Source organism: Vitis riparia, chromosome 7 (genome assembly GCF_004353265.1).
Source record: "Vitis riparia cultivar Riparia Gloire de Montpellier isolate 1030 chromosome 7, EGFV_Vit.rip_1.0, whole genome shotgun sequence".
Taxonomy (NCBI): Eukaryota; Viridiplantae; Streptophyta; class Magnoliopsida; order Vitales; family Vitaceae; genus Vitis; species Vitis riparia.
This window is the reverse complement of record NC_048437.1, coordinates 5,689,202-5,758,608: the sequence shown is the minus strand read 5'-3', so window position 1 is coordinate 5,758,608 and position 69,407 is coordinate 5,689,202. Positions and strand designations below refer to the sequence as shown.

Below are 69,407 nucleotides of genomic sequence, written 5' to 3'. Positions count from 1 at the left end.
TTAGAACTTTTAGTCTACAGAAGATTTCTAACTGCTAGACTAAACCACAGCCTGAATGGCCTTTTGGTTGAAGTTGAGAATTAAGAAAATCAATGAAATCTCCAAAGAATTACAGCAACCAAAAAATTGACGCAATGGAACTTAAAAATAAGATGATGATGATGATCATCATCATCATCATCATCATCATCTTATGTTTAGATGGTGATCTAATAATAATAATAATAATAATAATCCCAAATTATTTTACCGTATGCACATTTTTGAAGTCGATTCCCCGCACCACTCCAAATTCAGAATCCAATTTTTGCTTGGAGTGCTTTCTGGACTTCCTTGGCTCAATTTGACTGCCCTCGTCAGCTTGCTCCTTCTCTTTTGGTTGGCTGCCATCAGTTGCAATTAGATAATCAAAAAGTCCAGCATTGAATTCCTGATAAAAAACAGTAACCACATAAAAAATAAGGAACTTCCCGAATTTGTTTAGTGATTAGGTAATTATTAACCCATTACTACAATTAACATACTCTATTAATTAAACTGGCGGCCAAGAAAAAGCAAGCATGACATTAAAATTATTCTTTGCTAGTATCTTAAATAATTGGACTAGTTGGATGGCATACCTCAAGGATATGCAGACGGGAATTTTGTGGCAACTCAGCATTTAAAACAGCAGACTTGATTCCAAACTGCCACAGATAACATGGAAAAATCAACAATAGAAATAAAGAGGTGAAGAATCAAAGCAAAAGAGTGTGGCATGCAAACAGATAACTCAGAGACATGCATCAAATCTCCCTCTCCTCTCTCCCTTCCTCTATGTTTTTCTTTGAGAAAAGGAAGTTACAAAACAAATCAAATGTATCAATTATAAATCTAGAGCATGTCCCAGAGTTTAGGAGAGACCCCCTATGTGCAAGAAATACTTTGAAGACTAACAAATAACCAAAAGAAAAACACATGTGTTCAAGTACAACAATCCCACTCTTACGCCTAGAGACGGGTCACCCAAATGATGCTAGTTGACAAACATAAAAGGCTTAGCCTATCCTCTCTCAACACCAATTGATTTTCAGATGAGATGGTCAAAATTCAATCCAAGAATTGGTATCAAAGCCAGAGTCATAGGTTTGAGCCAAATGAGCGCCATTTTGGGGGAGGGATTGTTAGGGTACAACAATGTCGCTCTTAAGCTCGAGGATGGGTCATCCAAATGATGGTGGTCAATTATCATAAAAGGTTTAGCTTAACCTTACTAGACACCAATTGGTTTGGAGACAAGATAGTCAAGACTCAAAACCCAATTCAAGAATATGATCCTGAGGATGCATGAGTCACATGTATCAATTCTTTGAGAAAAGGTGTATGAAATAAATTACTTGCATCAATTCTTCATCTAGAGCATGTCCCACACCCATGGGGAGACAACTCCCTATGTGTTAGAAGTATTTTGAAGACTGAAAAACAGTGAAAAAATAGAATATAGAATCCAGAGGATGCAGTAAAAAGAAGTCACCATACCTTTTCTAGGAATAGTTTCAATCTAAACGCCATGTCAATACTATTAGTAAATATCAGTATTTTTTTCTGAACCAACTCTAGCTTCAAGAGAGCAAGGATGTAAAGCAACTTATCGCGAGCACTGCATGAAATCTAAACAGATAACAAAATTCATGTTACATATAAGAACTTCACTTATACTGGGAAGCAATGAGCAAAAACACATTTGAACATAAAACAGATCCAAGTACGACAATGATGTAAAAAATTGACTTATATGAAATTCAAGTGTCCTTATAAACAAGCAAGACCTCAAAAAGAAGAACAAACCATAGTTCAGTATGAGAAAATACAATAGAAAGTTTACCTTGACAATGACATCACTGATATCATTTTAAAATTTTCCAGGAATAAATCGAGAGGAAAAACAATTAGAAAATGATGGAAAGAAACAACATGTAATTAATATGACCATGAAAAACTGTTTCGGTTGTAAGAAGGTGTTTCATTCTTTATGGTAGCAATAAAGCCTGTGTTTTAATTTTAAAAAGATGGTCAGCCGGTACTATGGTTTCCTTTTGTCTTCCAATCATGTTTTCATCCCCTCCAAACAGCTGGCTATGGTTGAATACGAGGTTCTTCTTATGATGATATTACCATGTACTGAACATGGCAAATCACTTATGCCAGAAGTTTGTGATAAGGATGATGGCTACTCCACCCACAAAAAGGACATTTAGTGAAAAAAAATCCATCAAAAACAGGTTATGGGGCAAAAAAAAAAAAAAAAAAACAAAAGAAATTTGGGCATTCAATGGACCACTACTTAAAACGGACCAGCTAGCACAAAAAACCTTTAAAGCTTAAAGAAATAGATTAGCTATCACAAAAATCTTTAAAAGGTTAAAGAACTAAAATTTATTCATTGTAATTTGACAGGGAAAGACTGAAATGGGCACATCTATACATGAAAATCTTGTGATGACAATCTGAGGAATCCAGCAAGTCAGCTTTAGTTTATAAAAGAATCCAGAAATATTTCAACTACAGAGTATAGTTGGCAGAAGCATGCCAACAGGAACAAAAATGCAAGATTAGGCAGCTTTTCATCACATAATAATCGGACAATTCTTTTGAAAATAGAATACTTTGAGTAGAAACAGATCCAAATAAGGGAAAATACTTTGGAAAAAAGCAAAATCTTTATAATTTCTCAACGGCATGATGGTTCTTACCCAAAACTGCTGCACGTTTTTGGGGATAATCTCATCCTTGCCATCTCCCACTTCTGGCAAGGTCAAAATGAAGGGATTGTGCAGAATGAGCTTCTTCAGCTTCTCAACATCAGCACTGCAAAATATCACAAGACGTACCATCCTAAGTTAAGTCAACCCATCCTAAATTTTAAGAGAAGGAAACAATGAAATGCACCTTTAACTTTGAAAGGTAATCAATAAATGAACATCAAATGAGGATTATTTCATTACAAAGTGGCTTAAATTTCAAGATGGTAAGAAAGTTAAGTGGTGTGGAATCAGGGAGTAAAGGTTCTCATATAAAATTGACAGCCTTCAGGCCTACAAAATAAAGCTGACAACCTTGAGACCAACTTCACATCGCATCTGCTTCAGTTAGAAGGAACATTAAAGACAAGACGTCAAATAAGCTCAGGGGAATGACAGACATTATTTGAAGCAACAGATTCTATGATGACCCACAATGAATGGAGAAAAACTTGTATGCGCTGATAAAATGATATACATGATACACATAACATACCTTGAAGTAGCAGACATAAGCAGGCATTGACAGCGTCTAGGAACATGAGCTGTGAGTGCTTTTAGATCATCTTCATAGCCATATGACAAAAGAAGATCCGCCTGAAGACATAAATCATCAATATCTCAACAAACGAATTACTAAACTTAGCAACAGTATTTCGGAGGGAAAAAGAAAGATGGTACAAAGTTAATCCACAAGATAATAGAAGGTTTCCAAACTCCTGTTATTTGAGTTGATATATAGAAATCAACAAACTACGATGGCTTAGCAATTAGATCATCTAAAATCATTTCAAATATTAGTATGTTAGATGTTTCTGAGTTGCTGCCCTACATCAATAGAATATACTGAATTTGTTTTCCATATTGTAATTATAATAAAGAATTAACAAACTTAAAGGCAGTGAAATTCGCAAAATTGTTCCAGGTGCTCAGCCTAAGCAGCCATTCAAACTCACATCATAAATGAAACAACAAGTAAAGAGACCAATCAAGATCTAAGAAGTGGAATTCATAATAAATTTGTCACCAACTCTGCACCTCATCAAGAACAAGGATCTCAAGTGATTCGTTGATGGATGCTGCTTGCAGGACACCTGCAGACAAGCATTTTGGTATGCAACCTGGTGTAGATACCAGAATATCAGGCAGTCCAGCCAATGCAACTCGCTACAAGCAAATTTCAGAATTAGACAGGAGTTAGCAATGGATTTCAACATTTACTACCTCCAATAATTCAATAACTATTATATCCATATAAAGAGGAAACGAACCAACCAAATCGGAGGGAGACATGCTGCTAGTTAATTGTACAACTTTCAGTTGACCTCTACATAGCTCAATGAGTGATAAAACCTCGGAATAAACCTGGAACACACAATAAACGCATTTTTATATATCGAACTACAGCAAAAACACTATAAATCAAGCTGGGTGCAAATAATACACCTGCTGGCAGAGTTCTCGTGTTGGCACAAGAACGAAGGCACTTGGAGCAAGCTTGTTCCTTGACTCGGATTCAGAGAACAACTTCTGAAGCAACGGAAGAAGGTACGCAAACGTCTTCCCGGAACCAGTCTTTGCTCTAGCAACCACATCCTTACCTTCCTGTAACAGTGGAAAATTCAACAAGAAAAAACGCAGATAACTAATTAATTAACTCTGATCCTAAAAAAAAAAAAAGAGAGGGAAAGAGAGAGGAGTCTAATGTTATTTTCTTTTCCTAAATTTTCCAGCCAGACAAACAGAGCATCATGAATGGAAAATCGAAATGGGAGAAGTAAGGAATCAAACTGACAAGTATGAGTGGAATGGCAACTTCCTGAATTGGAGTCGGCTTCTCGATACCCTTCTTGATTAGGGCTCGAATAAGGCTAGGTTCCAACCCGAGTTCTTCGAAGGTCTTGCTTTCTTCATCTTCTTCTTGTTCTCTGCGTTCGGCATTACCCTGTTGTCTCTCCAAAGCATCAGCCATTGAATTCAAAGAGTAGAAAGAGGTGACCTAATGGACAAGACGCTAGGGTTTATGGCGATAGAGAGGACATACGACTTCCTTAGGGCTTTTCTCAACCGTTAGTGCTGGAGAAGTAGGCGGGGTTGGCTTGGGTTCGATTGGGCCGCAATCGATTAAACACCGTTGGGTAAGGAGCCTAAGGGCCACCGCTACAATAGTTGCCACCAGAAGCCCAACCCATATGCTAAACTGTGATCTGTAAAAAAGAATGGCCCATACCCAAACTGGACCCAATTTTTGACGAACTTAAGGCCCATGGTCCAAGCTCAGTTTTGAATTCTGCTATACTAAGTGCGCCCAATTTTGGTTTCTTTGTCTACTCATTATTAGGATTGAACTGAATTGATACTTGACATATTTTCAGTTTATGATTTATACTTTCTAACCATTTAAGCTTTTATTTTCCTTTTTTTGTATTTGAAGTGATTGCCTTAAGCGAAATAAGCTGCATTTCTCATACATGTAAGTTATGTTTGGTTTTCTAAAAAAATTTAGGGGAGAATACTAGGAAAAAATAAATTAAATTAATAAATTATTTTTATATACTACCTTAAACTCATAGAACTTATTTTCACTATTTAATATAAATATTAAATAATTTTAAAATATATAAATTTTCATCTCATTTTTAACAATATTTCATTTTATTTAATATTTTTCATAGTAAAAAATGATAAAAATATTTTTTTTTACTTTTTTTTTTCTTATTTTCAAAAATCAAACATAATTGTTTAAAGTTCTGTTTGGAAAATGTTTTTAAAGATAATTCAAAAATAGTGGTTTTCTATGTTTTAATTTTTTTTATGTATTTTTAAATATGTTTTAAAACAATTATTAGAAAACAAATAAAAATAATTAAATTTTTTAAGAATAATTTTTTTTTTTTTCTGAAAAAATAGAATACTATTTAAAAAAAAAAAATAGTTGTGAATCATGCCTAAGCCTCACGTCAAAATCATTTTAAAAGGTCCAAGCACGTTACTGTCCCCTTCAAATCCACAAAAAGTCAAAGCCCATTGAGCGTTTACCTAGGAATGATCCATGAAGTAGTCTTTGTTCTCCCATTATTTCTACTAGAAGTTTCCAAAAAGGTGTGTTGCACCACATGCCGCTGGCTGACTGGGTTAGGCCCTTGGACAAAAAAAAATTCAAAATTTATTTGATAGCACCAAGAATAAGTAGACACACCGACAAAGTTAAAGGACCAGTAAGTCGTAAACCTTTAAGTGGAGTGGACTTAGTAGAGGAAGGGTCAATTTCTTGTTAAGCAAGCTTCACAACCACTTATTCGTCCCAACCAAATAGTAGAATTTATTTCTGAGTGCTTCCAATAGAAGCTTTAGTACCATCCTTTCTCGTCCCACTAGATGAGGAAACCGAAACCTCGTATTGTACCAACTTGTTTTGATTCGTCGATTATCCAAAGCTTATGTTCTTATTCTGCTTCATTTCGATTGGCCGCCTTAACAATGATGGTGTGCAATCCAGTGTGCTATTTGTTTAGAATGACCACAAGCAGTATCTTATTGTTGGAAGCCCAATTCACAATTGAATAGGTATGGTGCGCCTCACACTTAATCTATGACCATCTTATACTTGTGTTCTTTTTCCTATATGACAAGTCATAACGCATAAAAACGTATGAGATTGATTGAAGAAGCCTTAAAAACGACCAAGAATCATTCGACTAATAGGCTGACTAGAACTCATGAAACAAAGGAAAGAATTATCGATCCTTTAAAATTCAAATGGGCTTTAAAAACTAATTAGGCTTAAGGCCCTAATTTGTTTGGTTTAATTCAATTCTTCCATTATTAGAAGTTGGATTCGATTATGGGTTGATTACAGTATAAGTGGACCATATATTCTTCCATCATCAGAAGTTGGTTTCGGGTCGGGTTTGATTGCAAATATAAGAGTCGACCATGTACCAATTTTTACCCTGGGAGCATATTGAATCAAAATTTAAAATCATATTTAAATAATAAGAGGTTCTTTATTTTTTGGAAATGAAAATAATGGCAAAATGCACATTTTAGAATCGGAAAGATGTGGTCATTTTTTGCGGGTCAGGTCCAGTTGGATAAGCTTCAGCCCATTTGGAGGGACGTGGCCCATTACATTCAGAAAAAGACGAACCGTGTCAGCGAGAAGAAACATGCGCAGAACTCATTATTCGAAGGGCCCATCGTTTGGATGCTCAAACCCATTATGGGCCACGCCATTCGAGGTTGCTGGGAGCCATGTGGATCCAGTCATTAGCTACATCCATGGACCGACCTCTACCCTATCACAGAAACCATGAAAAACAGCACATTTCTAGTGACAATAGCAATTTAAAGGAAAAAAAATTTTAAAAACCAAAACAAAAACAGAACTGCCATGAAACCCGTTTGAAATAATTTGAATGTAATATTACAAGAACGATGGGTCCATCTCCATTATGACATACATGCTATTCTCGGAGAATCCATTAGTAAGAGTAATTAAAGCACGTTTGACTGCGTTTGCTTTCGGTGTGCGTGGGTGTGTCTGTTGTGCATCATTTGCAATCACAGCCGTCCAATCCGGTTGTTTTGATTAGACAGATGGCAATCGTGGGCCCATTTTGAAAAAATAATTGGATACTTGCTGCCTCAAATTTTTGCAGCAATGGGTGACTCCCGAATCTTTTCAAATTTTTTCCCCTCCCTTTTAACCCATATACCCATATAATTGGAGTAAGGTATCCACTCTTTTTTCTACCTCTAGTGTGCCTCACTGTGTCTGTTGGATATTGAATTGAGTTTGATCAATGCAATGCTATACATACAAGAGATTGGGAATGAAAAATATCTATGCAAGTGCGTTACTTTTCATTTTCATCTTTTTAAGATGGAATTTGAGACAAATGATTTGTATTTATACTCGGCCCTCAAAGTTGAAGATGCAAAGATAGATCTTGTGTTGTAGGCAGCAAAACAAAGTTGGAGAATCCGAATGAAGTTGCCTCCTTGCCGGTAATCAATGTCGGAATACTTTCCCACTTTGAACATTGGTGTAGAGAAATGTCAGCATCTCTCTACTCCACCCCCTCTGAAAGAAAAATAAGACAACTCTGGTCATTTTCCTTTCTGTTTAGTCAGACCCATTAAAGAATAGAGGCCTTTTTTTGTTCTCTACCATAACAAACCATATTACTAAACGTTTACCTAGAATGGGTTCTATTCAGTTGAGATGTTATGACTTATGAGTAAGCAAATGTGTTTAAGAGTAGAAATGGACCACTAATTCAAGTCAAACTATAAGAGGCTAGAGGGCCTAGAGTCATAGACCGTTTACCTAAAGGCATCACATTTTTATTTAGGAAAAAAAGAGAGGGGAAGTAAACGATGAGCATAGAGCATGTAACCCACATAAAACAATAATGGAAAGCACTACAAGCATGTTCACTAATGATGAAGGTAAGGTGGGTGAAATATCAAAAGTCTGAGATTTGCATTACATCATTAGTGTAGGGAAGCACTGTTGTAAAGCGTCAAAACTTGGTTTGAAAATTAGGGATGCTTTGCTTAACCGGAAGAGCAAACCCCACGAGGACAGGGACAAAGACAAATTCATCGAACTTGTGAACTGGACTCAATCTGATCCACGTGCTGGTGCAGCTGCCCTCCCACCAGCTCACACTAGCAAACCTCCAATTAATATGGCAATTTTTTGGGATAAATTAGTTGCCATAACCCGTTTTGTATATATTTTAGCGTGTTGGGCACACAGAATTCCAGAGTCAAGTGCTTTACCCAACACTCTCTCCCACCTCAGACCTCAGCCTACCGGAGATTCAACAGTAAAGAAAAAAGGGGGAAGAAATTGCAGTACAGCATTGAGAATGGGAGGGTCAAAGAGCTGCAGTATTTCACTGGAAACTCATATTTGAATTTGTTTGTACATTGTTGATTGTGGGCATAAGAAAAATGATGAAGAAACACAAACCCAGAAAAATAATAATTAAAGAGCTAAACCTCGGGGTTTTTTTTTTCAATGAAGGGGGGAAAGGGGAAGAAACCTCAAAAGATGAGTGAAGAAAAAAACAGAGAGCTGAAAAGAAAAAAAAAAAAACCACAAAAATACTCTCATATATTCAAAATCATACCTGAAATTTGAAGCATTTTGAGCTCAATAATCAGGCATGAGTTGACTAATCTTCCCTTCTTCAGAAGCCATCTTCTCTTCTGTAACTCTCAACCATATACACACAGCGGTGAAACTAAGCACCAAACTCACAAACCCACTTCCGAGTCCGATCCCAACGATGGCCAAAATCGATAACCCTCTGCTTTTCAAAGGAGCCAAAGGGTAGCCATAGAGATCCTTATTCCCTTCAAAGGAACTTGCATTGAATCTCGGAAAATTACCACTTCGGTTGCCCAGATTGGGCGGTATCGGACCGGAAAGCCGATTATTGGAAACGTCGAAAGCAGAGAGGCGCACGAGAAGCCCAAATTGCTGGGGAATGGGGCCAGAGAGGGAATTATCGTGGAGATCGATGACGTTGAGGTAGGCGCAAAAGGCGAGCTGAGGAGGGATCTCTCCATCGAGGTGGTTGGATGAGAGGTTGAGGACAGCGAGGTTGACCAGGGATTGGAGGTCGGAGGGGATGGGTCCGGTGAGAGAGTTGGAGGAGAGGTCTAAGGATTGGAGATTGGTGCAGTTGGAAAGGTAGGGAGAGATGGAGCCTCTGAGAGAGAGGTTGGTGAGCGAGAGCTTATAGATTCGCCCATTGTTGCAGGTGGCACCCTGTAGGTATGAGGTGAAGCCACTGCAGGCGTTGGCGAAGGTCGATTTGGTCCAGTTTTGGAGCGACTTGGTCGGGTCTTCGAGGGATTCACTGAGGTGCGTCAGGCACGCTTCGTCGTCCGGATCTGACCACAACGACGGCACTCTGGCGCATATTAGCAAGCACACTAGCACCACACCCCAAACACCCATTTTTCACCTCCAGCCCTAACACAGTGAACGATAGCTAAGCAGAAACACACAGATGACGAAATAAAAGAGTCTCAGGCCTCTGTTCTCTCTTTCCCCACCCACCACTGTGGGGTTACAGCGCACGTTAGCAGGACACCCAGAGCGACAGGAGTGATAAGGCGTGTCTGAAAATTTCTCTATATTCTTCCCCTTTTTTTCACTTATTTTAAGTTAAGCTGGCTTTGAGCCTTTGATACTTTAGGGAGAGGAGGAGGGGTGGTCCGGTCCTCTTTAGACCGTGCCTCCCCCCTTTTTATTCTGCTAAAATTGGCGCACGTTAGCAAAATGTAGGAGGAGGAGGAAATGGTGGTGGGGAGAGAGAGAGAAGAGGATGCACTAAGTTGAGGGGCGAGAGGGGGTTCGGTGAAAACGAAAGCATAGACACGGGTGGGGGTGGGGCATGGAAGAGGGGTGTGGGGGAGGTGACCTGCACGAATAAGGCGTAAGATAGTGACAATACGGAGGAGCTCACAGGGGCAGTTTGGTCACTTTGTAAATCTAGGGAAGCAGCGAGCAAATTTGTCCGCATGGGATTGATCGTTCACCTCCGGATGGCCCAACCCCACCCACATTTTTAAGATTTACTGGACTCTCTCCGTGACCAGGAAGAATGCCTTCTTCTCCATTATTAGTTTATATCTCATTTACTCGCCACTCTCCACCCTTATCCTTCCCCATAACTTCAGCCCTCTCATCTGCATTCCATTTCCCCCTTTTTCTTACACCTGTCCATCACTAATTCAATCTCATTTCTCCCCGTGATTTGATCAAATTCTTCCCTTCCATATATTTTTTTGTTCTTGTACATAAACGTGATATTGAATGAACCGTATTTCAAAATTCAATATCAAATGAGAGATTTTTTATTTTTTATTTTTAATATTTTCTTTTAAATATAATTTATAAGTGTTAATTTTTTTTATTAATTTTTTCTCAAGTCCCATCACCTCTGAGATGTGTTCACTCTTCACTGTAATTGTATTAGCGGTCCAAGCCCATGTTAGAAAAAGTCCTAAAAATAAAAGATAAAACATCAAGCCATCAAGTAACCAAATTTTCAAAGATGCAAAACATATAGGCATAATGCATGTACAGAGGATGAAAGCCCATTTACCTAACACCCAAGACTTTTCCAAATAGGTGATCAACTAAGTTGACTTATTTTGTGCAAACATTGACTCAACCATTATGTGTTACGTGACATCGTGAAATCTTGGGTGTGAGGTCCATATACTTTTCCACAAGCAAAACCTTCCTTTAACCGCTTGTCTTCAAATCCATATTCATCTAAAAATACTAGCCTTGGTACTTGGTAATTGAAGCACGACACTTCTTCTTTTTTTATATTTTATTTTATTTTATCCCAAAACATTATTATATGGCTAGGCATGCGCAGTTGAGAACACATGGCGTGGGAAAAGTTATTAGAGCTGTTGTCCTGATATGGGAGTTGGGGTTACTTAAGAGTATTAGTAACTTTAGAAAAAAACAAAGGAGTGTTGGTGGGGCTTGTCCTCATTATATTCATTCATATTTCAATTCTTTTAAGCCATGGTCAAACATAGGGACACATTCGTTGACAATAACACTCATTCCATGATAAAAGGGATTCTAAATTTATCTAAGCTTGAGGGGGACATTTGAGGATGTCTCACACGAATTTTCCAAGCTTAGGCTTGCTCAACTACTATGAATGAAATTGTCTTTTACCGCAAGTCCTTTTCTTCACTCAGTTGTAACGTATTTCAGCGAATATCGTTCTACAGATTGTGCCCCCCACTTCCACCGAATAATGAGGATTGAGGATTGAGGATCACGGAACAAAGCTATAAGCCATGACCCATCAATAATTTATATTAAATTGACTAATGATTTATTAAACATACCCACACCGGTTTTCCTTTTCGGGTTAAATTCTCTTGGTTTAACTTTTGCCCAGGAAATGGTGCACCAACCAAAAATTCATGAATCACAGCAGATGCGTCAAGGAATGGTGGTCACAGGTCTCTCACAATGGGCTAGGCCGCGTCTAGGGACAAAAACGATGGTCCCATGTCCTAGGTCCAAACACCGGGTTCCTTAGCTTGCCTTCACTGGAGCAAAAGGGGCCCAACATGAATGCCTGCCTACAAACCAACATACTGTTGGGAGGTGACTCGATCTCTAGAAGGACTCACGGGTGGGGTGACCCAGACCAAGCGAGAGAGACAAGCACCCCCACTATGGACTCAGGGCCCCATCAACTATATGTGGATGTGATGCAAATAATGGGCCTTTAAACCCCTCAATCCTGAGGCCCTCTTCCTTTCTGCTTTTCCCACCTCTCACTCGGTCACTCCCCAACCCACCCCACTCTGCCCCTCTCCCACACCATAATATCTCTCCCCTCCTAGATGGCATCTTGGTCCTCTAACTGTCACTTCAATTCAAGCTTTTTGTGGGTATATACTGGACAAGTATATATATATTATTATTAGCGTATGTGAGATGGAAGGCGAATGAGATGGAGAGAGTCACACCTGGATGTGACCTTTGTCCATTGACCTACACCAATTGGGAACAGGGCCTGTCTCGAGTTGAGTACGACCTTACATTTTCTCTCGTACTTATTTGGTAGGTAAACCTACAGTTTTAATACAAAAAAAACTTAAAACAGTGTTCGCCTCCAACTTGCCTTGCTCCTCCACTTCATTTGCATCTCCTTTACTCGTATTAAAATAAATCTTCATCAACTTAAAATAATTGTGGTGCAGATCTGTAACAAATGTTCCAGCCGAAGGCTGCCGCACGGTGCTTTGCGTCCTAACCTTGCCTTTAAATAAAAAATATAGTACAAATGTTGACATCAATCCCTCGTGTTAAATCATTAATTAATAAAACCTAACCTTACAACTAGCGAACCATAATTTGAAAAAAGAAAATGAATACAATTTATTAGAATAACAAAAAAAATGTAAATATTAATGATAATTGGCTGGTAATTAGAGTTTTTAATGACGTTTGTTTGTTAAGAAAATGTTAGAGATTTTTTTAGCTTGAATTTTATTAATTATTCACTATTGTGTTAAAAAAAAGTGGCTTTTTTTTTTTTGTCTTTCTTTGGACTACAAAATTTATAAAAAAAATTAATCTATATTATATTTTAAAATAATTTTAGTATTTAATTTAAGATTTGAAATTTTTTATGTTTCTAGAATGTAGTTGTCTGATTTAGGAAGTGTAGTGGCAATTAAATGTTAATTGCTTCACTTTATGTAAGGTACACTTTTTGTTTGTATGGCTTTGTTAAATCTAGAAGGACTTTATCATCATTCAACATTTGCGCAAATGGGTGGCACCTTGACAGCTACCTTTTCCATTTTTAATTGCACGGAATCTTTTAACATCCAAGAAATATATCAAGGCTTTGATTTTTCTTTTCCTTTTCCTGTACCTTCTTGGGTAGGCGATATCCTATTTTTACCATGAGCACCAAGATCAAACCCATTATGAAAACATTTGAGTTGATTTTTTTTTTTAACACAATTAGAGCGTCATTTAATTAAGTTGATAATTTTATTTGAAAACCCTTGTTTCGGCCTTGAAACAAGGAGTCCAATCTCAACGGAATGGGCCCTGAAGACAAGAAGATCATCCTTTTTGATAGATGGTGTGTGGGGTGGGGACAAGCCTCACATTCAGCTTGCGCAAGCCTTCAATGTCAATGATGGGTTTGAGTTGGACTTTGGTGGGATTATCCTCGACAAACGCCTTTCTTTAGGGTTTGTTCCGATGGCGATTCGCAAATCGAACGCAGACACACATAACAACTTTCTCAATAAAAGCATGCAGGAATGTCCAAAAAGCCTAAGATATCAAAAACCTTTCATTTGTGGTAGTTCTCACCCCCAGACATTCAAAACCTCAAGTACCAAACCTTTTGGCCTTGCTTCTGTTTTTTTTTTTTTTTTTTTTTGGGGTTTTACCGTTATTTATTTGGTGGGTAAGCAGCAAAGTTCTTGGATTTATCTCTACATACCAACAACAAACAGGCGTATCATTTTCATTAACGGTGAGCAGCTACTTACCCATCAAATAATTGGGTTTATCAGACTATAGCTCAACCACATGATTTTGTAAAGAACACAATGATGATCTAGTCCAAAGGGGCCCTGGGTCTCGGTCTGACAGCCATAGTGCTGTTGCATCGACTAGATCCGTGTCCCAAGTCGATCTCCTCTGATCTCACTTGGATGGTTGGTTTCAGACCTGACCCACTTCCATCGTTTTATATCCAACACCCAGCCAGTAAGACCTGAACATACAGTGGCAGACATTCTTATACCAATTGAAAAGGGCATATACAAGTCGAATTATTGATTAGGATTAGGGCAAAAGCTTTGATATCTACTGAAGTGTGCTCTTCTACGCTGGGTAGGCCAGTGGCCTAGTCCATTCACTATCCTAACAGCTGGATGTCTTCAATCAACTTCATTCCAATCAACAATCCTTTATTCTTAAGCTGTAGGGGTTGGTTAAACAAATCTTCTGATTGGATGTATTCAAAGTAACACATCATTTGGGCGGGTTTGTAACTAATCAAGACATTGTGCGAGGGCTCAGTAACATTTAAAATTTAACTTAATCCCAAGCCCACATCCGGGCCATCTGCAATTCTACCCCTTGTGCTTTGAGGATTTATCCGGTTCTAACCCAAGATGAACAAAGGTTGAATAAGGTTAGCATTTTTCCAATGTCACCAACCCTTCCAGCACACTAGCTGGCAAAATCTAAGGTTTAATTCTTTCACAGCCTAAAGTTAAGGGACATCTTCAGATTTCAACTGCACCTAACTTAAAATATGTTGCATCAAAGCAAGACAAACCCTGGCCATGCGAAAACGATCTGATTATACCTGCCAATCAAAAGGATAACGCAAGAATACTTGAGAATCTGGGGGTAAATCAGAGGTCTCCACAGCAAAAATGAAGAGTCATTCTCAAGACAGACAACAATAACAACAGATGCACAACAACAACAATAATAACAATAGTGAGGATAAAAACAATCAAATTGTAATATAGATAATATGGGAATCTTCATCTAAAAAGGCATGCTGTGTGCATGTCCAAGCTATGACAATGCTCTGTGGTCATGCTCAATATGAAGAGTGAAATAAGCCCCACAGAAAAAAAATAAAAAAAAAAAAAAAATTCAAATAAAATAATATTGTAACGAGTTTGCTAGGTCAAAGGGAATTCCGGTGTCCTCTTCCTTTGGCCTGCTTTAGAACCAGTCCTAACTAACCAAGTGACCTTATCTTTGATGGCTTATGGCTTAGAAAGAGCACACCTTCATGAATGGTCTGAAAATGTTGCTTATGCTATTCATGCATACACAACTGTGAGTCTGTGACACATTTCTATTTAATGAACAAGGCCATGAGAAACTTTTCCTTGAATCTAAAATTTCATTCAATCATCATGAATCATGTGTATTTATATATATATAACAAATATAACCAAAACCTTCCCTTGTCAGATTCCTCAACCCACACCCAAAAGCAGTGAAATTGCGAATGGTAGATTGATAGTACAGATGAAGAATGAAATTCAAACCATCTATCATCCCGACCATTTCTAGACTTCTCTCAAGCTTCAAAAGAAACCTCATAGGATAAAAATCTTCATGGAAACAATCATCCTTTCAAATCAGGTCTCACCATGCTAGCATGCTTTGACTTTACATATCTGCATTCTACAAGTCACCTTCTTCTGCTAAAATCCGAAGAACTAGGGTTAGGAGCTACATACCTATACAATTATGTAGTGCCATTATCCTTCAATCTTTCTATTTTCTTAAAATCATTGATATACATAATTTTTTTTTTGGTTAGGAAGTTCAATCTTAGCTATTGATAACTGAAGGATCATAGAGAACTTCCTTTGTTAGAAGGGCTAAGCCCTAGGGCATCAGGAAATCTATAGCTGTACTTTCGTGCAACCTGTAAAATTTAACAAATTTCATGATTAATAACAGAAATAGCTTAGCTATTATCACAATTCAACTAATGCTCTGGAACATGCACTCTTGTGCAAACACAAAAAAAGTCCCAACTCAAATTATAAAATTTACCACTTGTTTCCAAATTCTCTAGGTCTGCAGTTGAAGTAAAGCCCATCTGTTTAATACCTTGGAGCTCATTATCCCATACATTTGGCATCTGTAAGTAGATTTTTCTGATTAAAGCTCTGATAAAGGGCATGAGAAGGATGTTAAGGAGGTATTTAGCTTACTGGAGACATGGGAGATGATTGAAGGGTTGAGCTCTCAATGGTTGGTGAGATTGCTTGCAAAGTTACTTGTGGGATTGGATAAGCAGAGTTCATTCCAGGACCAAACCCTAGAATAGGGGCAGTCCCACCTTTTGAATGATGAATCTACACATGAATGAATAGAGATTAAAATGCACTCAAGTTTGCTTGGATTTTAATTTTTTATCTGATTCTGTTGTCTGAACTTACATCACTTGATAGAATCCTTTCTATCTGAACATTCATTTCAGGGTAGACAGTAGCAAGTTTCATAGACAAAAACTGCAAGAAAAAAGCAAAGTAGATCTTTCACTTCTAAATCATAGGTGGGTGGGAGAGGCATATTGCCATAATTTGATTACAGAATCATCTTCTACCAATACTATATCAATGAGAGAAGATTTAGCCGCATATTAAGAGAAACTATCTGCCCTTGATGCCAAACATTGCCTTGTATCAAAATGAATCAACTTCTAAGTCCGAGTCTAATCAATACAAGATTAGGAGAAACCATAATTATAAATGGCTGGAAATTGGATGGGGCCCTAATGCTTAATTTGCATCAGAATTGCTCGGCAAATTTTTTTTTGAGGCCTGGAAAGTAGTAGCCTTTCCTTATTACTTGTTTTTTCTGTCTTTTCTTTTCAATTGTCTCTTCAACAGGGTTCCCTGGAGTTAATAATTCTATTTTCAACAGGGTTCCCTGAAGTTAATAATTCTATTTTCAACTGAGCCCCAGCTAATAGATGTCTTGCCCAATTAATAGTTTCAGATCTTTAAAAGTCAGCAGAGGAATTCTTCATGTGATTTTATATTCATAATAAAGAGATGAAACTTATTCTTCAGATATCAGAAGTGCATACCTCAACCTGTCGTTGCAGTGATTGCACATAGTTGATAATCTCATCAAGCATTACCGCTTTTCCAGTAATCTTCAAAGGTAAAAACACATCATGTCAATTACAATTTAGAAGCAACATTAAAAGCTCTTTAAGAGTGACAAATCATTCGTTAATTCACCTTATTGCATCCCGGAACAAGATCTTGAAGAAATTTCATCCTCTCGCTAATCCTTTCTCTTCTCACCTATGAGTCAATAAAAGTTTTAACATTCAATATATATGTAAAAAATGTTATAAAAGAAAAAAGAAATCTTGTTTAAAACATACTCTTTCTGCAAGGCTATGACTATTGGTCGCCTGGCCACGCTTTGCTCTCACATGAATGTAATCTTCTTTTGGAGCTTCCCCTGTCTGGGAACTCATTTTAACTTCTTCACCTATAAGTTCACCAAAATTATTTGCAACTATTTTTTGTTCAGCTTTCTGTTTCCTCTCATCTTGCCTTCCTAGGCATTCATCCTTCGGTTGTGCTGCTTCCATATTCTATCATGCATGGTAGAACAATATTAGAGTATAGCCATGAGCAGATTATCTAGGATCATCAAAAATACCTTTAAATGCGCAAATTGAGACCGATCATCGGCCAATCTTTTCCTTTTCTTTTCAATAGGTGACAGTTTCATGGTTCCATCATCTGCTATCTGGCACCCCTCCATCTGGGCACAATTATTAGTTTTGTTTCGTAAATTTGAAGTTTTTCTGGTGCCATTCTTCTCTAGAGGATGATCGGGAGGACAACCAATGTTGTGGCACTTAGGCAGGCAACGGGGAGTAACCATCTCTGAGAAGCCCGCAGTGCTAAAGTGGGGAAAGTTAGGCACTAGCTCAACAAATCTGGGATCTGAGGAATACTGAGTGAGGTGGATAGTGCTACTCATTCCTTGATTTTCTAGTGCATTACCAGCATATAAATCATCAATCTGATCGTGAGTTTTCAAGGGAGGAAGACCTATAATGTCTGCATTGTGTGCTAGTGGAACAGGTGGGTCGTAATCACCAGTGAAGATTGAAGTTACTCCATTTAAAGATGACAGAGATGTGAAAATCCCCAACGATGGGCAATCCAGAAGGCTCCCATCTTTATGTTCAAAACCAGAATCACCACTACCATCAGTATCCATTTTCCACCTTAGAAAATGGAACCCCACAGACCAATAGAGCCTGACCTATTTGACAAAACAGAATCCCCAATTCAAAAAACCAGCAAATCTGGACAATCCCAGTGAAACTGATACTATGACTTTCTGATAGAAAACAAATTCAATAAAACCAAAGTAGAGGATTTGACTGAGTTACCTGGTAAAGAATTTCTTGCGGGACTCAACAAGGAACAAGAAACTTTGGCAGCTTTATAGAGCCAAGAGAAGCTTAAAGTAAAAGAAATTACCAGTTGCAGCACTTCCTTAGGCAAGGTGGAATCCAATGTGCCAAGGCATATTACCTAATCTACATCTATAACACCTCCAGCTAGTGAACTCCCACTTTCTGAAGACCTAACCTAAGATCAATTTAAGACAACACTAGAGTGATTGATTTAATATAAAGAATAAAGCCCATTAAAGAAGAAAAGTGAACCTTTCAGAGCATAAAGAAGATAGAGAAGAATACAATGGCACCAGTTTAACACCCAAAACAAAGAAGTGGATTCAGTTTTGTTTCTTCAAGAAACAAAAATAATACTCAAGGCATGGTTGGATTTCTTAGATATGAAGCTAATATGGAGGTTGAAGCAATTATAAGACTGAAATCCTTGGTACCCACAAAACCTCTTTTAAAAGCTAAAGAGAGAGTTGTTAGAGCTTCAAATTCAATACTCAAATAGCTTCCTAAAGACAGAAAAAGGGCAGTTGCAGAGACCCAATTGTGATGTTTCTTCCATAAATGGGTGTGTCATCAAAGCACCACCATAATATGCCTTTTGAGTTACACAGTAAGAGAAACCCTTAACGCATACAATGTGAAAAAGAAACCAGATTCCAACAAACACAACTTCTACAGATCAAAGCAAATTTGTGAATTGGAGGGTGGCTAACACACAAAGAGAACTTCTTTACCTGGCCAAAGCAAACAGGTGAAATGTGTGACCCCTCACCTAGTCGCCTTGCCACTGCAAGTGCCAACTGCTTCTGTGATGGTATTATTATTATCATTATTGTTATTATTATTTCACAACCTTGTGGTCACTTTTCTACTCAAATAAAAACTCCATGCTTGACCTTATTTTGTTTTTGATTTTTCATCATTTTTATCACAACAATCATGAAATCATAAGATAGTGCAAGAGTTATTTGTTGGCAGATTTTAAAATTGATTTTTTTTAATTACTTAAAAAAAATAAATATACTACTTTAGATTGTTAAATATTTCTATTTTTAAAATCGAAAATTAATTTTTCAAGTATTTTTTAAAATGGGTTTTTGAAAATATGTTTAATTTTCTTTTTCTTGTAAAAATTATTTTGTCAATCAATTTGAAGCACAAATTAATTTATTTCAGAAAGTCATCTAATGTCATCATTTGCCATGAATAGTATTTTTTTTTTCTTATATGATATGTCACAAGGAGTTTAAAAAAATATTAAAAACAAACAATAAAATTAAAAGAATATAGTTTGGAAAAGAAGAAAATGAATTAGAACTACTCGAGAGCTTAAGACTGTAGTTCATATGTTTTAATCATTTTACCTCTTTACTTGGATAATAACTTGATTTGCACATTAAATTGTTAAGATTAGAGCATCATTTGTTTCTTATAATAACATATATAATTAATTAATTATGATCTTAACTAACCCAATAACATCTTCTTTGAAATTGTATAAAAGATGCTTGGGTAATGTTCACTTGATGAAGAAATTTGGAAATAATTGAATCACTCGATTAGATTGCCATTGGCCCCAGACCCTTGCATGGAAAATGGAGACTGGGTTTTCTATGGGCTGAGGAAAAAAGTCACAAGTCTACAAAGGCTTGGGTCATGATTCAACCCATTGGGTTAAACAGATTGGATTTGGATTTGTATCATGATCCAACCCATTGACAGCCTATCACCTGCTACTTTTAGTTGTTTGCCTTTGCTTTACTCCTTTTATTTTTGGCTCAAGTCAATGACAGAGGGAATCTTTACAGTTTCCAGCTGGGCTGATTGGGTTGGTGCTCAAAGCTTTAGTGCCCAACTCAACATGGTCAAAGTCGAAAGCTTTTTCCTTTTCCATTCTCAAGCATCCATGGCAGGTCATATAATACCTTTGTGAAATCAGAAGAATTTAAGTATGGTTTGTTAGGAGAACACAATTTTGCTCTTAATTCTATAATTTTTTTGGATTGTGATATTCTAACTGAAAAATGAGTGCAAAGAAATATTGATTTCTTAAGCTGATCTCAATCGTCTGGTGGGACAGTGATTGTCAATCATGTTTATATATATCATGAAGCATACCAATCAAAGTGACTAAAGCAGTTGAAAAGGTGATAGTATATATTAATTATTAAGACTCTCATGTCAATTGAGGGGGAAATATTTCAGATGCATGTAATATCATCATTACGATATGGGATTATAATGCTCATTGGTTGTTAATATGCTGTCATGAAGATCCCTAAACAGGATTGGTTTTTAACTTTAGTCGCTGGGACTGTTGATCCAGTCCATTAGTCATGATTCTATCGTACTAAAGCAGCATCATTTACATAGATTTAGTACTTCATATTCACTGTTAAAGGGTCTCAAGCGTAATTGGAATGTGACAATGAACTCACGACTTTTATTCTTCCTTGAACATATTTCTAAATGCTATATACCATGTAGCCTTCCCATCATCCAAGAAAAGTTGCACCGACGTTTCCATGATTAATTTCTTCAATTCGTGACAAACCGTCTTTGAAAGTCTTTACAGCTTGAGTACAATGGTTATGAATGGCCTTGTTTTCCTGAAGAGGCGTTACACGAACTAGCACATTCGGTGATGTAACCCATTGCAGACAATTTTCATTCGGTAGACGTGAGCAAGACACTATAATTGCGTATTTTGTTGAAGTGACACCCAAATATTTGAAGAAACTTTATTCAACCTCCTCAAACTTTCTGTAATAAGTGACAAACATCTCTTACAACTTTGCATTTTTTCAACAAGAAGTCGCTATCCCTTTTGACCTTTCTAACATATTTTTGTTCTTTTTTGTAGTAGTATGCTCTATGCGCGCATTTTTTCTCCCATGCATGTCTCCTTGTTTCTTTTTCTAGATAGAATTTGCTAAAGCTTTCTTTCAAAGATTTTTCACTTGATCAAAGGTATATCTTAGTTGTCGGGTAATACTCATTGGTGTTTTGTATTGATTGATAAGATGGGTGTTATGAAAATATTCTTAATATTATGTATGTATATATATAAAAGTTTTTCTTAATTTCATAGATATATTCTGAAGTTACAAATCGGTATCTACATCTACATGATTGTAAATAAAGCAAATTAATATGAACCAAAAAAGTTGACATATACAAGACAAATCATCACAAGTGCTTTAGTTTTATACTGATAAATTGATGATCTTGTGGACTCAAAAACATTTCCCCAAGTTAACTTTACCCGTCAAAGGCCATTCATCTCTTGTAAATAGTGTGCCACCACCAACCATCACTGATAATGTATCATGTGACTAAGATGATAAAAACGAACTCATTTTACTTTCACAAATGCATCATTCATAGGTGGGTTGTCTGGTATTATGATATTCATCATGGACCACTTGTCTCGACCAAAATTTTAAAGCAATTGACATGGCGGAAAGCTCTTCCTTAGTTCCCGCCATGGAGTTTTGCTCTCTAAACAACAAAATCAATCAAGTGATGTACCATGCCAGCCAGCAACCAAAAAAATTAGTGAAATGCCAGCTTGGTGGGTGCCATATTGGCTAGATATGCAACTACCTATTGGCAGGCAAAACTTGCAGATGACCTTTTTCTCCAGCATTTCTTTTCTTGATTTTAATATTGGAACTGATGATGATATATATACGTAAGTCCTGACATGTAAAGTATTTGCTTGGGGTATGGCCAAACTTCGAATAGCTTTAGCCAAATTTCCAAGGCTACCAGTGTTCGACTTGTACCAAAAACCCAATACCACTGGACCCACAAGTGAGTTTACCCAGGGTCACAATGGGATTCATAGAGCCCTGACCTCCTGCTTATTTCCAGTAATATTTGGATTTTTTTCATCATTTCCTGTGAAACAGTGACAAGGAGTTAGTCTGAGCTCTCTGTGTAGGGCAGAGTGTCAAACCAAGCTAGTTTTACTCATGCATGTTTGTACTGAGCCGTCAAGACTTTCTACTGTCATTCTGATCTGGATTGCAGAATTGCACAACAGGTCTAGCATCAAGGGGATTACTAACTAGCTCATGATGACTTGTTTTAATCTAGATCACCTAATAGAAAAAATGGAAAGGAAAAGCTAAAAATCAAATTGCTTCAAAACATTCTCCTAGCTTTTCCTCTTTTGCGTTGAGAGAACATAGTTCAAATCACACGAGGTTAGAAAATGATTTTGAGACCCTGCACGTGTGACACATGGTTTGTTTGATTGGTAAATAGGACACCCCACATTAGGACATGGCATTGCTTTTATGCTCAGCCATCATTGATTTGGTGTGAGTGGGATTAGAAAGAAAGATCTGAAAGGTTTTCAGCAGAAAAGCTTTGGGCAATATAACAGGAAAAAATCCAAGTAATTATGGGTCACTAAGTAATAAATTAAACCACAAAGTTTTCATATGGGAATCCATCTACAGCCCCACAATTCCCTTCCCACCCTTTTTTGAATAATGGGGATGGGATGTCTTTTGCCTTTGGAGAAAGCTAAGATAATAAAGGAAAATTGCAATGATGGTGTTGTGGAGATGGAGAACTAAGTGCTGGTGATGCCAGAGAAATTGTGGTCAAAGTCTCAGAGCAGAGACTATCTTTGCATTATTGGGGGAACACTGAGCTGGTTCTGTACTTAATAGGACCAGTAAAGCTGAATCTAATTATGAATTGGGGCTTTCCCATATTGCCGAAATCATTTCATAAGAGTTCAATCAACATCCCCTCTAAAGTTTCCACCACCATTTCTTTCAAGATCTTCATAAGATCGGCTAAAAAGGATGGATTGGAAAATTTTGAACCATGTTCACAATAGGTCCCACCCTTGACCCCCATTAACCCCCCAATTTCCACCAGTAATTCAGAAAAAACCAACATGAAACCATTCTCTTTCCCTTTCCCTTTCCACCCATGTTTTGTAAATGCAAAAACTTTTACCAGTTTTGCCAAAACACAAGTTTCTTAGCCATCAGTCCAAGCCGCAAAGACAGGCATGTGAGGCATGGGGATTGCAGGCCTCAGCTGGGCTGATGGGATCCAGGAATTCACAGTATTTGCTGGAGTGGCGAAGAACTTGGGTGCTGACGGGGGAATTGCAAAGAGCATAGGAAGGCTGGTTTTATCAGGGCTACCTTCTCTTGAGCTGCTCAAGCTAGTCACCAATGAGGAAGCATTTGACAAGTGGGTCCCCATCTTGGCCGAGTCTTCAGCCTCTTGCTGAGCTGGACCCATAGCGTCCATCCCCATCAGATTGTGTGGGGCCACCGGGAAAGATGGGGCTCTGTAATGATCAAAACTCAGTGGCTTCTGATCAAGCTGTTTCAAACAGGAGTTCGATTGTTGAGAAGACTGATAGAGCACCATTTTCCATCCTGATTCACTTTGATTGTTATCCTGGGAGAGAATGGCTTCCCCACTGCTGGTATGAACAGAAGGGTTGAGATTCTTAGCCTCACTGGTGGATTCCATGTCCTTGTTTCGCTTAGCAAGTTCTCCAGCAAGAAGGTTACTGCTCGCCATGATCCGCTCCACATCGTACCTTGTTATATCAAAGTTGGTTACGGCATTTACCCCACGGAATTTTATTGCAGCAATGTCATAGGCTTCAGCTGCTTCCTCTTGGGTGCCTGAAATACCAGTAGTATGAGAACCAGAAGTAGCTTTTTGGATATGTAAGTTTACCGAGAACGGAAATAGCTCCACTTCCATAAGATCTAAATATGAATATAAGGGCAACAAGAAGTCCTCAATTGGAGATTAAAGTATGAACACTCTCTCTGAAAAGATCAGCCTTATAAAAGCTTGGTCTCACTAAATTCCAACCCCGTACGACATCAAAGTGGCTCATGATCAGCCTTATGGAGTGTATCATCAGTGACTGAAAAGACACGAGTTCAAGGAGACGAGATAAAGACTAGCCTTTTGTGGATCATAAAGCACATTCTTTATTCTCTTGGTTAAAATTTAGATTTAAGAATATGAGTGAAGAACACAACCACAATATGTAATAATGGCATGAAAGGTTCTTGCCCAGGAAACTAAAGATTGAGAAAAAAAAAAACTCACTGAATGTCCCAAGATAAAGGTCCTTGTTCCCTGCAACTCTGCCAATTCGAGCTTGCCACCGTCCATGTTGGTGATGTCTGCTAAGAATCGAAGCAGGAAAGAGATTTCAGGGGATTTTTTCTCGCCTTTTCTCTCAGAGAACATGACAATACAATTACAAGATGAGACATAAGCAGAAAATAATAGTAAGACCTTGTCACTCCTCTATACATGGAAGCCCCCCTAGAAAAGCCACTGCTTTTCCTGCAAAGAAGATAGATTAAGAAAAGAAATGAAATGGAGTGTACAAATCAAGACACCATACTACAATGAACAGAGCGAAGCATTTACCTTCTCAAGTGGGCAACATACTCCTGTCTGGTCATGTTCTTCATATCTTCAAGTTCTTGTTGATAATTTTCCAACTGCCAAAAAACAAACGACTGCATTTCAATTGCAAAGAACCAACAGATCACTGCACTCCAATGGGGTTCAAATTATTACCGGGAAATTGATATGGGTAGAAGGTCCCCAATACTTAAGTGCTGCCAGATCATAAGCTCTTGCAGCTTTTTCTTCCATGTCATAACCCCCTAAAATCAGTTTCAGGACATGAGATGATGAAAAATTGAATGGGGTGTATGATTAAATGTTGAACCTCTCTACAAGAAGGCTTACCAAGATAAACTGAAAATTAAAAAATCAACGTTGATTTGAATGACATCCCCAGAAAGCAAGAACATAGAAATCAGAAACAAGCGCCAGTCGTTAGGGCAAGAACAAAATATGACAAAAAATTGCAGAGACAGAAGAACTTCCTAGGGCATGACACTAACCTTGCCTTCCTTTCCTGCTTTGCCCTTCTTTCTTGCAACTGTTGTCCCATAGATGAGCTTCATATCTACCTGTCCATCTATGCCTGATAGACATAAAACAGGAAAAAGAAAAAAAAAAGGTAAAGATGTGATAGGAAAACAAGGAAGGCAAAAGGGGGAAACATGAGGGAAAAAACACAAGCGTAGGAAATCTGAAACGGTGATGCAAGAAAGAGGATAAATTAATAAGGTGCAAAGAAAGAGATGTTTTTTAATACCAAATAAATAAATAAACCCAGTTTAAGAAATAACGCCTAGATGAAACAAAAAGAAGATAAAAGGGATTAAAGAAACAGGCAAGAACAAACCTTGTGACACCTCTATACTGTGAGGTTCTCTGCCCAAACGTATCTAAGGATTTCCTATGAACAATTTGCTTCTGATCCACTTTGTCAGGACCTCTTTTCTTTGTATCCATAGCCACACACTCGGTCACAGTCGGTGAGATTTGTTGTGAACCTGTAACACAGCTTGATTGGGAGCCAGGGCTCATGGACAAGCTCAGAGACTGTAAATCCCCATACCCCATTGTACTCATAGACCCAGATTCTCCTCCATTGTCACTCATGCAACCAATCATCTTGTGCCCCAGTGATTCATTTGTTGGATAGTTCCTGGAAACCCAGTTCTTCATGCCAGGCAGCCCAGTGTCTGCCATATTTGGGAGCTGGAGATTGCCATCTGCTGCAAGCTGGGTTTCCTTGGTCTCTTCCACCAGTGGTGTATGGAACATCTCATGGCTTCTAAATCCAGAGACGTATGGGTATTGTTGAAGTTGAATTAGCTGCTGCTGCTGCTGCCGGGAGTTGGATTGAAGTTGATTCAGGCAATTTTGACTGTTGGGCTCATTCTCAGGGTTCTGATGGTAATACATGCTATCTAAGCTAAGAGCCATTGCTTCTCTGTCATTGCTTTCATAGTGATGGGTCCCCATGGTTGCACCACCAAAGAAGTCCTCCAGCTTCGGAGTTGAAGTTGGCACCATCCCTTCGTATAAAAAGTCAAAGACAGAAGCGTCCAGAGAAGAGTAAGAAAGTAGTGTTCCACAGTACTAAGGAAAACCCAAAAGAGTTGAACCCAAAAAAAAAAAGAAAAGAAAAATTAGCAGAATGCAATAGAAGTTTAAGCTAACCTTGCGGTTGTGACCTGCTGAGAGCTTCCATTATGCAAAGAGACCCATCGGACTTGAGTGGCATCACAGACAAGGGTGAATAGAAGCCACTATTTTCTCCTTCAACCCCATAGTAAATGCCTGAGTAGTTAAGGTGAGAAGGAGAAGGAAAAAAGCCAGTTGAGACTGGAGTAGAAACAGCTGTAAGAGTAGGAGGAGGCTGTGTTTGATGATGGTGATGAGGGTCTGAAGGAACATCCATGTTCATATGAGGAGAGAGAGAAAAGCCCAACCAGCTATTGTTGTGGTTGTTGTTGCTATCATTACTCAAGGACTTCATCTTCTTTCCACCTACCAGGGGAGATTCTTGGCAAGTTTCTCTTGATGCAAGGCAACAGCTCAATCATTGGGAAACAAATAATCTAATCATTCCAACATCTCTTTGCTTCCCTCCATTTTGAAACTGGGTTTTTTGTTTTCTAGCTGCAGAACTCATTGGAACACATCTAACCTTCCATCTAAGCGAAACCCAACTCCTGAGCCTATTCACCCGCCCTCTCTCTCTCTCTATCTCTCTCTGAAAAGATTTCTAAAGAGAACAAAGCAAGTTCCTTTAAACTAAACAAAAAGAATGAGTTCCAGCAAGCAATGCTGGGCATCCTTCCTGCATTCCATAGGGATCTGTGTATGAGAAAGACCTCTTCTTTTGCTTTTCCTCCGCTCCTTCTCCTTACCTTTTCTTTTCTTTTCTTAATAAACACATTTCCAAATATCAAACATGCAGTAAAAAGATTAGCAAGAGTAACCCCTTCTCCTTCACACCATAGAATCCAAGAAATCTCATATTTTTATTTTTTTCTCAAATGGACTCACCCTTTCACTCTTCAATACTCACAAGCACCTCCTACAAAATCCTTAAACTATAGCCAAACTCTCTCCAGTCTCTCCCCCATCCTCCAAATTTAATGCCCAATAACATATATGAGCTGGTGAATAAGGTATGGCCCCATGGGGAGGGTGAGACCATATTAACATGATACGAGTTACAACTTACAACATAGAACTGGTTTTGCTTTTTATTTTTTATTTTTTTTACAGCCTCACCCTCTCTCAGGAGCCAGGACCCCCTCTATAGATTTCACGGGGGGGCAGAAGACAAACTGTCCATGCAGTCACTTCACCACAGTACACACCCTGCTCCTGTACTGGACCTATTACTTTGCATTTGCGACTCCACCCAGGATAAGTATCTGCATCTGTGGTATTATCAGCACTCTCTCCATACCGCTAGATGACGCCGTTTCAAATTTGCCGACATGGACTTAGTTCCCCACTTCACCCTGCTCAAGATATTGCTGTGATTTCCCAATAAGCACCTAAATTTATTATTTATTTCTTCTATGTAAGTAGAAAATGATTTCATTTGTGATAAACATCTAATAGTAATAGTAGGCATGGAAAAATAAACTTGGAATATATGAGCATGCAAATTTACTTTAACAAAAGACCATTTACAATTCAATGCAAGTACCCATGCGTATTGTCTTTTGAGCAGAAAAGTTAAAAAGAGAAGACTAGCAAAACAAAAATCATAAAGAAAATTAAAAATATAAAAAAAAAAAAGAAAAAAGAAAAAGGAAAAAGTTCAATGGACGAGATTACCATATCACCCTCTGCCTTTTCTGCAAAATGACCACAGCAACCCCAATACAGTGGTGTGTACAGACTACAGATGTGGCCCAACGTGATTCTCCTTTTTTTGTGTTTTTGAAAGTAAACCCAACCACGTTTCCCATCAAATTTAAAACCCATTGGAATAATCTATCCATATGTCGAAAAAGAGAAAAAAAAAAAAAGGAATTATTAATGTGGAAGATACAGAGTATATCTTTTAAATTTGCTTTTATCAGCCATGGATGAGGATGTAGTCAACAAACCTTGTTGTAGACAAAAAGGGAGACGTGGGTCATTGTGATAAACTTCAACAATAGAGAAAGATAAAGAAGAGGGCCGCCTCATGCGAGGTCTGCCGCAGGATTTGATATTCTCTGGTCCATATTTTAAGGGCAAGAATAATTGGGATAAAGATTGCTGGGTTAATTTATCCAGATGGATGACGGATGATGATAAGTGAGAGTTCACATGAGGCACAAGATTTTCAAACTTGCAATGTTCCAAAAAATGATGAGTCAAAGCCTCGAGGGCCCTTGAAAAACTTGCTTTCTATGGGATGTGCATTTTGTGATCTACCATATAATCAAAGCTCCAAATAGAGTAAATTGCCTGGCTCTCTCTTTTTGGAATATTTTAAAAGAATGACCAAGGCGCACTTGAATTTCTCTTTTTTGTACTTTTGTTTTGGTCGAGTTTGAAGATGTTTCCAGTGGTAAAAGGCATCCTTCCCTCTTTGAGAGGCAAGGTCTGAACAGCGAGTTCTATATTTTTCTGGAAAATTTTATTTTTTTGGAGATTTGGCATGTATATTGGTTTCTTTAAAGTAGGCGATTTAGAAACATTTTACATGGGATTTCTGTGAAGGTGGTTGCAGAAATGAGTTTCCCAAGAACTTGGTGAATTGAACATTCCCACTTTATGAAATTAAGAGGGTGGTGCCTTTTGTTATACATGGAATCCAAAATGATCTGAAAATGTTGCATGTAATTTTGCATGAGGAAGTTGGTGGAGACAGATTTTCTAGTGGGAATGATTTGGTTTGAAAAGAGAGTGGGGAGTTTGGGAGGGAAAGACGTACCAAGTGGAGGGGAGAGAATGTGGAGGAGACCCTCTTTTGATTGAAGTAATGATGAGTAAATCCACTGAGCGCTAGAGGCCAATTTAATTTTGCCTGAAATAGTGCATGGCCTAGCAAAAGGGCTTTGTGCTGCCTTAGCACATACGCTTTTTTTCATTTTCACCATCCTTTTGATGGGAAGCAGATGAGGGAGGGTTTGGTGGTGCCTCTTTTCTCCATTCTTCTGCTTTTAATAGGCCTGCAGGCACTAACCCCCTTTACTACCAATATGCTTCCCTCAAACCTCTTTACCATTCAAGGACCATTATGCCTTCTGGTACTGGGGCACCAATACCTTCATCACCCATCACTTGCCTTGCCCTCTGTGTATGTTCGTTTCTTTGTAACTTGAAAGAACTTTGCCCATGCCAAAGCAGGCTGAAGTTGGTTCAATCCCTCTGACCCAAAACTTTCAATTTTCCCTAAGAGTTGGTCTTGCTGTGATACAGGGACTCAGCACTACTTGGATACGTACCAAGAAAAGGGCTTCACAATTGTCTCATGGAATAATGCATAATCTTCATGAATGGGCTTATGGAGATCACTCCCACAGGGATATGCAATCTCATCTTTTCTTGTTTTGGCTTTTCCAAAATAAGAAAAGAGAAGCCGAATGTAGAATCAAAATATTCGTGGCCCCATTTCTCTAAACTTCTATATTTTCTCTCTAAACCTTTGACCTTGAGGCTTCCAATTGCTTAGTTTATAACCTGTCTTATGTATAAGTACAACCTAACAGTTGCTGGATCCTGTTTTTCCAAGCCTAAGGTCTTCCAAGAAATAGGTACTGACAGATCTGAGCATCCAGGCTAAAGATTTTTTCCTTTTCTTATGTGTAATAAATGTCCTTTTATTTATTTAGTCATTGATTGATTTTGTTAACATACAGTTTGTTGGGTGATCCAAGAAGGCTACCAAGTTATGCACATCATAAATAGGCAATACACCTTAAGCTCATTTTTGAAAAGTAACAAGACATGAATAAGAAAAGGACTATCCTTAATAACTTCATTTTTCAGTATAGTAAATGCCTTTATTATTATGAGAAAAATATGATGAATGTCTACTCTTTCTAATAAACACCCATTTATTATAAATTTTATGCCCCTTTTACGAACGATGATTTATAAGAAAAAGGGAAACAAAACTCCAGGCCTTAGGACAACAATTCCAATTCCAGCCATCATAAGCCTCAGATTTCATTCTTGTGCCTTGGTACAAAATAAAAGCAATTAGCCAGACTTAAAGCATTCTGACCGATGACAGAAACTGATTTAGACCTTCTTGTTTAGATTGAATCGAGTAGAGAAGAAGAGGTCTCTCACCCATAGGGGAGAGCAGGAAAGCACAGCAAACAAGCCAGTCATATGACCGAATACAATCTGCTTTGGTGGTTTAGGACTCAAAACTTTCTTCACAACATGTCTGGCAAAAACTGCAGCATCTGTTGCTTTACCACTCTGGGAAGCCCTTGCTCGCTCTGCAATGGCCTCCTTGAATTCCTTATAGAGCTTCCAATCACAGTTTCCCAGTTTCTCCATGTTAGCACTCCCAAAGTTTGATCTTATGGCCCCGGGCATCACTAGCACTACGTTAATTCCAAATGGCCTCAACTCAACACGTAGAGTGTTTGACATAGCATGCACTGCAGCCTTGCTGGCACAGTATGATCCAGCCCAAGGGGTTGGCACTTTCCCAACCACACTCCCTACATTTACGATCATTCCGCTACGCTGGGCAGCCATGTGAGGCACTACTTGTTGCACCAATCTCAGTTGGCCCAATGTGTTAATTTCCCAAGCCTTCCTAACTGCATCTAATGGAAGTTCAGCCAGAGGGCCAGTGCTTCCTATCCCTGCGTTATTGACCAAAATGTCTATGCGTCCACACTTGGATAAAACAGTGTTCACTGCTGATGCCACGCTTTCATCCGCCGAGACATCAAGCTCGAGTGTCTCAATTTTATCTTCAGAGAGTTCTAACATGTCCTCCATCCGCTGTGGGATGTCAGAGGCAAAGACATGGCAATTTTGCTTAGCAAATGCCTTGCAGTACTCAAAGCCAATGCCCCCTTTGGTGCAGCCGGTGACTAGAACAACCTTAGGGTCACTCATGTTTCTTTAATTGTAACCATGGTTGATTTCTTGATTCTTATAAGAATCAGAGGGATCGGTTTGGATCTTCGAGGTGTTTCTTGTTCATAGTTTTAAGAGTATGCTTCAGAATATGCCTTTAGGCATATACTTATTTATCTGAATCAAATATTAGCCGGCTATAGTAGGCTTGTTTTTGCTTCTGGCCGTTTGTGTGATGTGGGGATGCCATCTTGCAGTCTGGAACCTTCGTAATTGGTAAGAAAATATGAGTCCATTTGAACAGAGCCACAAGAGCCAATTTGGCAGTGCTGTAGCGTCTGTTTACATCAAAGCAGAGTCTTTTTCTCTCTTTGGCAGAGACCCCATCTTCTATTTATAGTCTTTGGGCTAACCCATGAGCTTCTTAGTTGGAGACAGATCAAGCTCATCATCCTGCCAACTCAGCCAGCTGCTTCCAATAGTAAATATTAGGTGCCCAAAGCTCATAATACAGAAGAGTGGAATCAATTATTTTATTTTTTTTATTTTTGCATCAATTTCACTTTACCATTTTCAAATCCTGAAACGAACAGCACAAGTTCCATGAAAACCAGAGTATTATGCTAAATAAGAAATCATGGTAATGGAAAAGGGAAAACAAAGAAATGAAGAAATGTACAAGGAGGAAAGGAATAATGGGAATTGAATGAGGAAGGAGCAGTTTGGTATTTCACGTGGGAACATAAAATCCAAAGAAAATCTAAATAAGATCGCAAGAACGGCCAACAGGGGTCAACAGGAAAAAAGTGGAGGATGGATAGCAACCAAAATGAGAGCGACTACTGTATGCACGAGAGACCAAAAGGTCTTTAGGGCTTGTGGCACTCTTTTAAGAGAGAGAGAGACAATACTTTTTCCTCACCATTAAAGTGTCCCTCCCCATTTACCATACGCCAGCCAGTAGATCTCTGCATACTCCTAACCTCATTACTCTCTTTAATTCCCTTTACCTTCCTCCCCTCCTCTCTAGTCTCTACTTCTCTCTCCCTCACTGTCTCTGATATGTCATTCTCTATCCCATATGTGTCATGTCATATTCACCTTAGATTTTCTCTCTCTCCCCAGGGCTACTTTGGTCAGTGCAACATCTATGCATACCCTTTTTAGTTTTCTTTTCCCTTTTTTTTTTTTTTTGGAATGTTTACTAATGGATTATTTATTAATCATTTATTTTCTTTACTCTGATAAGATCCTTTTCCTCCCTCTTGTCTTGCTGAAGAGGCCTAGCTAGGATTCGTATCACAAAGAGAGAAAACATCCAAGAAAAAGAAGAAAAGCTTGGAGCAACACTAACCCCATCGAGTATTGAGCCATGGCAAACCAATCACCAAAATACCCACATTCCTTGGACCCCTCTATTGTCTGAAAGAGAGTGAGAGGAAGAGAAAGTTATGTTGTAAAACAATTGAATACATCTAATATAGGGGTTGGTGGGGTTTGTTTCAGTGAAGAATCCAAAACCCCATAGCAATTCACAACCCACCTTGGACACAAAGCTTGCTGGGGGGTGCCTTTCATGTCTGCTAAATGGCCCTGGATGTATGGATTAATTTATTTCCACTTTTGCTTTGCCTTTCACAAGAAGCACAAAGAATGAGAAACCGAGGGAGATGACTGTTATGGCATTTAGGGCTTTTTCATTAGAGAGTGTGTAGGGCATATTTGACTCAGAATGTATTGAAAAGGACAGCCACCCAACTGATTTAACACCATGACATGGTAGCCAGCTTACACATATATGTCTTATATTTCACCTAAAAGCTACAAAAGAAGGATATGATCAGTCTACAGTTCAACTTGGGGTGCATGTTGAGGACGACCTCTCATATTTTAATTAGAATCCTTCCAACAAAACCTGCAACGCACGACTAGAAAAGTCACTTGATTCAAAGAACCTTAACATTTGATCACTCAACCAAACTCCATCATTATGAAGTGTAGAAAATTTGCTTCATCAACTCGCTGTCCCTCAAAAGTCAATACATTAGTTGGTTAGTCCTCCATTCATTTGCCCTCTATTCTGCCTTGTAAATTAAGTCATCCTTTGCTACTTTCGAGTTTCATACGGCGATGGTATCTGTTAATGCCTCATGTATCCTATCCTGAATTTGGACACCGACTAGGGCCTCTAGTCTAGCTTGTACGGCGCCTTTCTGTGGAAAGAAAAATGTTTGTTAAAGAGAAAAATAAGGGGGTATCATTCTACAAATTTAACAGAGATTTGAGCCTTTTTCTTCTTTTTTACAGCGTTCCAATAATTATTTTCCTATTTTAACAGAGAAGGGAGGATCTAAAAATTTTAGTCTATGTTTATTTTATAGTATATTTTCAACAATAAACTAAATAAAAAATAAATAAATTCTAGAATATTTGGAGCTTGGCAGCCATGATTCCTTCAGCTGTATCCGGAGGCCTGGCCCAGGCCCAAGTTTTTTTCCTTCAAAATTCTTCCATAGAGAAAAGCACTATGCCTGTTCTTTCTGTAGAAAAGCAATTAAAGCTGGTTAAATCCTTTTTATGAACCCAAAAAGCTACTCAATCAGGCCCAGAGTTTGAGAATCAAAACCCGGCCTAGCCCCTGAAACTTGGCCCAAAGTCCAAAGCCCAAGTCCAATATCCGAAAACTTTCTGACTGGCGTTGGCAAGATGGATCTTGGCAATGGGACTCAACCCAACCCGCAAAAACTCTTTCTGGGTACCTTTATGACTTGATTGAAAATTTGTGAGCCCAATCTGGAGGTTTAAGGCGGCGGCTAGAAATTTAGAACATTGAGAACTCTTTTTGGGGTTTGGGTCACCCCATTTTATGATGGATTCCGCTAGGTAACTTATAACTTGGGAGAAAAACATCAAGTGGTGCTAATTCTTAGAAGCTAGGTTTGCCTAATGAAAAAAATATTGTACCATTTTTAAAAATGATATATTAGGATTTCTTTAAATGCTATATTATGTATAATGAAAGTATATTACACCATATTTATATTTTGTTTATAAGGATTATAAATGAAATTGAAAATATTTGTTTAATTTTTAAAATAAAAATTATATTACACATCAATATTTGCTATTAAAAAAATAAGATCTCTCTTATTTAATATTATTTACAATTTAAAAAATTGTTCAACAATTTATGATTTAATAACCTTTTATTTCTTTGTTAATAATATTCACAATTAAAACATTTAAAATTTATAAATAATTTTTTTGTACATAATATTATATTGTCATATTTTGTATCTATTTTTTTTTTATTCTTTTCTTTTTAAAAATAAAATTTTATTTTTTTAATCAAAATATCTTACTTTACAAAATGAATAATATAAATTTTTTTTTTAATGAATGGAAAAATATACATGTATCTTAGATATCAACATAGGATCATATCCCATGTAAAAAAAATATAAAAAGAAAGGCAAATAATATATTTGAACACTTATCTCATATTTGATGGATATGATAAATGATTTGACAATTTATATCTTATTTCATATTAAATCAACATAGGAGAATAGGATATGTTATTGATATGTATCTTTAGCCAACCAAACTTGGTCCAAGACTACGAAGAACAAACTCTTTTTGAAAAAGTTAGTAAAAGAAAGGTAGATGATATATTTAAACACTCATCTCATATTTGATGAATATGATAAGTGATGTGATAACTTATATCTTATTTCATCTTAAACAAACATAAACGTAGGAGAATAGGATACCTTATCCATATGCATCCTAGCCAAGCAAACTTGGCCAAAGACTATGTACAACAAACTCTCTTTTTGAAAAAGCTAGTTTAGATAGAGGGCACTATTTTATGCATTAAATTACAATTTTACAATCATATTTTGCTGAGTAACACACCATTTGACTATCTACACATAATGCAGAACTTGGGTTCCATATGGTATTTGCACTACCACTACACTAGGCTCATAAAATCTAATTAAACTACTGTGTTGCCAATTTTCATTTCACAAAGATAAACATGCAGTTAGGCTTCATGCTACTGGGACTTTGCAGCAGACGTCAAAGACATCATCTAGAGGAGCATGATCACCTGTTCCTTCGTCTTTCCTTGCATACACCAATTGCTTTCCTTTAAAAACAAACATCCCTCCCTAATAAGAACAAATCAAAGGTAAACAAATAAGTACTCAAAGTAACACAATTCAAGGACCTCATATCGAGTTCATACAAACCCTTGAGTACTAGAGAGGACGAATCAAACCTGTTGCAAGACGCTGCTTTTATCATCAGGAGTGGCTTTAATCGTATAGTTCTTTACAGCTTTCTGCAGAGCCTCAAATCTCAAGAGTACCTTAGCCTGTTATATCATGGTAAATGAACATACCATCACCATGCAAATAAGTTGTGTCCGATTATCCATAAATAAATAACTTCTTTCTAGAAGGAAGAAAAGAACAATTACACTGGCTGGGTTGAAGAATGTACGACCAAAACCATAGTACAAGCCCAAAACATCATATGCCTGAAACAGGGGTATCCAACAGAGTTTTAAATCACTAACAGAAGAATTTAAAAAATATGCATAGTTAAAATCACAAATATCTCACCTTGCGATCAGGATCTGCATAAAGGCAATCCAATGGAAATGGTAACTGCCCATAAAGCATAAGGAAAAAAACAAATCAGACTGCGGATCCAGAAAAGGGCTGAAGTGGTCCACATAAAAGAGACAATTAGAAAGATGCAAAAATAGCTCTGAATCTGGTGAAAAAAATGTCAGCAGACATTTCAAGATTTCTGGTGGAATCACATGGAGGTCTAGATGTCTTGAGTCAGAAGTAAGACCATCCTATTTTTTGTGTTGCACCAGAATAGTGTTTGTCCATGTGACTTGTGAAACACATCTGAAGCAGGCCATAGTTGCCACAGATGTCAATCAAGTTTAAGATTGGTGAAACTTATTCACAAATCCAACTTGCAATCAGAACCCCATTGGTCATTTGAAATCTTGGATGTCTTAACTAGAATGAAAAAAATAAAAATCAAGAATTTCTTCCAACCACACTACCTTTCGTATTCAAACTCTTTCAACATCATAATTAAATTTTGTTGTGTAACTTGGTGTCCAAGTCACTTAGCAATTGATTAGTAAATGAATCCATAATACATGACAGATCTAATTGACAAAAGACAAAATAAATATAATAATCACAAAGATAACAAGCATGGTGTTATGTTAACTTTCTTCAAATCTGCCATTTGGAGTGTAAACATTGTGATCCTCGGAGTGGCAAGTACAAAACACCAATGAAGAATATGAAAACTGATAACAATCCCAGTCCTAATCTTTAAAAAGCAGAAATATCATTCATGGGGAGAGTGCTAGCATACTATGTGGCCTGAGTGCCAAGTGTATAGGTGTCTAAAACATCAACCTACAGAATTCATGATGCCACAACACAAGGATATGATCCTTTTTTTTTTTAATAATTACAAGAAACTGAAAATTTATGTTATTAAAAACAAACATGGCCATATTAATACACTAAAAAAACCATTATTTGTCTAATAAACAAAGAAACAAAATACTGAAAACCTATTTGAAACTTTAGAATGTTGACCTAAAAGATTAAGTGTCCCTTCACCATGAAATTCTACAAGCATACAGCAAATAGTAACACATTTTGGTAATATTAATTGAAAACAACATTCCTCTAGTTACGAAGCAAGTTCTCAACTATTGCTCATCATGTTCAGGACAGATGGTATACTTATTAAACAATCAAAGACATGTTTGAAAAAAATTATGCTGATTTTTTTTTCCTTGCTAAGACTTGAAACTGGAACCTCCGACAACCCTACACCAACCTTTTACCAGCAAAAAGTTATGTTGATTAAATGAGGTTTAATTTGATGCAAAAAAGAAAAAAAGAAGGGAGGTTGAACAATGATTTCCATTCTTTCTTCCCTCTTCAAAAGGTTTCTAAATGTGCTTCAACCATTCAAAGAAATTGAATAAAATCAAATGGCAAATATTATTCAATAATGCTGATTTTTTGGGCAGATGATTTCTCAATTAAATGAGACCACTACATGGAGTGAAATTAGTTGACCATATCTGAGCACATGCTTCCTGACTGCAATCATAACACTAGCTTGTGATATCATCTCCTCAGTACATTTACAAGGGGATAAGTATAGGTGTCATTCTGTCTCTAAAGTCAGTCATGGCCAAGGCCTTTACTTTTTGTTTCCTGATAACACAAATTCACAGGATGCATGTGGTGTTAGCAAGCTTGTTGTAGAATTAAAACTCCTTCATAGATATGGTAGCAGCAAGGTGGGAGCGGATAGGGTTGGGTATTGCAGGATGATAATATGAAAGCAAATAATGAAAGAACTGAAATATGGTTCTAAAGAAATATTAGTTCAAAAATTAAACCAAATATTCAATCTCAGTAGTAACATTCACCAAGGGATAATAACAAATGTGAACACAACATAAACTACAACAATGTAAAGTAGTTCAGATTAGATGTCACGAAATAAAAATTTAACTTCAACTAGTTAAAAACATAAACTTCCTCTGGCAGAGTTCATTTAACAGTCAAAGAGGTAAAAAGAATACCCGCTCAGCAAGAATACGGGCTTTGTCAGGAGTACCAACACCAACTGCAATTAGTTTCACACCAGCTGAATCAAATCTTTCTTTTGATTCTTTTAGAGCAGAAGCAAGATCCCAGCTTCAAAATGCAAGCCAAAGAAAGCACAAAAAGTGATAGTCATAACTCATAAGACTTGCAACAAAATCTTGCATTCTAAATAACAATAGTTCTTGCATTAAATGATGGTGGAAATTATTTACCAGCAAGGGCATCCAAAATGCCTTAGAAGTGCAACAACAGCCATTCCCTGCAGAAGACATCAAAGTGAGCTTCTGGTTTCTAAAAATAGATTTCCAAACAGACATTTTATGGTTTAAAATACGATCAATTACAAAGATAGGAAGAGAGGAAAATTGGATGAGGAGTTTCACAATGACAAGAAGACCCCAGCTGTTCATATAGTATTCATAATAATAATAATGGTAATGTAAAAAATCTCTTACCATTTATCTTAATATATATATATATATAAACAAAATATGTATTAAATATGATAATAAGTATATGAGAAGGATAAAGAATCCCCCAAAAAATACAAAAACTGATCAAACAGTATATGACTGAACTCCTCCACCATTCTAAGAAGACATCTACATCAGAATACTACCACATGGGAATATACAAATAAAGCATCTCATCACTCCTTAGGGTCCATCTCATCTCCTTCTAATAGAGACCTAATCAGTGCTCCTCTACTTTCTTTCCATACCCTTTTGTTCTACATAATGAGTGAATATAATTTAATGACTGAAATTAAATCATCAAGCATATTAAGTACGTTTAGAACAATAATTTAATAATATTATTTAAAATCAAAATTAACTTAAAAGTAATAAGTCAAAAAAAGTACATTTTCCAAATCCAAAATAATTTTGTGTCTTCATTCCCTGAAACTCTCAACTTCTTACAACCCTCTATCATAACCAACAACTCTTTTCTCCTTTGTTTCTCTCCCATCAAGGCATTACTTGATGATTAATAAGGAAAACTGTGATGAGTTAATAGTTTTAAAAAATTGTTAATTTTAGCATGCAACCTCAATAATTAAGGTAATCACTAAATAATAAGATTTAAGTAAGCAAATTTGGCAAAATTCATATAAGTTTTCAGTTTTACTAGATACGGTAATGACTTAAATTAAGTCATTAAATTGGTTTGCCAAATATACTCTCAATGGATGAAAAATTTTCAGTTGAATGCAAGATTATTTAACCTCAAAAGCCTATTAATTTCTATTTTGGCTGTGAGTGGGAGTTCCAAAGTTTCAGATACCACATGGAAGCTTAGCGCTCCCGTTGGCACTAACAATGATCAATAAGATAAACCTAAAATCAGATTTGTAAAGAAATCCTATTACTCAAGCACAATATAATCATTAGTATTGACCGTAAAACCACAAACTGAAAAGATTTTCATAACTATTGCAAAGTTCAACAATTAAAAAAGATAAGAGATGGTGCTAGTAATAGTGAAAATCAAGCATAAGAATAAAGCTTACCTCCTCCTGATCCCAGAGATCCTTGAATAACACGGGTTCGCCGGAGGCGGTGAAGATGCTAACTTCACCTAGGATTTCACCGATGGTGGATGTGAAATCGGAAGATGAAGAAGAAGCTCTTACAAGGAGATTGGGTGTAATATCAGTGGTTTTCCTTGATTTAAAGGAAACTCGAGTCTTAACATGGCAAACCCTGGGGAATTGGGATGGGAGCCGGCTAGATGGTGGAAAAGAAAGATTCCGAGGTTGTAGAAATTGTAGGGCTTGCGCACATGATATCACAGCCATCGTTTCAGTCTTCTTCACACCGGTTTTGCCGAGTCGCAGTTGCTTCAAATTTCAGACCACTGAGAGAAAATAAGAAACGCAGCAGCAGCAACTCTCGGACTGGGCCTGTACACGTGTTGCTTCTGGGTCTGAGAAGTCCACATCTCAATGGCGCCGGTTGAGCCGACCAAGTGAATAAATATTTGGGCCTCGGCTTTGGGTCGTACCTCGGCCAAATCCAAGGAACTACAGAAGAGTGGCCCAAAGTAAATGAGAAAAACCCGTTTTGGCGATTTTGGTAAATAATAATAATAATTAATTAATTAAATTTACAGTAATTTATGAAGATTCAAATAATTTTTGAAAAAGAACAAGAGAATTTCGACTCAAATGCTAACAGGAGATAAGGGAGTTGAAGCTCTAGACTTCAATTTGCTTTGTCATTGCTGGAAGCCTGGAAGTTAGGTACAGGTATCACTATCTTATACATTTAATTGCAATTTTACAAACATATTGTGTTCAATAATACAACATTTGACCAGCTATGCAGAAAGCAGAATATTTGCGTGACTACACGAGGCAGAAACTCATTGAATATTTTGAATAACATCATGGCAAAATTTCACTTCACTGGATCAGACATCCCAAAGGGTGATATGCGGTTAAGCTTCATGCTACTGGAACTCTGCAACAGGCATCAAAGATATCATCTAAAGGGGCATGATCACCTGTTCCTTCGTCTTTCCATGCATACAACAACTGCTTCCCTTTGAAAACAAACATCCCTCCCTAATAAAAACAAATCAAAACTACATACATAAGGACTGTGTAACAAATTCAAGGATCCAAGTATGAGTTCAGATAAATTCTTTTGAGGACTCCACTGCTAAATCAAACCTGTTGCAAGACGCCACTTTTATCGTCTGGGGTGCCTTCCAGAGTATAGTTTTTCAGAGCTTTCTGCAGTGACTCAAATCTTGAAAACACCTTAGCCTGTAGTATCACGTTTAATATAGGAAAAAATTTATATGCTATGCAAATAAGATCTCACCCAAAAAAACAAAGAGTTTCTTTCCCCAGAAGATTGAATACTTACACTGGCTGGGCTGAATAGTGTACGGGAAAGACCATAGTATAAGCCCAAGACATCATAGGCCTGAAACAAAAGGAGTGCCCATCAGAGGTTACAATCATCAAGAGAAGAAATTGAACAAATGATCACAAGCTAAAATAACATATAATACCTTGCGGTCAGGATCCGCATAAAGGCAGTCCATTGGAAATGGTAACTGGTCATATAACATCAGCAACCAAATAATTAGATCTCAAGATTAAGAAAAGGCCTACTATATTCCTGCAACAGAAGACAATTAGGAAGATGCAATTATAGCTGAGTTCAGGGAAAAGAAGTTCTGACATTGTAATATTTCTGTTTGAGTAAAGAAATATAGAGTTGGTGATGTCTTCTATCAGATGTAAGATGAACATATATTTTTCTTTAATCCAGAGCACAGACAGTTTGTTATGAAAGTATGTCAGTGTAACTCATCACCACTTAAAACGTGTCTGCTTATGGAATTCAATTGTGGCATGGTTGAAACTCGATCATTAAATTGACTTGCATTGAGAACCCAATAGATCATTTGGACATCTGGAGCACAAGTAACAAAGAATACTTTCTGCACCACACTACTTTCCATCTTCAATCACTTTGAAGATCATCATTAAACTTCTGGTCAGCAATACGATATCTATTTGTCAGGCCTATAAAAAAAATGATCTCTATTTATCACTCTGGAATTCAATAGAGTAAGGAATCCAGCTTACAAGCAAGATCTAATCACCAAAAGCCATACTAACTGGCAGTCAGAGAAATACCATTACTCGTAGCAGTGATGTCATGAACTCAAGATATGACCGATAGCCAACATGCAGGAATTATTGTGCACAAGTGCCATACTCATGGATTGGTTGGAGGTTCAATGCTCCCACTGGATCAACAGGTCACACTGTGGATCATGCCTTGAATAACACTATCCAAGAAGAGGTAGAGTCCCACTACTAAGGCAAAAAGCACTGTTGGCTAGTGGGGACACAAGTCAACCAAACTTTCACCTGGCCATGATACCGAGAGTCTCAATCTATCCAAAAGTTTGGCTGTGGAATTGTTACAATCTGCCCTCTTCATGCACCAAGTTAATTTGGAGCTTCCCAAGCTAGTGCATGAGAGAGAGAGAGAGAGAGAGAGAGAGAGGAGAAAGCAGAGGGTGTAAGTCTTTCAAGGTCCTCTATCTCCAAATCAGTAAGGTTATAACAAAAGTTAAATGATCCAAGAAAAAGGAAAACAGAGACCAAGGATAGATGAAATAAGAGTATTTCAGGCTGTCAAAACCCTAAAAATATTGGAAAATTGGGAGCATAGGGGTTGATTTCCCCACTACAAGTCTTCTTGTAAACAAATTATTGCCTCATTACCTATCACAAAACAAGTATGTTTTAAGAAATCCTGGAAAAACTGTGCAATGGCTTTCCAAGGATACCGATGCATCCACCTGACTAGAATGTTGGTCTCTTAACCATTAGGGTGTGTCTCACAGATGCTCAACATTACCTTATGCCAAAGAGCAATACTTAGATTAGGAAACCTCTAAAGCCACTTCCCTAAGAGGACTCTATTCCTTAATGAAATCCTCACCACCAAAAGGATGTGGATAGATTAAGGATCACTAAAAAACTTTACGTTCAAATGTGGAAGCAAATACAATAATTTGATGCTGACTCATATTGATATCGGATAATATGCTCTTGTCTAAACTGATCTTAAGACTTGAAATGTGCCTAAAATCCATCAAGATTGCCTTAAAGTTTTGCAAATCTTCCATGTTGGCTCTTGAAAAAAAGATGGTGTCATTTGCAAACTGCAAGTGTGACATTCTAGTTCTACTCCTCCCTACTAGTAAACCTTCAATGCACCTCCTCCAAGTCCCCTTTCCTAAAAGCCCTAAGAGCTAAAAGCTCTAGAGATAGATTTGTTTCCTCTCCTTCAAGTTTGTAAAAGATATCTTATTCCATTCTTTCAATTTTGATTTGATATTGCAGTCTTTTCGTGAATTTATGATCTTCTCACCCTTCAACTTGAAACTTTTTCCACCATAGGCTAAAACTTTAAATTTGGATGAAACAACCACATATTTTCAAACTTGAATGGTGCTAGACCTAATTTATGGCTAATCCAAGCCCAACTCAAATTATGAAACAATTAACCCGAGCTCAATCCAACTTGATTTCTAACCCAAGATACTCAATCCAAGTCCATCCTAACCTCATTTTTCTAAGATTAGGTAAAGGTTACATTAAACCCAAGTTGGGCGGGTTGATTGGGTTGTATTTTTTCTATATATTTATACCAAACTTTAAGTGGTAAATGAGATCAAAGTTTAAGATAATAGCAAAAAAGTAACATTAAATCTATATGTCTCTTTAAAAATATATATATATATATAATGTAATTATAATTTGACTTTTTTCTTTAAAAATCTAAAAAGAAAATAAATAAAATGTATATTATTAAATGGGATAATGTAAATTATAAATATTATCAAATATTAGCTTGGGTTCACCATTAGCTTGGGTTCATCATTAGCTTGGGTTGTCCAAACCTTGGCCTAAGTCCAACCCAAACTGAGTTCATTGTGGAAAAACTTAAGCCAAACCTGAGTATTAAACATGATTGTCTAAGCTTTGCCCAAATATCAAGTTAGGTTGGGCTAACCTACAGTTGCATCCTTAATTGTATCTCACTTAAAAGGATTGGTATTTAAAACAATGGGGCAATGGTCAAAGGTCAACCTAGGTAAGGCTTATTAGAGACATTGAGAAAACCTTTGCTCCCACTCATTTGAATATAAAAATCCACTGATCTCTTACAACAATGAATTCTTGCAAATTGGACTAAGTAAAATAAGCATCCCTAAGAGGAGGGTTGACAAAGCCATTTTTTCTAATGAAATCATCAAAGTTTCTCATGCTAAGAATTAATCTAGAGCCACCAACCTCTTACAAAATTCTTCTAATCACATTAAATCCGACCCTCCCCAAACCATAGTTGTAAAAGGCGCAGTTATCAAGGCTAAACCACTCCTTAGTTACAATTCATTGTTGGAAAGGTGCACCTCATTTACTTTATTTTTTCCTTTTTAATACTTTTATTTTAAAATTTTCTAACTGCATTTTGAAATTTATATAATTTCAATTTTTTTTTGTTGATTTCTTTTTTTAAATGTTTGGAACCTTAAACCTTTTTCTTTTTTTTGCTTGGACTAGATTTTGGATCATGTTTTATAAAACCAATATGCATCCTAGGTTGCATTTCACTTTCTTTAAGTGCACACCTTGCATTGCACCTAAGCCTAAGCCTTATGAGGCTTTTGCACCTTAGATGTGCCTTGTGCTTTTTAAAACTATGCACCCCACACTCATGCTCCCCTCCCCACCACCACCACCATTTCAAAAAGGCTAAAATAAAAAAGATTCATTAGCTCCACCCAAAAAATCCTTTCTTGGAGAGGAGTTGTTCACATTGAGGTACGCTAAAAGAGCCCTTCTCAATCTAAAACTTAGCTGTAACTATGAAGGAACATAACACCAATTCTGAGTAGCCATACTTGCTTGAGTCCCAAATTATCAATAACCCATCCAATGCCCCACGAGCCAGAGTAGCTCACTCCTTGTTCCTAGCTGTCTACACAATGCCCATAAATCTCCTCTCACACATCTCTCACTTTTGTTAATAACACTATTTTGGAGGATTCTAGTAATGTTTCTTAACAAGTTTATAGTGGGACAAAAAGCAGGCTTCCTCTCTAGATATGGTAGGGGCAAGGTGGGATGGGTGGATTGTGCTATGACAGGATAGATCAACAGAGCACTGAAAAAATATTACTTCAAAACTATAGCCTAACATTTTATGATAATAGTGCTGATTCTACTGAAGACTTTCGGTAAGAGATGGTAACAAAAATGAGCATCACATAAATTAAAACATATATGGTAGCCCAAGAGAGCTGAAATGCAACAAAGTTCTTTAATTAGTTTAAAAAACTGTAGTTTCTATGAAATAGTTCATATAACAGACAGAGAAATAGAGAATACCCGCTCAGCAAGAATACAAGCTTTGTTAGGAGTACCAACACCAACTGCAATTAGCTTCACACCAGCTGAATCAAATCTTGCTTTTGATTCTTTTAGAGCTGAAGCAAGTTCCCAGCTTAAAAATGCAAACCAAGGAAAGCACAGAAAGTAAGGAATAATAACAAAATCCAGCACTTTAAAGAAAAGGAGTTTTTCCATCAACCAGTGCCGAAGATCAGTTACCAGCAAAAGCACCCAAAATGCCTCAGAAGTGCAACAACAGCGACTCCCTGGGAAATGGAGAAAATTGCTTATGTTGAGAAAAATAAACTGAATAAAATTATGGAAGAAAATTATTCCACTTGTCCAGAATATAGCTCCCAAAGAACATTTTATGCTTTACAATACCCAGAAATACCAAAGACAGAAAGTGGGAAAAAAAAAAAAAAAAACCAGCCAGTGAGATCCCAACTGTTCATACAGGTACCATCAAGATAGTGCCCATACTCTTAACATTTTAACTTTAGCTTTTCTAGCTATGGGGCCAACCAATAATTCGAATTTGTTTCTGAGTAATTATGTCCAAGACAACATCCTAAGGGAACAGCGGCAAGACTTGCCCCACTGACGCATCTAGATATCAATCGTTAGAAAATATTTGAATTTCAAAATTCAATAACTTCTTTATTTTAATAGCTAGAATCAAAAGTTTGAATAAACTATTATACATAACGCAATAAAGACAGAGTGCTCTCAAACATTGGAAATTGTCTGGCCTAACTGGTGGTTCCATATTTCTTTGAACTCATGTCCATAAAATATTGCTCCAACTGTTTGCAGTTAGAGGCATAAGCCCCTTCTTTCCTTTTTCCACCCATAACGCCTATGCACCAGTGTGCAAGAACTATCTCCTATCCCATTATGGGGCATTTTTGTATAATACATAAAGTTTTACCTCCTTCTGATCCCAGAGATCCTTAAACAACACGGATTCGCCGGAAGCTGTGAAGACGCTAACTTCACCTAAGATTTCACCGATATCGGGGTTGAAATCAGAGGTAGAAGAAGCTCTTACAAGGAGACTATGTCTGATATTAGGAGCCTCGGTTGATTTAAAGGAGAGTGAAGTCTTAACATGGGGAGCCCTGGGGAATCGGGGTGGGAACCGCCGAGATTGTGGAGAAGAAACGGAGCGAGGCTGCAGAACATGAAGAGTCTGTGCAGATGCTATTACAGCCATTGCTTAACTCCTCACTCTCCTCTCTCTCAACTGGTTCGGATTTCAGACCTGATCAGAAAAATTTATTTTATTTTATTTTATTTTATTCCTTTTTCTTCTGGTTGAAAACAGGTTGATGTTGAGGCTGAAACGAACTCGTTCGGGTCTGGCCCACGATTATCCTACTGGAAGCATAACGGACCTAGGCCCAATCATTCATTTAAGCTGGCCAGCTGGTCTGACTAGCATGACTATGCACTGGACCAGTCGGGCCAATTAATGATTTACACTGGGCCTATCATTTGTGCTGTACGTCGGCCCAAAACTACTTCCTATTGAGTTTAGGAAGGATAATGAATTTTAATCAAGGAGAATTGTGTTTTACAGCTACTTGGCTTGATAATTAATAAAAGGTCTTTTAAACACCCATAAATGATTATAAGGATATAAAGTTGGAATAGACAAAAATACCCCTTTGACTTTCCCTCATCATTTTTGTCTTTATATGCCCCTTCCATAAAATTCCCCTTTATTTAATTTTTTTTTCATTATTTTTTAAACTCTTCTAAAAATAATTGAAAAAATCAGCATTATTTTCTATTTTTAAATTATAAATATACAAAAATTATATTAATGATTCAAAAATTATTTTGGAAAATATTTTCAAAAAAAATATTAATTTAAATGAATAAAAAGTATTTTTTACATTTTAGAAGTAAATAATTTAATGATTAAAACACTATTTAAAATAAATATATTTACTATTTTTGTTTTTTTTTATACTAAAAAGAATTTTAAAGTTTACTTTTTTTACTATTATAAAATAAAAGGTTTAAAGTTTTTTTTTAATCTTTTTCCTTCCATATTTTAATATTTTTTTTAACATAGACTTTTGGTAATAAGTTATATGAATGTTTCAAATTTGTTTATTAAGGATTTTTTTAATGATTTGAATTAATTGAAAATTTATTGAAATAAGAAAAAAAGAAAAAGAGAGAAAGATGATAAATGAAGAGTTTTAATTTTAAATATCCAATTAAAATGTTTTCGTATTTAGAAATGGATTATATCAATACATAGTATAATAGAGATTGAAATTTTCTCATATAAAAGGGTTAAATAATATATTTACTCATTTTAAATGAAAACAAGTAATTAAAAATTATATAAATTATCTTTGAGTTTGGTTTTAAAATATTTTTTCTAGTTTTTATTTTTTTATTTGTAAAAATAATTTTTATTATTTATATTGTCTCTTTTTGAAAATACATTTAACTAAAAAAACTATTTTTAAGAATGAAAATTGAAGACCTTGTTTAATACTTTTTTTTTATATGAAGATAATAAAAAGAATTAAATTTCATTTATTGATTATTCTTTTTTTATTTTTAAAATATAATATGTTCACAATTAAATAAAGGAATTGATCAATTGTATACTTTTTTCTCAAAAATGTAACATGTTCATAAAAAAATTGGATTTAACTTTTTCATCATTTTTTTAATCAAACTACTATAATCATGTTTAATACACATATAAGCATACATGCACTACGGGGATATGAAATTTGTGTCACTGTACAAGGGTATTTACTAACTGTACAAGGGAAATGTATTAAGTGTGCAAGCAATGTATAAAATTACCATTTATAAAAGATTTCAACCTATTTTGAACCACTCCTTTATTTTCTTTGTCACCCACAAATTACATACTCATGCACTTTATTTGACTCCCACATGAAAATTCCGATACTTTCCTAGTAATGATATTTGGGGAAAAAAATTAACTCTAATTCATCCACCATTTTCTTAGTTAAACCATTAGAAATATGGTTAACACAATTACATGGACACATTACTTAAAAGATATATATTACACCATTGTACAATGGTATTATGCTAATTGTACAAGGGAAAAGTACTAAGTGTATAAGGGTGTATAAGGCTACCATCTATGAAAATTTTTAATCAATTTTGAATCACTTTTTCATTTTCCTTATCATCCACATATTGTATACCCATATCATGTAATTTATTTAACTTCTACGTTGAAATTCCGATATTTTCCTTAGTAATAATGTTTGGGGAAAAAAATTTAATCCTAATTCATCCAAGATTTTGTCAGCCAAACCATTAGAAATAAGGTTAATATACCTAAATGGACACGCAACTTAAAAAGGATATATTGCACCATTGTACAATGGTGTTACATTAACTGTATAAAGAAAACGTATTAAGTGTACAGGGATGTACAAGGTTATCATTTATGAAATATTATAGTCGATTTTGAATCATTTCTTTATTTTCTTTGTCACCTACAAATTGTACATGAAATTTGTACTATTGTATAAGGGTGTTACACTGACTATACAAGGGTGTTACACTCACTGTATAAGGCAAATGTACTAATTATACAAGGGTGTATAAGACTGCCCTTTATGAAAGATTTCAATTAATTCTGAATTTTTTTTTTTCGTCACTTAAGGATTGAACACTTTTCCCCCACACATTCCTTCACTTAAAAATTGTTTTAATTTTAAATTTTAAATTTTAAATTTCATCATCCAAAATTTGTAAATGCATATTTCATTTAAGTAGTTTTAACAATATTTTTTCTTACTACGTTTACATCCTATATAAAAGAAAATTAACCATAATATTTTGGTATTACATTTTTTTGTAAAATCAAATTAATATAAATGAATAACATTAGTGTCATTGTTTCAAATGACTTCGGATAATATAAACAACATATAATAATTGCCGAGGAAAAATTATCAATATTTATTACCAAACTATGTCATTTAGATATTTCTTACTAAAATTAAAACATAGGAAATAAAATTAAAATTAATCACGTTTAAAGTGTTTATTACAAGTAAACCAAATAAAATATATATTTTTACTATTTTACCTTTATAAACATAATATCAGTAGAAATTAAAAAAAAAATCATATTTAAATATAATTAAAAAGGATAAAAAATTTATCTTTGTAACATTTGTAATTTTTTTTAAAAAAAAATCATTAATTTAAATTATCAAGTTAATTTAAAATAAATTTTTTTGTTGTAATTATAGTTTTGAAGATTCTACTATTTTTATATTATCACTTTTAATTTATTTTCTTTGATTTTTTTATTTTAAATTTCATATAAACTTGTTTTGTCTTGCATTTACATGTTTTTTATTATATCCCTATTTAAGGTGATTTTCATCTAATTTATGTTTCATTATATTATCTTTTCGATTTTAATATGTTGTTATACCTCTTTACATAACAAAAGATTTTGTTATTTTTCATCTACAAAACTTTATACAAAAGATATCATATATGAGGAAAAAAATAAAAAAAAGGGGAAAATTATGATATAATTACATACACATCTCTTAATATGATACATTTATTCGACTTAATGGCATCGTGCTTTAATAATTTAAACCATGTCAAGTCCACATCTATTTAAGATTTAAAAGAGTATTTGAATATTTTTCAAATTATTAAGGTATAATACATTATTCAATTAAAAATTAATTATCAATATTAATTAAAAGATGATCATGCTACAAAATAATATATTAAGACAATATCTATGTATTGTCCATAAAATAGAGAAAATATTCAAATAATTGTCTATAACCTTAAAGATATATATGTTGGATAAAAAAGAATAATAATATTTTTTAAGGTGTTTAAAAAATATTTACTTTAAAAATGTAGTAATAATTATTTTTAACCATTGATTTCTAATATTCAATTTATTAGGCATGGTTTAAGGTGTTTAAAAAATATTTACTTTAAAAATGTAGTAATAATTATTTTTAACCATTAATTTCTAATATTCAATTTATTATGCATGGTTTTTTGGAAGAAAAATAACTGATGGAAATAGTAACACCTCTCTGGTAAGAAATTAATTTACATGTCTCACCAATTAATATATGAGAAAAAGGTAAGGTGAATGATGAGAGAGAGAGAGGGAAGTTAGTTGTTTTCTTTTTCTTTTTTATAGCCAATTTCAAGGAATTTTGAAAAATAATGTCCTTCAACTCAATTTTTACTCGTCAACTAGATTTTGGGCTTAAATATAAGGGATATGAGGACCTTGCGCCAATTTTCAAACCCAAGTGGGTGTAAAACTCAATTCTCCCAATCAAGAATGGGAAGAAATCCTGAATTTATTTTATATCTTTTTTTTTTTTATAATTTTGTTTGATTAAATAATTTTGGATAATGAACTTTTTCTTACCTATTTTAAAATTATTAAATTTATTTTTCTTTTTTAATAAAAATGATTAAATATGCAAAAAAAAATTATTAAAATATTTTAAAGTTTAAGAAAATGGACCTTATTAATATTCTCAAATAAGAAAATAAGTGAATAAAAGTCAAATTTTTTTTTTTTGAGAAATAGCTAAGCTTGTTATTTTTACGATTTTTAACTATTCTTTAATATAAAATTATTTATAAAGTTTAAAATACTTGATTTGAAATTTCATCAAATATTTTCCTTATCTATTTAGTTGTTATTTTCAGTCACCTCTCATTTAACTCAAAATAAGAAAAAAAAAATTTAATATTTAGAGTCCGTTTGGCTGGAAGCACTTTTAGCTTAAAAAGTGGTTTTTTTAAAAATATTTAGTGTTTAACAAAATTTAGAAAACACTCTTAGAAAAATAAAATATTATATGTAGCATTAAAAATCACTTATAATGTTTTACGGAGAAACATTTCTTATGTGATTTTTTTAACAACATTTTCCGATGAATCACTTCCATTATAAATGTTTTAAGTAAAAACATTATAAAAGCACTTCTAGTCACTATAAAATTTAGGTGTATTCAAAACCTTAAAAGAGATGTGAATGAAATTAAGAATACATTTAGTAGTGATTTTAGCAAGTGTTTTTAGTTTTTCTAATATTTGAAAGATAACTTTTTTAAAATATTAAAAAAGTCTAAAAAAAACTTCTTAAAATCACTACAAACAAACTCTTAGGTAGCATTTGATAGTGATTTTGAAAAGTGTTTTTAACTTTTCTAATACTTATAAAATAAAATTTTTTAAGTTTTAAAATGTCTACAAACATTTCCTAAAATTATTATCAAACACAATCTAAGAGTGTATTTGTAGTGATTTTAAAAAGTGTTGTTAGTATAATTTTTTTTAATAAGGTATTTGGTAAAATTCAATAAACATTTTTAAAAATCTGAAAAATCACTTATAATGTTTTATACGAAACATTTGATAATTGATTCTCATAAAAACACTTATAAATAAAACACTTTCAATAAAAGTACCATAAAATATAATCTAAATTTTAATAAAAATAAATGGAAAAAAATATTTATATTGTTATTTTAATTTTTAATATAAAAGATTTTTTTATTTTTTATTTTATTTTATAGAAATTGATAGTTTAAGAAGATTTTGTAATATAAAGGTAGTTGCTTATTATTAATTAAATTGGATCATAATAATAATAATAATAATAATAAAGATAATATTAAAAATATATAAGTTTTTAAGTAATTTTAATTATATTATATTTTTAATAATGATTTATTTTATTTTATTTTTTCGATATTTTTCTAAAACCAAAGATAAGATAAGAGTGTATGTAACATCCTTTATTTCTTGCCACGCATCATATATAATAGCAAATATTTTATTTTGTAATTATTAGAAACTATGGTTTTAAATAATTTTAGATAAAATCTAAAACTAGAAAACATAATAATTGTCATGATGGGTATGGCAAGGAAACTAGAATATATATATATATATATATATATATATATATATATATATTATAACACCATTTCTTGATGATTTCCTTGAACGATCTAGGTCTAAATTTAATTATACACTTCAAAAATTCAGATTTAAATTAGGTATGATATTTATTGGGTACCATAATATTTTCCGAAAAATAATTAAATACCAGGCATACATATACGTATATGAATACAAGAGGATAGAATTGAAAGTGCAGTTAAAATCACTTTCAAAGGGAGTGGATTAAAGGAAGGGTGTTGAGAGTATTATAATGTGGTAGATGGTGTGAATGAAGTTGGGCAGGAGTAGCTTTCACATTAGATACTCACTAGGAGTTGTGGGGATATATCATATATGTAGCTCAGGGCCTGCACATAGCTTTTATGTATATATATCATCAGATAGCCATGGGGAGAATTGACTCTTGGCATCCCTATCCGTTGAAAGTAGCTTTGAGGTCCCCAAATTAAGGCTAACTGACCCCTAGCTCTAGGAACATGCTGGGTATGCTGGAGACTCATAATTAAGGCTTTAGTATTGTCGTGGTGTACACACCTCTTCCTTAGTTCACCCAACGTTTATGTCTTCCCACCTCCCTACGTAGCTACTCCCGGCCACTGAGTACGCACAACCCCATAGCGATGGTAGAGGGGCATCATTGAATTCAAATCCTGCCCGCGCCATATAATAAAGGCTGAGTGCATCCATGAAAACTAAGCCCCTTCACGGGTCTTGATTTTCTTCATTTATAATCTCACGTGGTGTCTTTATGATACTTGTTTTGGTATAGATATATGAAATCGATGGTGGCCATCATACCATTTCACTTATAAACACCCTCCCTCTCGTCCAACACCCAACACTCGACATGCGCTAATACGGATACCATCCCCTAGCTTGGTGTACAAACACCCTAGTGGTCCTGCCTTCAAATGCGCTTTGTCGCGTCTCCTGTCTCCAACATTTTTTTTTCTTTCTTTTTATGTAATAAAGAGTGGCATTATAGTTCTTGCATGCTTTGTGGTACATGCTCAGAGTATGGTTTTATGAATTTCTGTGCGGTTTCATGACATGACTCCGCATTAATATGCACTTCAGTGGTTTATAAATTCATATGATGCCCGACGATCGTTCAAATCGAAATGAAATGCAAGCTTTTTTTCAGAGGGTAGGGACAATAGGACAAACAAGCATGTAAATTTTTGAACTGGGGTTGTCAAATCTTGGACATGCATGTATTTCAAATTTTCAATCCACTTGCAAAGCTGTCATGATTATTTCATGAAGTGGAGATCATTTACTAAGGCACAGACCCATCTGTTCCAAAGGAGGGAAAAATGAAAATGACTTGACTTCTTTTTTTGGTTTGCAATTGGAATTGCACACACACTTGAGAGGAGATAACCAACCCAGAATGCCAAAGAGCCGAAAACAATACCATCCAGCTAGCCCAGGGACGACTCTAGTGAAGAAGGACACTTATGCATGCTAAAAAATAAAGGCAGGAATAAAAACATAACCCGTAAGTTGTTTGCCACGTGTTACAGCACGGGCATGACTGAATTCAGTCTTTAATTCCCGTAACAAATGAGCAGTGTCGCGTGGGAAAATAAACTATACATACTCACAGAACCATTAAACAAGCTCAGGCTCCAAGAAATTCAATTCTTAATTATACATGGAGCAGAGTTTATTGAATGGGTGGAATGGTCCCATTGGATTTTATATTTCCTGTAAAACTACTGGAAATATTGAGCAGCATGGTAGTATATGCAAGTCAGAAAATTATTTAACCATAGTGGCATTAATGTTTTCTCTGTCTTGCTTGCTTGCTTGCCGCATTTCCCCCTGTCTGGACCGCTCATATTTGATAATTCATTTGGAATAAGCTGTTTTTTTTGCTCTCTTCATTCAAATGGTGGTTCAACCTAGAATTCAGCCAATCCCACTTTTGTTGGACGATACTCCAGAACGACTGAGTTGTTTGGAAAATGAACTTAATGATCTAGACAAACCGTAATGAATTAATGATAAGGACACAAAAAAACTTTTTGAAAGGACTATTAACACCGAATATCCCCTAAACAAGGACTCAATCTGCTTGTGATTTGATCGTTTCCGTGCCTCGCCAATTTAAGATAGACGACCTTGGAGCTGGTACTCAATGCTTCTAATTAACTTGGCTGCTTTTAGACTGGGGGCAAAATTACTGAATCTTCTAAAAGCCTTTTGCCTATATTCTGAACTGTTAACTGTAGCCACAGCTGATCATTGTCCCATATGGTTTCCGGAAAAAGTTGACACTCTGGTGATGTTTGTGTTTGGGGAGAGAGACCCACGAACTGTGCGACATGAGATGACATATATGTACACAAATGTAATAAGTGCCACTGAGACAAGCACCAATGTGGCATGAATACATGTACGTCTTGTAGAAAACTTGATTTAATTCTTCAACAGCCTCCGCACTTTAATATTGTAGTGCACCCACCCTCTTTAATTTTATCATATTTTTGTATCCATGCATTTTGAAGGCAACAAGAATTCTTACCAAGTATATACACAGATCAGAAAATGTGTTTGGTGAAAGTGTTCAGCTATTGGGGCACTATTCTGTTGACATAAGTATCACACTACGTAGGACTTTTTCTTTCATGGCCATCTACCGGCTTATGGAGTCTGATCGATGACTAATAGTATACTGCCTACCCTTCTTTGCCACCTTCTATTTACAATAAAGTAGAAATTAATTTGTTCTGTCATCAAAAATGGCAGTTTCATTTTCATTATCAGAACACAGGTAAATGAATCATGGCCATGTAATAAATAAATTTTTTTATGTTGTTGGGCATTTAATATTAGTTACATTAGCTAATACGATATTATCATGACTAACATCATAGTATATCTCGTATTGGCAAAGGTCAGTGAATCAAATCCCATGTTTATGTTGTTGGCCTGGCATTTAATATTAGCGAAACTAAAGATGTTTTTGAGATAGGACCCCTCTATTTTGGTTGCATATTCATGTAGTATATAATACAAGAAAGACAGAATTTCAAAAGTTTGGCAGCTGCTTTATATTATTTTATGCATCCAAAAATCAAATACCATATGTTTTCCGTCAGAAAAAATGAGTTGTCAAGCATCTAGGGGAGATACAGAGACAGCCCACTTTAATGGTAGGTTTTCACTATTCATTGATTGATGTTCGATGGGCTTGTGGACAGTTAATTCCAGGTTTTTTGGGCCCTTATTTAATAGGTCCGTCCAAATATCATGCACAGGACATTGAGTCATACTGGGAAACATTGGTCAAAGGGGATGTCCATATTGTTTCATAGGTAATACTATTTTAAGGTTCATGACTCTCATCATACCCAATGTATAAATCCATGGGAGCATTTCTCATTGAGTCAGCCACATGACTCCAAGGAAAGCCCGTCCTATCGCATTTTCCCCCAGGGTTGGGTTTAATTGATGAGCTGAGAGTGGTCCCCTGTGTTGGACCAGGGTCAGCCCTTGAGCACATTTTAGCCAAGTCCAGTGGAGCACTACATCTCTACATGTAACTCAATGAACCCCTTCCAGACACACGTAACTCCATGGGGCCCATAATAATAATAATAGAAATGTGACATGGAAATTAAAAAACACACACACATATCAGCTGAGAAAGACAACAGCATCAGAGTTCCATATTTGAAACTACCCAAATCATTGTTAATCCAAATTAGTGAAATTCTAAAATCTAATGATGAGAGAGAGAGAGAGAGAGAGAGAAAAGGATATAAGGGTTAAAATCTTTGGGGAAAAAGAGGAAAACATGTGTAAAATTTCCCATATTAAAATTGAGGATAGATGCTGCTCCCTTTTGAGAAGAAGCTCTGATCAGCAATCCCTTTCTCAAAGTCACGCACGCCTATCCCTCCATGGGGGTTTTTACTTTCCTATATAACCATTTCTCGATATTATTTTTGTTTGTTCATGTTTCTATGGTGGGAGTTGGAACCTTCCATTTGTTACGAGTCTCACGACCAAACAAAAGTGTTAAAAGGGTGACCTTAAAGGCAAAGTGGCAAACCCATTACTTTTATGGCTTCTAATTATAAAAATAGCAAAATATCCTTTAGAAAATTAGGTCACGTGGGCAGGAGCTGGACCCCCACATACCCACGACACCCATGAAAGTGAACTTTTAAATTACAAACTCACAAGTTTAATAAAATGACCCAAATACCCTCAAGTTTTATCTGTTTTCACATGCTACCCTTCTCCCAATGAAAAATGCTATCCTGTTTCTTCCACTCTCTTTTTCTGGTGAGAGCTGGTTTAAGAGTCAATCGACAGCCCACCAAGCATTGACCACTGTGGAAGCAACCCTTAATCATTTCCCACTTCACAAGTTCTTAGTGCTTGTTAATTGAAATTTCTTTGCATTAAGTGACTATAAATTTCTTTGGGTAGGGCATTAAACCTAAAAAAACAACAGAAAAGAAAAAAAAATTTAATGCACATTTATTAGGGTAGGATTGATAGGAAAGGCGCATTATATAGGTGGTGTGCCTAAGCACTAGAGCCTAGTTTTGGTTTTCCACGCCCGACCAAGTCACGGCCTCTCTTGTCTTTTCATTTATTATAAAAGAAGATGGTCTTAATCAGATAAAAGCCATTAATTATTACTTAATAACAAAAAGTTAAAAGAAGCCCCGTTAGATTTCAAGTGGGCGTGAAATCATGTTGCCAAAAGGTTGAAAGGGTGTTTAATTTTTAATGATGGTTTTAGAATTTATTCAGCCCAAATTAATAGAAATTAATTGATAAAATATCAAGGAGAACAAAAAGATTTAATTTAAATTAGTTTAGATTAAAAGAAAAAAAAAACTCAGACTCAATTAGAGTTCAAGTCTTGGTCACGCTCCAAGCCAATTTCTCCATGCACGACCCTTTCTGTTCTTATGTAAAACTTTACGGACACCTCCAAAGGACTTTTTCCCATTAAGACTTCAGTTTAATTTGAACTTAAAAACGGGACAAAGCTCACAGCTAATTCAAACTCAAAAAGCCGACCATTTCAACCGCTTGCTGCATGTTTGCAACCTGTCTCAAATGTACCACTGCTTTTTTTTTTTTCTTTAACTGAAAGTCTCAGCTGGCCCCATTGCTAAAATATATCAAACTATTCAATTAAAAAAATTTGGTAAAATTCTGCCCAGAGGGTTTAATATCTTGAAATTATTTTTGTGTTTTTGTAAAAAATTAAATAATAATAATAATAATAATAATAATAATAATAATAAAAGAAGTGTGGATCGGTGTAACGAGGCATGTAGAGAAAGAGGCGGAGGAGGTGGGAGAAGAAGAGCATCTGAACTCAAACTTAGCGAGGCGTCACGTGGCAGTACACATATTTGCATGCAGCCACACGCCATTGGGTGCGGCCTGGTAAGTGGTGAGTTACAACTTACAAGTTACAGATAAGACCGAATACGTAACCGCTAGCGGACCATTCTCAGAGTTGTTTAGCGTCCGGACAAATTGTAATTAAAGTCCTTTGTAGACACTCCACTTATGGACTAATTTTCTTGTAATTACATGTATACCCCTGTCATTTCCCGAATTGACTTCAAATATCTTTTTCCAAAAATATCACTTGAATTGTAGGTGTTTTTAGCTTCATTTTCTCGTGAGAATTTACCATTTTTATGCCATGTAAGGTGTCAATGTTAATACTCATACATAATCTCATTTTACTTTCACCCCCTTCCAACCTTGTGATGTAATAATCCAATTCATTCACTTTTTTTTTTTTCTATTTCCAACCTCTTTTATATATAAATGTGTACAATTTTTCCAAGTATTAAATTTTTAATAGAATTTTTTGTGCACATTATTTGAAATTTATAAATTAAAATTAGCAATAAACTTTAGAATTTAAGTGAAAGTAACTTTAAATGTTTTAATATCAAAATTTTGAAGATCTTATCAATGATAATATTAGAAAAAGAATAAGGGTATTGTTGCAAAAAATCGTATCTACACGATAAAACATTTTGTTATATATTTTAGAAATGAAGTCGTCATCTTTTTCAATACTTATTTGATTTCAAAGCAATAAAGTTTTTAAACGTTGTGATGAATTTGATAAATAAAGTTTAGACAGAAAAGAGAAAAAAAGGATGAAAGAGAAAATCAACGAATATAAATTATCGTGTCAACAATATCAATAAGTTGAAAAGGTGCAATAGCCAAAAAAATTAAGTACAACAATTTCTTTTTATTTAAACATCAACCTTATGGCAAAGATTGCATTAATCTTTTTATGCTAAACAATTTAGAAGTATGGTTTATTGTGATTTGTAGGTCGAATTTCTAGTTCGAACTAATTTTTAATGGAGGGCAAACACAGAGTGGAGTGGAGTGGAGTAGACCATAGGTGGTGTGGCTTAAGCCATACAAGCAGGGTGGCATCTAGCACCCATAACCATAAGGACGCAATAGTGCTCAGAGCTTGGTGCAGGCAACCATGGCCTAGCCGTACATTACCCGCCGGGCATGCTATTGATAAAAATCAAAGGTAATTGATAAGTTTCTATTGTTAAGAATAGCAAAAATATTAATTTGAATTTTTTAAAAATATTTATTCTTTGATGAGAAGACTTTTTTCAGTCTCCACAAAAAATTTAAAAATAAAAGGCCTTTGCATTTTTACAATTAGTCAATTAGACAGCATCAAATCTAATTTAGAAATTTTTTTTATCTTAATTGAAAATTGATAAAGAATTATTGGTTATGGAATTCGTAAATAGGAAGAATTATGGGGAAAAATAGAAATAAAAAGTAATTGAATTTCCATTCGTAGGGGAATTGGATTTCCCATTAGGGTCAGGGAGATTTTAGTAAAAGAAAAGGGGAATGGCCCTCGAGAAATTGGAAATGGGAAAAAAGAGAGAAAAAAATGATCACCGCCATAGAGGGAGATATTTGGAAATTGAGTGTGTGTGCAGATGTAACTGAAAAATTTCTTGGGCTGGTATAAAACATGGATAAATTTGTGGAAGCATGTCCGAGATGTGGAGTAGAGAGATAGTTTTGGTTTTGGTACAAGCCTTGTCTACTCCTCAGTTTCAAGTTTCAACTCGCTTTCTTTCTTTCTTGCTTGCTTTCTCTCTCTCCAATTATTTATTTTTTGCTCTCAAAGCCCACTGCTTTAAAATCATCCCTACCCTCGCCTTAAGATGCGCCTCCTTCTCTTTCTTCAAGCTCGTGGAGTGACTCTCTGAAGCGCTCTCTCTCTCTCTCTCTCTCTCACTCAGTTACTCTCTCTCTCTGTTGCTTGTGATAAACTCATGCTTTCTGGGGGTTGTGCACATTGGTCTCTTAGGGATGGATTTTGGTCTGGTGGGTCTGGAGGGTTTGGTGGGGCCAGAAGATGTGGCTCCTTCTCAGGTAGCAGAGACTGAGACCAAGCAAATGGGTCTTGGATCTGGGTTGGGCAAGCAGGAGAGATCTGGGTCTCTTCAGGATGACTGGGCGGACTCTAAAATGGCGAGAACTGATGATTTCGGGGCCTCAATAACAATGTCGCTCCAGCACGGGACTTCCTTGCTGAGATCTAATTCGCTGCTCTCCGATGATGGTGGTGCACAGCAGCACATGCTGAGCTTCTCTTCACCCAAATCAGAAATGTCCTTTCTCGGCAAAGATGGCAGATTGGTGGACAGGGGCGCAAAAACCACTGCCTTTCCTTACTATCAACCCACACCTTCTGCGTATAATAGAAATGCAGGTATATCTGGGGAAGCATAGAATGAGAACTTCTTTTGTATTTTGGTCTAAAACTAGCCCCCACTACCTCTCTTTTTTTCTTTCTCTACATCATTTTTGGGTCTATTTGTTATGTGCCTTCTGTTTGATCTTTGATTTTGTGACATGGGTTTTGGGTGTTGAGAGCCTGAGGTGGAAGAAATGCTTGCGGATGTTGTTGTGTGGCTTTACTTTCCTGTAATGGGTGGAGGGTCTTTTCATGGGCATTTAGTGGAAATCTTTGTTTTTGAGTTTTGTCAAGCAAAAGTCAAATATTTTCGCCTCTTAAAAACCTGGGTTTGCTCTTCTGGTTTTGGTGAATTTTCCACAACCCAGATTAATAGAAACAAAAAGGGCAAGAGCGAGAAATAGTAGGAAACTCACCAGAAGCTACACTCTTGATTGGCAGTCATGTCTGTCCCATCTCCCCCGTTGTCACTTGCTTCTGTTCATTTTCCTTTTTCCTTTCTTCTTTTAGCTGTCAAAGTTGGAATTGTAATGATTCAAGTGGCTTCCTTGAATATTTCAAGTAAGTTATCTTCTTTCTCATGTTTCAGGTTTTGGCTCTGGAAGCTTAAATACAAGCATGCATGGGGCTTTTGCTGGGGTTAGAGGGCCGTTCACTCCATCTCAGTGGATTGAGCTGGAACACCAGGCCTTGATCTATAAGTACATCACAGCAAATGTGCCTGTTCCATCCAATTTGCTCATCCCCATCAGAAAATCCCTCAATCCATTCGGATTGTCGGGCTCGTCTTCCACCTCCTTGGCTCACAATTCACGTAAGCTCCTTCTCTACTTTGAAACTGGGGCACCGGGAAGGATATGATTTCCGTACACATTACATGGATGACTGGTTATTGCTAGTTCCTTTTTAATTTTAACTTTCAACTTTAGCTGGGTATAGGAATTATTTGCTGCTGGCCCTGGTATCTCTGACTTGGTTTTGAATTTTTAGAAACCGATGTGTGGGTGCAATCTTAGTTAATTTCCCCTGGCGATATGCTACTTCCACTTTTATGCATTTATGTGTAGGTTTTTCTGTAGTAATCTCAGAGTTTCCTGTTCAGTTTTTGGTAGAAAGGTTTATCCTAATCCCGGATATTTACTAATAACCGTAAGGCATAATGCGTTTGGTGTAAAATACATCGTCTTTCCCCCCCTTTGCTGATTTCTGTCTTTTTTTTTTTTTTTGGCTTCAACTGTGTAGTGAGTTGGGGCTCTTTTCACCTGGGTTTCTCCGGAAACACTGACCCTGAGCCTGGGAGGTGTCGTCGAACGGATGGGAAGAAATGGCGGTGCTCAAGAGACGCCGTTGCTGATCAGAAATACTGTGAAAGGCACATAAACAGGGGTCGCCATCGTTCAAGAAAGCCTGTGGAAGGCCAGACTGGCCATGCCGTCTCTGGACCCACTAATTCGAAGGTGGTGCCGATGCCTTCCACCATGTCAGCATCGGTAATGTCCAGCGGCGGTGCATCCAACAGCCTTGCTATTGCACAGAATCAGTTCAAGAGCTTGCAGCCTGTTGCTGCCAATCCTTCTGCAGACACCCTCGTCAACAGGTTAAAAATGCACTTCATGCATTTGAAATTCTTTACCTGTTTACTTCTCATTATCCCTTTTGGGTTTTATAAGATTGATGATACTATGCATCCTTCTACTCTTCCTTTTTCTTTACTTTAAAGTAGACCCCATTATTTCATCTTTACTTTGGTGATAGCGACTAGTCCTTGTAGTTGAAACTTGAGATTCCTTCTCTAGGAGGATTTCATTATATATGTTATGTTTCCCGTTTCTTTGCATTGAGGCTTTGTGTAGAAAGTATGCTTAGTTATAGAAGGATTTTCTCATTGATACTTGTTAATTTAGCTTTCCTCTTTATAGTGTTTGTTCCTTTTCACTATTTTACTTTTTCTTAAGGTTGTACTGATCAAGGAGCATGTATGTGGCAGATTGCAAGAGCCCCAGGGCCTCTCCATGATTTCCCCCACTATCGACCTCAAATCTAGAGACACCCCATTTTCCATTTCTAAGCTACCTATCCCATTTGAAGAATCCCCTCAATCAGAATTTGGATTTGTCTCCTCAGACTCCCTCCTGAATCCTTCTGAAAGGGGCTCCTACATGAATTCTAGAAATTATACTCCTTTTCTGGACTTCAGTGACCAAGAAACCCAAGACCAACATCCATTTCGCCAATTCATTGATGACTGGCCCAAGGACCAATCAAATCGTTCGGACATTGCCTGGCCTGAAGAACTAAAATCAGACTGGACCCAGCTCTCAATATCAATCCCTATGAGCTCCTCAGACTTTTCGTCATCCTCATCCTCACCCACACAAGAGAAACTTGCCTTCTCGCCACTGAGGCTATCTCGTGAGCTTGATCCAGTCCAAATGGGTTTGGGGGTGAGTAGTGACCTCAGTGCACCAACCCAAAAGCAGACCAACTGGATACCCATCTCTTGGGGATCATCAATGGGGGGTCCTCTAGGGGAAGTCTTGACTACCTCTGCTAACAACATGGGAGCCTGCAAGAACTCATCAGCCCTTAACCTCATGACTGAAGGATGGGATGGAAGCCCTCAAGTAGGATCTTCTCCCACAGGGGTGTTGCAGAAGGCTACTTTTGGTTCACTCTCAAACAGCAGTTCAGGTAGCAGCCCAACAACTGAAAACAAAAAGATCCATGAGAGGGCTAGCCATTGTGAGGACATGCTCGGTTCCACCCTTGCAACTTCATCCTCTATTCCATCCTTGTAATAAAGCATATGGACCAAAGCCAGAAGAGATGAAGCTGATGGGAGAAAAAGTCAGTGAGGTTGGAGAGAGTAGATGGAAGAAGAGGCTGGAGGAGTTTGGAGCAAGTCATTTTATGTCTTTAATTTCTTTCTCTTTAGCTTATGGTTTGCAATGTTTACAAAGTAGGGATTGGGGCTGATTCCAAATGAATGCTATCTTGTTGGCCATTTTGACTTGGGTGGATCAGCGGATATCTATAGTTTTATGAATTAAAAGTAATTTATGTTATTTCCAATGTCCCCTTCTTGAGCTTTTTGGTGTTTTGGCATTTACATGCTCCACAGTTTGCTTATTCACCCAGCTACATACTCCAATCATTGAGAAGTGTTAGCCAGTGCCATCCATATAGTCCAAATTCCACCAGGGAAGCACATATGTTAATAATAGGGGTTGTGAATCTCCATGTATGGAGGGTGGGTATGGTGCAGGGAAAACCCAAAAACAGTTGGGACAAAGGCTGGTCAATGATGATGATGAAAATTTCAACATGATAAATCTTGGAAAGTACATAATGACACCATATATATTGTTTGGGTTTGGAGCCCCCACCCAACTCTTGCTTCCTCAACTGGTGGGACCACTTCCAAAATACACATAATGAGTCTTGGTGGTTGGGGGTGGAGTTCCCTGGACTCCAGACAGGAGGCACTCCTGCGACCTAACTACCCAGCACACCCTCTACTGGATGCAGTGATTGTGAGGGTGCGCATTGGCCATGGACCAGGCCCAGCCTGGGCCAACCACTGAAGGGATAATTCTACTGTGCCAGGTCCAAGCCCTTACCTTGCTTCACCCCATTCTTGGTACAGGAATATCCATGGACTTAAATTTGAACTTTTTCTGCCACTTTGTTAGGTTTACGGAGGCCTGTAGTTTGACCTTGTCTTGAGACGGAAATACTAGAGTCATCTCATGCAATTTGAGTTTTGGATGCCAACCCAGCATCAAATTCACTGGGCCTAGAAGTTCCAGGGGGGAACCAGCTTTCTAGGCCTATTTGTTTTGATCAATGTCATCTCTTGCGTAAAGCATGGGTAGGTAGTAGTGGACCTATGAATTTAAGCTGCGGCCAAACCACGGACATGTTAACGTGGAGGAGGCCAGCGAAATAACTCCATCCAGGAAAGAGCAAACTACATTAAGCACCCCAATCTACTCAACATCAACCACACTCGCGCATTCAATCTGTGTAGAACAACCAGAGAAGCCATTCACCACCTGAACTAACACATTATTTTAAAATAATAATAATAACAATATCCATTAATCTTATTTTATCAATAACCATTTCATTGGAGCAGAGTAATATTATCCATTTCGCCTCTTGTACATGTAACAGAAGGCATCTAGCCTAGCGCAACTTGGGCTAGACAAATCATGAAAACAAATCATTATTTTAAAGATCTAAATTACTCACCAAAGGTGTAGGTGCCTGCTCTCCTCTGTACTTGATATTTCCTCTGCACATCACTTCATCAATCTGCCTTTCCAATACTTGTTTCCTGCGCCAGGGGCCTTCCATTGGAAATAAAAAATAAAAAATTCTCCCCAAAAATAGTCAGAGACTTGCATACATCACTGTTACACCCACCTGGTTGTTTTGGTACGAGGTGGCAACTATTGGGAACAACCCTCTGAACGATGGTGATCCTTTGAGTTGAGGTGGACATGAACATCTTTCAAGATCGGTAACCATTCTGTTCCTGGGATATAATCCAATCTCTGGTCTGATGTATCTTGCTATATTGACCATTCCCAAAGCATATTCGGTATTCCTCATGTGAAAACCTATAAAAAAATATTTCACCTTTTCTGGTTCCGCTGACGAAGGTTTGCCCGACTAAATTCATCTGGTTTCAACCCTGTCCCAAGTCCCAACCCTATGCATTGCTAGCTTCAGTTCTCTCGTCACGTCCTGGTGTCCATTGTACCTTCCAGCAGCACACTCTATAGCCAAGTTGAAAAAATGAAATGGAATTTTTTGACAAATTCATCAAGGTCTAACCCCTATGCTCTTGACTCCATCCAGAAAAAGCTTGCCCGAAATTCAATGATCCTACTCTCATTCGCCAAAACCACCGTCCTCTTGATTGCCTCAACTTGACTGTCTCCACTTGTAGCCTTAACAGTGCCACTAATAGCTTGTAGCGAATAGTGTGAGTGTGACTGAGAGGTCAAATAGAGTTTAGGCAAAAAATAATCCATTTAAAATAAAAATCCAGAAAGAAAGTTGATATAACAAAATGATTCAATTTAGTGTGTTTCAATCACGAGAACATCTATGTCACATAATCATAATTGGTAATTATGATTATAATTTTTTTTTAAATGGTTCAAATATAGTGACTAACTATAATTTAACATCACAAATTTATTATATTATATATATATATATATTTAAAAATAATAAATGAAATTAAATAATTGATCACATATCATATGATTTTTTTAAGTGTGATTTTTAGACCTTTTAATTTTTTTCTAATTTTTTGTTTTTAATCATTTCCAAAAGTTTTGATATTTTTAATTTTAATAAAAATATTTTGGCTTCATTTTGTTAAAAAATTTGGTATATTTTTCCAAAAAATTGTTCATATTCGATGGATATCATATTCAATGGGCTTGAATATGAACAAATTTTAAGAGAACTATGCTAATTTTTTTAACAAAATTACTTCAAAATATTTTTATATGAAATTAAAAATATCAAAAGTTTCGAAAATAATTAATAACAAAAATTTATAACAAGATTAAAAGGTTCAAAAATTGCACTTAAAAAACATTATATGAGATATAACTAATCATTTAATTTTAAATATAATAAATTTATTTTCTAAAAAAGAAATTTAAAATATTTAAAATAAAAGAATAAAATTTAAAATTAATTAAAATATTTCAAATAAAACGAACAAAATTTTATATATTTTAAGTGAAGTTGAAAACGTGACGTGGATACTCATGTGAATTAACTTATCATGTTTTTCGTAAAATGGATTGTTTTTGGTCAAAACTCGGTCAAATGTTTTCTGTGACGAGATGCGGGATCAACCCTAGTACGTCCATGTGAGAGGCTGAGGTATCAAAGACCAACTGTAGGGAGGGTTGGGTTTTGTCGAGGTTCAGGCCTACTAATATTCACCGCAGATGCACACTGCTCAGAGGCATCCAACGCAAGTTGAAATTTGCGCTAAAACGTAGGTTATAACGCTAATCTCCAATAGCCAAGAGGGGCTTAGCGTACTCTAAGATCACCTTGCACCCAGTTAAGCAGATTCCGTGTGTCAGTTTTACAGTGTGTGTTCTAACAGTACTCGATTCAATAGAATCACCCAAGCCCCCAGGCTAAAACCCTGCAATCAGGAATCAGCAGCCCAAGCGCCCAGCCCCAAGCCTAACGGCGGCCCCACACACATTCCAACCTCATCGCCATCTTCGATTTGCAGAAAACATACAGATTCAGCACTCCTTCCATTAGACTGCTAATCCAGTTTTAGCTTTCCTAACCTGTAACATAGGAAAATACCCTTCTGTGGTGAAAAGACAAATGAAAATTTATTGCATTGATCGTATTCAGCACGAGGAATCATCGCAAAAGCATCGCCAAACCCTAACCTTCACCCGTTCTCGTTCTTTGAAGTTTCGATACAAGTAATTCAAAAAATTATAGAAAAAACGAGGCTCAGACACGCACAAATGCAGTCATCAGAAAGCCGTATACGTTCGACAAACGAACGTACACTCGCTTTTGGTCTCATGAAATTCTAATCAGAATCGAGAAATGATTTCTGTCATCACTGCCTCATGATATTTTGTCAAAATCAGGAAAAAAAAAAATGTAAAATGTCGAAGAAAAAATTTCACAATAAAAGGAAAACAATAAATAGAGATTTTCCAGTGGAAGCGCTAGAGGCCGAAGACTATAGATGTGGCTTTCCTCTGTTCGGGGATTCACAGAGAGAGCAGTCGCGCTACACAGGCGAAACCCTAACCCTAGATCTGTGTCCTTTAAAAGAGATCTTGGATTGGACGCAGCATCAGGGCCTCCAACAGCCTGATTTTGAAAAGCATTGGGCGGGGCTTCTTGGGCCTCGAATTGTCAACGTGGCCCACTGCGCGACTGTCGGCAAAGCCCAATTTGAAAAAGGGCAGATTATCAATTATTTATTTATTTATTTTGAAAATATAAATAAAAATTATTCTAAAATTATCCCAAAAAAGGGCAGATTTTATTTTCTCATTTTACATAAAATCTTTAAAGTGGTAAAAATCTGATTTATTTTCTCTTGAGGAAAATTGGATAATTTTTACTTCCACGTTTCCCATACTTGTCCTCTCAAAAGATTGCCTTAACCTTATCTCAAGGCTGGCCAATTGAAATGCTTCAGATTGTAAAAAATCAGCAAGTTTTTTGTGCACACCATCATTAAAATGTCCATTTTCACAACCCAATAATTCTCATCTTCTTATCTTCAACAGCATCTTTTCTTACAAATGACTCAAAACACTTGTAATATTTTGAAAGGTGATTGGTTGCATTCTTCCTCGCCAACCTTGAATCTCCATGTTGAAGTTGACAAATAACTCGACAGGGTCAGGGTCATGCTTGGAAAATACAAAAACATCGTTTTCCTTGTCAACAATCCTTTTGATTTCAAACACTCGTATCATTATCCTGCCCACCAACCCATCGTCTATTTGTCCCAAACGAAATGCTATTGTCACAAAGTTCTGAACCCCCTCAGTTTCTTAGAACTGCAACCCCTTTTGAGATTTCGTGAAACATTAGCTTCTGAACTGATCAAAATTAATGGGTTATTAATACAAGGAACAAACTCCTGGGGTGGTTGCCCAAGAATCCTTCAAAATGGCCAAGAAAGTGCATGTATTTTCTCCTACAACCAGCGGAAATGGGATTTTGGGGTTGGTTCTCTTATCAAGTAAGAGTCATGGAGACGTTCACATTCACTTTATTAGTTATCAAATATGTCATCCACTTCACCAACCGAAGAATATGCAATGAATTCGTCAAACCCATTAAATTGCTGCGCTCTGCACAGCTGGGCTCCCAGGAACTTGGTCTTTTTCTTTTCTTGCTTCATTTTCTTCGTTAATTTTCAATCCCTTAAATTCGTATGAGAGCAACATCAGCTTCTTCCTCACGATTTACTTGCTTGACACCTAAAGGTCTTTGCGGTTGGAGGGCGTGTAGTGTATGAAAACAGCCTTATAACCCTTCCTACCCATACATCTTTGTTGATCACAACACCAAAAATGAGTCACAGGAAGGTTCGTTCCCAAGGCAGCGTGCCCTTCTCATGGGAGGACAGTCCCGGAGTTTCCAAGGCTGCCCACCAGGAGTGCCCTGCCAATATAGGAATCTATGCCCTTAACCTACCCCTACCCCCACCCCCACCCCCACCCCCATCACTACCACCATCAAATTCACCTCCTCAGGTCTCTATTCAACACGTGAAGATCCCTCTTCCTCCATGCCCAGATCAACCTCCGCTTAGAAGAACTTCGTCAAAGGGCCTTTGGGGGCAGGAGGAGGACCCTTTTCTCGCAGCCTACAAGGAATGCACCAAAAGTGTTGAAAGTGCTAAGAAGCCTAAAGAAAGTAAGAAAGGATTTGGGTTTGGAAGAAGGAATTGCAAGTTTACATTTTCATGCAAGCATTCATGCGAGGTTGAGGACGACAGTTGGATGAGGCTTACTCATCTTCCCCCAATTCCCAAAGTGAGAGCAAAGGTTCGGGGGTTGAGGTGAGGCTGAGAGACAGCAGTCTACCCAGTGTAAGGAGGATGAAGCAGTGCTCTGGTACTCATCATCTTTTTTCAAATATTCTAACTTATATGAATGTAAAGATGATTCCTATAAGGAAGTTTCAGTTTAATTTTTGTAATTTTGTCTGAATTTGATGGGATTGTGCTCTCCGTTTTTCTTGGTGGCTTCCACATTGGGTTTGTCATCCAGTGTTACACTTCTGGTATCTGATTTTACTTCAAGCAACAACTTACAACTCACAAGAGATTGCAGATTAATCTGTTTGAATTTCTTTCACCTGATTAACTTGGTCATGCCTTGTTTACATATTTGTTTTCTTTATCAATTAGATAAATAAGATTCCCCATGTATTTATTGTATCAAACACAGTTTTTTTTTTCTTCCTCTTTTGCATCAATTCTGTTTGAGGACTTGCTGAGAATTGTTCTAGATGAGCATTAGGTCCATAATGCATGAGATATTAAAAAAAAGGAAAGATTTGATCTGAAGTGGTTATGAAAAGTGGGGCATTTTGGTTTGAATTTAGTTGTTCGTTTAAAAGGGCGTCATTGGAGATAATATTTTAGGGGAAATGCTCCAGTAGGTGCACTGGAATGTAGGATTAGTGTGCTCCATTTTGAAGTGTTGCTTTCTTGGAACAGGAATTTGCTAAGGGGATGATGGCAAGAGCTTTTAAAAATAATGTCAGTCATTGAACATAGTAGGACTGAAATTTGAACTGCTGATCGGCATAGCTGACCAAACTAACCTAATTAGTTTGCACGTTGTGTCCTTGTGGGTATGACAGAAGGTTCAATAAAGGAAAGAAAACACACGGTTATGAGGCAGGGCAGCTCTTTTCTCTATTGCGTTAATAACAAAATATAATTAAACCCTGATCAACCCATGGTTTTAGCACACATCTACTTGTTGATTCTTCCTTTAATCTTGTAGCTAACAATAATTCCAACATTTCTGTTCTTATCAGCTTTGTTTTTCTCTCTAGTCTGCCACTGAAAAAAAAGGAAAAGAAAAGAAGGCGCCGTAATCTGTGCGTTGATAAAACTCATAAAAGAGTGGATGCTTAAAACAGGGGAAGAGGCTAATCATGATTGTAACCGTACATTCACTTTCTGTGCCTTATTCATTGCAATTGAATGACTAATTGTATCACCAGTACTGCACAGTTGTGTCCTTTTCC

At 36.4% G+C, this 69,407-nt stretch overlaps 8 protein-coding genes and 1 non-coding gene across 16 annotated transcripts in view; 1 reads left to right on the top strand and 8 right to left on the bottom strand.

Annotated features, from left to right (window-relative positions):
* Window positions 1-4,829, bottom strand: part of LOC117918969 (DEAD-box ATP-dependent RNA helicase 16) — a 9,069-nt gene extending 4,240 nt beyond the window's left edge. Inside the window, exons 1-9 of one of the 2 annotated variants that reach the window (XM_034835967.1) lie at window positions 4,576-4,829; window positions 4,227-4,385; window positions 4,056-4,145; window positions 3,819-3,947; window positions 3,277-3,377; window positions 2,733-2,847; window positions 1,519-1,650; window positions 621-686; window positions 251-430 (exon numbers count right to left, since the gene is read on the bottom strand). In XM_034835967.1, the coding sequence (XP_034691858.1) occupies window positions 251-430; window positions 621-686; window positions 1,519-1,650; window positions 2,733-2,847; window positions 3,277-3,377; window positions 3,819-3,947; window positions 4,056-4,145; window positions 4,227-4,385; window positions 4,576-4,752 (1,149 nt within the window). In that variant the 5' untranslated portion in view covers window positions 4,753-4,829. The remainder of the gene's footprint in view (window positions 1-250; window positions 431-620; window positions 687-1,518; window positions 1,651-2,732; window positions 2,848-3,276; window positions 3,378-3,818; window positions 3,948-4,055; window positions 4,146-4,226; window positions 4,386-4,575) is intronic. The other variant, XM_034835968.1, reaches the window with a different exon arrangement.
* A 1,936-nt stretch (window positions 4,830-6,765) lies between these two features.
* LOC117919204 (receptor-like protein 44) lies at window positions 6,766-10,166 on the bottom strand. 3 transcript variants are annotated; one of them, XM_034836332.1, is made up of 2 exons: window positions 8,924-10,166; window positions 6,766-7,078 (listed from the first exon to the last, which is right to left on the bottom strand). In XM_034836332.1, the coding sequence occupies exon 1, from the start codon at window positions 9,757-9,759 to the stop codon at window positions 8,947-8,949; it is 813 nt and encodes a 270-aa protein (XP_034692223.1). In that variant the 5' UTR covers window positions 9,760-10,166; the 3' UTR covers window positions 6,766-7,078; window positions 8,924-8,946. The 3 variants fall into 3 exon arrangements, with proteins under 3 accessions (XP_034692223.1, XP_034692225.1, XP_034692222.1); XM_034836334.1 differs by having other exon boundaries at window positions 6,766-7,073; XM_034836331.1 differs by lacking the exon at window positions 6,766-7,078 and adding an exon at window positions 7,170-7,866.
* A 5,053-nt stretch (window positions 10,167-15,219) lies between these two features.
* LOC117917594 (transcription factor bHLH74-like) lies at window positions 15,220-19,101 on the bottom strand. 4 transcript variants are annotated; one of them, XM_034833919.1, is made up of 9 exons: window positions 19,048-19,101; window positions 17,545-18,491; window positions 17,261-17,476; window positions 17,112-17,177; window positions 16,955-17,023; window positions 16,302-16,373; window positions 16,074-16,217; window positions 15,913-16,000; window positions 15,220-15,781 (listed from the first exon to the last, which is right to left on the bottom strand). In XM_034833919.1, exons 2-9 carry the CDS (start codon window positions 18,112-18,114, stop codon window positions 15,759-15,761), a joined length of 1,248 nt encoding a protein of 415 aa, XP_034689810.1. In that variant the 5' UTR covers window positions 18,115-18,491; window positions 19,048-19,101; the 3' UTR covers window positions 15,220-15,758. The 4 variants fall into 4 exon arrangements, with proteins under 4 accessions (XP_034689810.1, XP_034689812.1, XP_034689811.1 ...); XM_034833921.1 differs by lacking the exon at window positions 19,048-19,101 and having other exon boundaries at window positions 17,545-18,154; window positions 18,290-19,012; XM_034833920.1 differs by lacking the exon at window positions 19,048-19,101 and having other exon boundaries at window positions 17,545-18,159; window positions 18,290-19,011.
* Window positions 19,102-22,923: 3,822 nt separating this feature from the next.
* LOC117918795 (AP2-like ethylene-responsive transcription factor ANT) lies at window positions 22,924-27,355 on the bottom strand. 2 transcript variants are annotated; one of them, XM_034835688.1, is made up of 9 exons: window positions 26,408-27,355; window positions 25,584-26,262; window positions 25,237-25,319; window positions 25,079-25,087; window positions 24,905-24,993; window positions 24,752-24,825; window positions 24,614-24,664; window positions 24,422-24,501; window positions 22,924-23,982 (listed from the first exon to the last, which is right to left on the bottom strand). In XM_034835688.1, the coding sequence occupies exons 1-9, from the start codon at window positions 26,724-26,726 to the stop codon at window positions 23,318-23,320; spliced, it is 2,049 nt and encodes a 682-aa protein (XP_034691579.1). In that variant the 5' UTR covers window positions 26,727-27,355; the 3' UTR covers window positions 22,924-23,317. The 2 variants fall into 2 exon arrangements, with proteins under 2 accessions (XP_034691579.1, XP_034691580.1); XM_034835689.1 differs by having other exon boundaries at window positions 24,422-24,498; window positions 26,408-27,351.
* Window positions 27,356-30,285: 2,930 nt separating this feature from the next.
* LOC117919312 (short-chain dehydrogenase ptmH-like) lies at window positions 30,286-31,335 on the bottom strand. Its single transcript, XM_034836474.1, has one exon. It carries the CDS (start codon window positions 31,289-31,291, stop codon window positions 30,452-30,454), a length of 840 nt encoding a protein of 279 aa, XP_034692365.1. The 5' UTR covers window positions 31,292-31,335; the 3' UTR covers window positions 30,286-30,451.
* A 3,732-nt stretch (window positions 31,336-35,067) lies between these two features.
* LOC117918636 (thioredoxin-like protein AAED1, chloroplastic) lies at window positions 35,068-39,835 on the bottom strand. The gene is made up of 7 exons (XM_034835426.1): window positions 39,440-39,835; window positions 38,142-38,188; window positions 37,905-38,019; window positions 35,884-35,928; window positions 35,739-35,798; window positions 35,538-35,633; window positions 35,068-35,427 (listed from the first exon to the last, which is right to left on the bottom strand). Exons 1-7 carry the CDS (start codon window positions 39,725-39,727, stop codon window positions 35,308-35,310), a joined length of 771 nt encoding a protein of 256 aa, XP_034691317.1. The 5' UTR covers window positions 39,728-39,835; the 3' UTR covers window positions 35,068-35,307.
* Window positions 39,836-40,110: 275 nt separating this feature from the next.
* Window positions 40,111-46,126, bottom strand: LOC117918637 (prostamide/prostaglandin F synthase-like). Its single transcript, XM_034835427.1, has 7 exons — window positions 45,792-46,126; window positions 45,080-45,126; window positions 44,858-44,972; window positions 40,951-40,995; window positions 40,803-40,862; window positions 40,604-40,699; window positions 40,111-40,495 (listed from the first exon to the last, which is right to left on the bottom strand). The coding sequence occupies exons 1-7, from the start codon at window positions 46,074-46,076 to the stop codon at window positions 40,376-40,378; spliced, it is 768 nt and encodes a 255-aa protein (XP_034691318.1). The 5' UTR covers window positions 46,077-46,126; the 3' UTR covers window positions 40,111-40,375.
* Window positions 46,127-58,941: 12,815 nt separating this feature from the next.
* On the top strand, window positions 58,942-62,692 carry LOC117919194 (growth-regulating factor 1). The gene is made up of 4 exons (XM_034836315.1): window positions 58,942-59,621; window positions 60,196-60,420; window positions 60,849-61,203; window positions 61,594-62,692. Exons 1-4 carry the CDS (start codon window positions 59,219-59,221, stop codon window positions 62,402-62,404), a joined length of 1,794 nt encoding a protein of 597 aa, XP_034692206.1. The 5' UTR covers window positions 58,942-59,218; the 3' UTR covers window positions 62,405-62,692.
* Window positions 62,693-66,117: 3,425 nt separating this feature from the next.
* LOC117919493 lies at window positions 66,118-66,243 on the bottom strand. Its single transcript, XR_004652089.1, has one exon. It is a non-coding gene; the product is annotated as a small nucleolar RNA snoR126 (small nucleolar RNA).
* Between the last annotated feature and the right edge of the window lie 3,164 nt (window positions 66,244-69,407).

Coding starts and splice junctions, on each gene's coding strand:
- LOC117918637 (XM_034835427.1), bottom strand. CDS start 46,076: ATGGCTGTAATAGCATCTGCACAGACTCTTCATGTTCTGCAGCCTCGC. Junction 40,863..40,950: donor ATGCGGATCCTGACCGCAAG/GTATTATATGTT, acceptor CTTTTGTTTCAG/GCCTATGATGTCTTGGGCTT. Junction 40,496..40,603: donor AAAGTGGCGTCTTGCAACAG/GTTTGATTTAGC, acceptor TGTTTTTATTAG/GGAGGGATGTTTGTTTTCAA.
- LOC117918636 (XM_034835426.1), bottom strand. CDS start 39,727: ATGGCTGTGATATCATGTGCGCAAGCCCTACAATTTCTACAACCTCGG. Junction 35,929..37,904: donor CCCGTATTCTTGCTGAGCGG/GTATTCTTTTTA, acceptor CTTTATGGGCAG/TTACCATTTCCATTGGATTG. Junction 35,799..35,883: donor ATGCAGATCCTGATCGCAAG/GTGAGATATTTG, acceptor CCCCTGTTTCAG/GCATATGATGTTTTGGGCTT.
- LOC117919204 (XM_034836332.1), bottom strand. CDS start 9,759: ATGGGTGTTTGGGGTGTGGTGCTAGTGTGCTTGCTAATATGCGCCAGA.
- LOC117917594 (XM_034833919.1), bottom strand. CDS start 18,114: ATGGATACTGATGGTAGTGGTGATTCTGGTTTTGAACATAAAGATGGG. Junction 17,178..17,260: donor GTCATAGCCTTGCAGAAAGA/GTATGTTTTAAA, acceptor ATTGACTCATAG/GTGAGAAGAGAAAGGATTAG. Junction 16,218..16,301: donor AAAGGATTCTATCAAGTGAT/GTAAGTTCAGAC, acceptor ATTCATGTGTAG/ATTCATCATTCAAAAGGTGG.
- LOC117919312 (XM_034836474.1), bottom strand. CDS start 31,291: ATGAGTGACCCTAAGGTTGTTCTAGTCACCGGCTGCACCAAAGGGGGC.
- LOC117919194 (XM_034836315.1), top strand. CDS start 59,219: ATGGATTTTGGTCTGGTGGGTCTGGAGGGTTTGGTGGGGCCAGAAGAT. Junction 59,622..60,195: donor TGCGTATAATAGAAATGCAG/GTATATCTGGGG, acceptor CTCATGTTTCAG/GTTTTGGCTCTGGAAGCTTA. Junction 61,204..61,593: donor GCAGACACCCTCGTCAACAG/GTTAAAAATGCA, acceptor TGTATGTGGCAG/ATTGCAAGAGCCCCAGGGCC.
- LOC117918795 (XM_034835688.1), bottom strand. CDS start 26,726: ATGAAGTCCTTGAGTAATGATAGCAACAACAACCACAACAATAGCTGG. Junction 24,826..24,904: donor CTACCCATATCAATTTCCCG/GTAATAATTTGA, acceptor GTTTTTTGGCAG/TTGGAAAATTATCAACAAGA. Junction 24,665..24,751: donor TATGTTGCCCACTTGAGAAG/GTAAATGCTTCG, acceptor TCTTCTTTGCAG/GAAAAGCAGTGGCTTTTCTA.